The 72,089-nt window shown below is 24.0% G+C and overlaps 3 protein-coding genes and 2 pseudogenes across 3 annotated transcripts; all 5 read right to left on the bottom strand.

Annotated features, from left to right (window-relative positions):
* The window catches only part of LOC145839320 (uncharacterized), an 11,331-nt pseudogene extending 1,793 nt beyond the window's left edge, over positions 1 to 9,538 (bottom strand).
* A 4,881-nt stretch (positions 9,539 to 14,419) lies between these two features.
* On the bottom strand, positions 14,420 to 24,335 carry LOC145839319 (uncharacterized). The gene is made up of 4 exons (XM_082946910.1): positions 24,241 to 24,335; positions 22,286 to 22,336; positions 14,708 to 14,825; positions 14,420 to 14,527 (listed from the first exon to the last, which is right to left on the bottom strand). The coding sequence occupies exons 1-4, from the start codon at positions 24,333 to 24,335 to the stop codon at positions 14,420 to 14,422; spliced, it is 372 nt and encodes a 123-aa protein (XP_082803036.1).
* Positions 24,336 to 31,336: 7,001 nt separating this feature from the next.
* LOC145839318 (uncharacterized) lies at positions 31,337 to 32,070 on the bottom strand. The gene is made up of 3 exons (XM_082946909.1): positions 32,046 to 32,070; positions 31,846 to 31,973; positions 31,337 to 31,729 (listed from the first exon to the last, which is right to left on the bottom strand). The coding sequence occupies exons 1-3, from the start codon at positions 32,068 to 32,070 to the stop codon at positions 31,337 to 31,339; spliced, it is 546 nt and encodes a 181-aa protein (XP_082803035.1).
* A 3,337-nt stretch (positions 32,071 to 35,407) lies between these two features.
* On the bottom strand, positions 35,408 to 36,220 carry LOC145839316 (uncharacterized; annotated as a pseudogene).
* Positions 36,221 to 40,201: 3,981 nt separating this feature from the next.
* LOC145839315 (uncharacterized) lies at positions 40,202 to 43,951 on the bottom strand. The gene is made up of 4 exons (XM_082946908.1): positions 43,807 to 43,951; positions 43,480 to 43,662; positions 40,579 to 40,750; positions 40,202 to 40,211 (listed from the first exon to the last, which is right to left on the bottom strand). The coding sequence occupies exons 1-4, from the start codon at positions 43,949 to 43,951 to the stop codon at positions 40,202 to 40,204; spliced, it is 510 nt and encodes a 169-aa protein (XP_082803034.1).
* Positions 43,952 to 72,089: the final 28,138 nt, after the last annotated feature.

Here is a 72,089-nt window from a genome sequence, read left to right as displayed (position 1 = left end):
AAATATCACATTCATAAGCTTTAACTTTAGTATAGGTCAACATATGAGTTTTCAAATTACTTTTCTGAGTAAATTTTTTCCACAAACTTCATATTAAAAATCTTTATTTCCAGTATGAAGTAGCATATGATTGTTTACATTTCTTTTGTGAGTAACACTTTTATTACACAAATCACAATTGAAGTTCTTTTCTTTATTTTTATAAGTGCTAAAATGTATTTGTTAAGGAAATGTTTTTATTTTTTATGACATAAACCGAGTATAGTAACCGTTATAACCTACAACTTTAAAAGAAATATATTAGCTTCACAGTTTTATTTACCAAGGACTTTTATTTTATTTTCATACCATTACAATTATTTTTTTGTTATTCTACCTTTTTCGTCAACATTATTATAAGTTCTAATTAAAAAATAGTTTAAGTTTTCTAAAATAATCAAACTAACTTTATACAGCAGTCACTCTTCACTAGTTATTTATTTGAATATTAAATTGAAATTGATTGAAAATTGAAACTGTAACAACTTAAAATATGTAAACAATATACACATTTAACCTTAAGTTAAACTTAAAAACTTAAGTTAAACCAGAGATATTTAACTTCAATTTAAATAAATCTGGTGTTCCTAATCCGTAGTTAAACTTTTGTAAAAAGTTTTTTAGTTTTCAATTTATTAACTCATGGTTAAAAATTTAATTTGTTTCAATATTATAGAAGGGAAATAAATGGACTATTTTTTTTCATAATTTCTAAATTACTCGTATCTAAAACTTAAAATGTACAAGCAATAAACGTATTTAAACTTTTTCAAAAACTAAAACTTAACTAAAATCCAAATTTTATCTTTAATAAGTTAAACACAACTAGTATATCTGATCGATTGGTAATCTTTTGTAATACATTCTGTTTTTTTTTAATATAAACTGTGACTAATTCGATTTTCTTATAAATGTTTACTTGCAAACATCACAAACAAAACTATTGCTTTGTAATTAATTTTTACTTTTATTTTGACCATCCGTAGCTATAAATTAAATAAGTAATTTTTTGTTAACTTATTCAAGTTAAACAATGATATATGTTAAAAAATAAAGTTTGTTTTTAAACGTGTTGTTTTAATGATAACACCAAGTGCTAAAAATATTTACAAGCTATTTGCTTTATTTGGTAAAATTTATTCAAAGCTTCTACATGTCTCAATTAACGCTTTAAAAATAAAGCTTTGTGCTTTTATTAAATGGTAGTCACAAGCAAATGACTGAATAAGTTTAAATACTTTTTTTAAATAAAATATATGTAATATTAGTTTATACTTGTAATATTACTAAACTACCACCTTATAACTGACTATGTTTTTAATATACTTGTTTTTATTTAAAATTAAATATATCATTAGTAATTAAAACAAAATAAATGAACTGTACATTTTTTGATAGTATTTGTACGTTAAAACTCACAACTAAGGACTTAATACTTTCTTTAATATAATAAAGAAACTTCCGTTAGACACTAATATTTATAAGCTAATATTAAGATGACTAAACTTGGTTTTTAATGTTAGAAATATACTACATTCTAATAAACCAAGACGTATTTTATAATATAGCTTTAGACATGTAAATAATTAAATCTGTCTGTACACAAGTTATTAGATGATAGTTTAATAGACTAAAAATGTATAAAACTTTTCTTTATTTCTCCACAGAATTTGTAAAACTCTACAGTGTAAGAAAAAAAAAAGTAATTAATATGTCGCATAATCGTTTTAATTTTTTTACCTATATATAGTAGCTGTAACATAGAAACTTTAAATATTGCATAAAACATTTTTCTTCTCAATTAGTTCACTGAATTGACGTTTTCCTAAATAAAAATTTTTTGAACAACCAAGTATGGTTTTTTTTACTTTTTTTTCAGATTTTCAAAATGATAGTTAAAATAAGACTTTTAACTGCTACAATATAAATAAGCTTTTTTTTAGTAATTAAATGCAACAACAAAAAAACCGCACATTGCACTAATAGAAGCCTCGTATTTTTAAAAACATAAACTATCAACAATTAAATTATAAAATATAAATACAAGATTTAAAAAAAATATTACATTTGATATACTTTTTAGAAAACTTGTATCATATTTTTAAAATTGATGGGAGCATTAGGACTTTTTAGACATGCTTATTGATCTACCTAATCCGGCCGGATTCTAAAAAGTAAGTTCAGTAGAACAAAAATGATGGCTACCAAAACTTTGAAAGCAAAGTAGTGTTTTATGCTTCGTATAGTTTCAGTATTATTTAAATATATGAAAAAACCATCAGTAAAATACAAATGTTATAAATATTAAGTTGGACTTTAAGAAACATATACTTTGCTTTTAAAATTTGCAAAAAGTTTCACTTAGTTTGGAATAAGTTTTAACTATTTTTACACAAAAATTGAAAATAATTTACTGTGTTTATTGAGTAAAAATATTAAAGACGAAAATAATATATAAAAGTTTTATAATTGTGAGACTTCATAACTTTTGTCAATTTAAGAACTTCTATTTCACAAAAAAATTTATTTTAAAATAATTATATCTATACATTTAAATTAAATAACACAACTAGCTCATTCAAAACTTAAATGAATAAACAAATGTACATTGTAGACTGAAGCAAAAATGTAAATTGTTATTTACAAAACTGAACTTTATAAGATATAATTCAAAATTTATAAACCACAAACAAACTGCTAACAGTAATGTGTGTTGTATTCAGATATTCTCTTCAGATAGTCATGAACAATACTTCTTTGTATTTTACACTTCAGTTCTGATTGTTGTTTTTTACTTAGTTCCTTATGATAAGTTTGTATGTGCCTATTTCGCCCTGACGATTGAGCATACCATTTTCCACATTCTGCACATCCGTAAGGCTTTTCTCCTAAGTGAATTCTAAAGTGTGTGACTAAATTGCTTTTATGTGAAAACTTCTTCTTGCAAATATCACATTCATGGTCTTTTACTTTAGTATGAGTCAACATATGTCGGTTTAAAGCACTTTTTAGAGAAAACTTCTTCTGGCAAACTTCACATTGATGTTCTTTTATTCCAGTATGAACTAACATGTGTGTTTTCACATGAAATTTTCGAGCAAAACTTTTGTCACACAAATCACATTTAAAAAGTTTATCTTTAGTATGAGTAACCATGTGTTTTTTTAAGTTAGATTTCTCAGAAAAATTCTTATGACAAACATAACATTGAAAGTCTTTTTTACCACTATGTACCAGCATGTGCTTTGTTAAACTGACTTTTTGAGTAAATCTTTTATAACAATTTTCACACTTAAAAGGCTTTTCTCCAGTATGAATTCTTTTGTGATTTTTAAGATTGGACCTTCTTGTGAAACTTTTGTTGCAAACATCACAATTAATACTTTTAATTTTATCCATGTTTAAAACAGATTCAATAACAAAAAACTGTGAATAAATTTTTATATAAATTCAGTTTTAAAGCTTCAATTTTTTTTTAAATATGTAATTATACATTTGGTATTTATGAAAATTAAAAATAGGAAGTCTTATGGTATAAAAGTATATAAGTTGAATAAAAAATTTAATTATACTAATTTTTTTAACATAGCTCTAAAAAAATAATATATATCACCATAATCTTAGCATTTATTGCTCGACTTACACAATTTCATTTTATAACTATTTTATAATTAAACTTAAGAAGGTATTACTAATAACAAATTTTAAAATTTCATCATGAGTAATTTAAATTAAAAAATAACTGAATATTGACAATCAAAATAAAAATTTGAAACCGTAATCATAAGTTATATTAACGATAATAAAAAAGAAAATTTTATAACCAACCAAATAAACTAGTTATATTTTAAAAACTTATTCTTATAACTTCAAACCAATTAATCTTATAAAAAGATCTAATCTGTTTCTAACAATATTTATATTGTATCTATGAAACTACGAAGTTGATTGCTGTTTATTGAACGACAAAAAATGTACTAAAAATATTTGGTATTAAGACCTGATGTAGCGGAAAACTCTTGGCTGTCCGGTAATACAACACTATAATATAGCTTAATATTTTTTCCAAGACTAATAATTATTTTTGAAGGGAATCTAGAAATTGTACTAATTTAATTTAAACTTATTAAATTAAAACATACACGTAATTGACATAATTAAAATTACTAATAATTCAAAGGGAATAACATATTATAAAATAAATTTTAACTTACATCTAATTCAAAGTTTCCTAAACTGGGCCAAGTGACCTTAAATTTAAAATTACACTTGATGTTCCGAAGTTGACGATGAAGAGCGAAAAAAAAAGTCTTTGGCGTTTTAAAGGTAGTTTTAAAACCTATACTTGATATTATGAATAAAGTCTAAAAAATTTATTTGCCTACACGCCGAAAAAAAGGGGTGCAACAAGGCCATAATTTAAATTTTATATTCTTTAGTTGATAATGAATAGTAAAAAGAAGTCTTAGGTTTTGTTAAATGTAGTTTAAAAAAACAACTTGTTGGACTAGGCCATAGCTTTATAAAATTCTTTAAAGGGGACCTTTTTAAAAATTTTCGGAAACTCTGCTCTGAGTGCTTATGCATCATAAATTACATAATTTTAATTAATAATATTTAATTTTTAGCTACCATTATTAAGTCTAATACAAACATGTTTAAAGCCAATAAGTTTACAAATTACTATCTCCAAAAACAAAAACACTCGCTATAAAAAGAAACACTATATTTTAATATTAGAAGTCTTAGGTGTTAATGTAAGTATATATAAACTTATGTTCAACACTGATATTATGATAAACTTATTGTTCAACACAACTTATGTTTCGTCTACTTTCTATTGCATTGTACTATCCAAACTTGCAAAATTGAAGTGATGTACCGAGCCGGATCCGGACTTTTTTTTCAAATTAGAGTCCGGTCGTAACCGGATCCGACTTTTTTTTCAAATTAGGATCCGATCGGAATAGGATCCGGACTTTTTTTTTCAAATTAGTATCCGGCCGGAACCGGATCCGGACTTTTTTTTCATATCAAGATCCGGCTGGATCCGGATATCAGACATAAATGGTAATATCCGGCCGGATCTGGACCCGGATAATGAGTGCGACACATCACTACATAGTAGACATATTTAATTAATAATTTTTTATAAGTAATAAATTATGAAAACATTTAACATACTTTTAAGTTGTGTTTATTTAAAAAAAATAGTTTTGGGCTATAAAATATTACTTATGCTTACTTATTATTTGACAATTTTTGCATTTCAACTAGTTTTCTCGGTAGAAACCCATAATAAAAGATAAAATGGTGTAGTGCACTTGAAGAAAAACCTGTGGTTTTTATATTCAATATTGACAATACTAAATTTGAAAAAAAGTTCTTAAAACTTTACAATTTGAGTTATTTTGTTTGTATGTATATATAATGTTTACCACAACCTCAGGTCACTTAGGCTAACCAGGACAACTCTTTAAAATGTTTAAAAAAACTAGTTTATTTTGATTTGATTTGTGAACACTGCAGTTTTTTGGCAAAAAAGTTCGTACCTAGTTGACAGGTTGTTATAAATTAAAAATGAAACTTCCTAGCGCCAAATTTACGAATTAGTGTGGTAGAAATCAAATAAAAAATTAAAAAAGGACATTTTGTTACATTTTAGTTATTGTTTCAGTCTTTTAATCGGGTAAGTCTTCTATTATAGCTTAAGCTACAAATAAATAAATTATATCAACATTTTCCGAACAAAATGAACGAGCTTGAACTAAACTTAAATTGCTTTTTTAGTAGTTTTATTTTTTAATCAAACTTTGAAACCAATTACTTTCAATATCTTTTATGCTAACTTGGAATTTTTTTTTAATTCTAAAGAACGATCTTTTGCTTAGCTTTTCACAATAACTTTCATCGATTTGTGGTTTTAGCTTTGTAGTGGGGCCTTTTAAAAATTATTTTTTTTAGCACTTTTTACTTTGCAACGTCTTTCTTTTTGCAACGGTGATTTAAAATATATATTTGAGCAAAATTTTTTTGAACAACCATAAAATTGAAAATATATATAAACCTGTTGGAACCAACATATTACATTATAAAAGTTATTAATTTGAACAACTAAAGTTTGAATAGATTAATTTTTGTGAGAAAAACAATTGCATATGAGCAAATTGACTACAAAAGTTTAAAAATTGTTTTGATATATTATCAAAAGTAAACTGTATCAACAAAAAATTTTTGTAGTCGAAAATATACTTAAGTTTAAGAAATAAATACGATATACTAACCAAATATTTAAAATACAATACCATATGTCGTTTTCTTTAGTTATCATAGATTTTAGTGTAATTTTTTTATTAATTGAAAACTAACTAAAACTTAAAGTAATAAATACTTTTAGCGCATTGTAGTTACATATAAATAACTTACGAAAATTGAAAACTACAAACAAACCCAAATTAATTAAAACAATAATAATTTAGTGTTCGAATATTATCATAAGGTTTTCATAAACAATACTTCTTGGTATTTTACTCTTCAGTTATGATTTTTGATCTTTACTTAATTCCTTATTTCAACTTACTATATGCATACAGTGTTTAGTCTGCACAACAGTAAAGATTTTCTCCTAAAAGTATTCTAAGCTTTTTATTTAACAACTTATACGTGAGATTTCTTCTTTAAAACTTTATTTTTCGTAAAAACAAACATATGTAAATCAACATTACCTTTTTCTACTAAAATTTTTGTCACCAAATCTAATTTTGAAATTATTCTCTTGAGTGTGTGTAACTAAATAGTTTGATAACCTTTTAGAGCAGAACATTTTTCACAGTCAAGAATTTTAAATCTAATTTTTTTTCAGTATAAACTAACATATGTGTCTTAACTTGACTTCTTAAAGTTAAATGCTTGTCAAATAAATCACATCTAAATTCTTCTTCGTCACACAAATTATATTTGAATTCTTTTTTCTTGTGTGTGCGTAGCTAAGTGTCGTTTTAAAATAGCAACCAACAAGACATATCAAATTTCTAATTTAGATATTGTCTAAAATTAGTTATAAACAATACTTCTCCTTATTTTATATAATAATTTATTTATAGTATAAAATAATTATTTTTTTTATAAAATAATTTGTTGTTAAAGTAATACATAACAAAAAAATTAAAGTCCATTTTATTATTGCTTTTATAAATAAAATAAAGTAATTAGTCACTCTTCTACAAATTAAATAGCATTTATCTTAATACTTTTAAATTTCTAAGTTTTTATACTATCTATAAACTGTTAAAAGACATAACTAAAACATTTTGTTGGAATTAAGAAATCAGTCAAATTTTTGTCGCTAACAAAATAGAAGTCAAGCAAAAGTTCTGCAACGTACTTTTGAAAAATTTAAAGGAAAAGTTTATAGCTATAAATTTTACCATACATTAAATAAATTAAAAGACGCTATATTAAGCTTTATTATAGCAACTGTTAATATTTTATACTTATTTTTAGTTCTTACTTTTAGTTGATTTATTCGTTTAGAATATTATGCGCGTATAAATCGTTACTCTAAAATGCAGTTTAATAGAAAAAGGTTTTTAGCTTTAACTTTAAGTAAAGTTAATATACAATAATGTGAAACAGTTTAAAAACGTCTAGAAAAAGTGTAATAAACATTCTAATAACAAATAAATTAAGACGGTCAATGGAAGCTTGTTAATAACCAGCTATCACACGACACACTTAGTCACTATATTTGAAAAGTTTTATCATCTCTATGAAAGTGTTATTCTACAAGTTCAACATAATTAATAAAACAGATATATTTTCAATGAAAAAATGTTGCTATATAATTATTTATGATCTTAAATATCGAAATTTGTAACTTTTTAAGAATTAAAATACATTAATCAACCTTATTCGTTTTTTTACAACAAAACTCAAAAAAGGATTTGCTTACGATGTTTTGAATGAAGTAATTAATTTGTTGTGCCATAAATCTAATTAATGAAATTAACTTTTAGACCTGGTAAATTATAAAACATTTAAATAGCTATATTAACAAATGTAATACTTTTTGCATCAAAAAATTAATATAAAAATATATTTATCTGACCTAACATAACAGCATATATGATCAGCGATGATGTAAATAAAACTAAAAGTTAAAGCAATAAAATTTTAAACTTTTTCATTTATTAGGCATGGTTAGCAATAAAACTAGCAACAACTCTTTTGTTGATATCAATAAATCAAACACACAATTTTCAAAAACTATTATTCATTACATTTAAGTTTAATAAAATTCATTACTTTTAATTAATTTTTATAAAACCGACGATTATGAACATTACAAAAGTCGTTAAGCTAATTAATTAAAAAAATATGTTTTTAAGTTAAAAAAGTAATTTAAAAGTGGTATACTTTAATGTATCATAAAACTAACTTTTCTTAAAAAAAATCTACTTTTCTAGTTGCAGAAGATTACATTCAATCAGCAAATTCAATACAAAAAACATTTCACACTGTTTCTAAATGTTTATTATACTATATACAATTACAGATTCTATAGCTTACATACCTTTATAAAAAATCTATACATTTATCATTAATTTGTACTAATATTTATAAATGTTTAAAATTTACACTTTATACAATTAAAATACATTATTACCTTTTAAAATAGCTTTATCAAATCAAATAATTAAACATACTAGAAAATTATAAATTACATTTATGAGAAATCTTCTTCTCACAAACTTCACATTGAAATTTTTAAATTCCAGTATAAAATAAAATATGTGTCTTTACATTACTTCTTTTTGTAAAATGTTTGTCACACAAACCATATTTTTAAGCTTTTTTCTTTGTGTGACTCATTGAATATTTTGTTAGCCTTCTGGGAAAAAGATATAAAACATACTTCAGATTGATAATCTTTTGTACCATTATGTACCAGCATGTATTTCTTTAAATTAATTTTTAGAGAAAAATATTTATTAGTAACATGACATTAGAAGTCTTTTATACCACTATGCACCAACATATGTTGTGTTAAACTGGTTTTTTGTTTGAAACTTTTCTCACATTTTTCACATTTGTAAAGCTTTTTTCCCGTATGAACTCTTTTGTGAAGAAGCAATTGCGACTTACACTTAAAGATTTTCTTGCGAACATCACATTTTTATTCATTCAGTAAAATGTGCCTAATTCATTTACTATTTGAATAAACCTCAACTGCTACATATTTATATTAGCATATATGTTAATTCTAAACCATAATATATTGGTCGTTAGTCTAAAAATATTCTAATCATAATTATTAAATTTTAAACTGACTACTGTTTTAAGTAGTAACATGTTTAAAGTGTATTTAAACTATACTTAAAAATTGTATATCTCTTAGGTATACATTATTGCCTTAAAATTTATAAAACTAGTTCTGACCATTTAAAAGTCTAATTTTGCAGAAACTGTTTAATAAAAAGTAACCAACTTTAGAATTCATAACTTTCACATTTTGAAATGTGTTCACATGTGACGATTTAAACTACACTTTTGAGTAAAAGGTTTCTAATACATTACACATTGTACATTAGTTTGATAGCTATGTGTAGTTTTAAGTCTTTTCGAGCAAATTAATTCAATGAAATTCATTTTTATTATTATAACCTAAGATAAAAGTTATAATCTAACTTATGTAACTGAATATCATTTTGTACATGTCACAATCATGAACTATTTTATTTAGAATGTTTGTAACATGTTTAATATTGTATATATTTGAACTTAGTAAAAACAAAACAAAACTTTATATAAGTTTAATGTAAGTCTTTAAAAATATGTTTAAACTGATAACGATTACGAAAAATTAGATAAACATAACTAAATTAAACATCAATTCATTAGCTAAAACTTCTTATATGGCTCTTATTATATTAAAATATTAACTTAGATTATTATGTAGTACTAAGATTTTGTTATTGAAAAAATTAACCTAGTTTAAAAAAATGTTTAATTATGTAGTTAATTATAAAATATATTAAATTCTTTTACATCGTAAAGTATAAGTATTGTTATGTTGACTTTTTAAATCTCTTAACATAGAAATTATATACATTTTAAAAGCAGCTTTACTTAGTTTTTGGTATGTTGTATAACATAATAAAAAAACTAAACAAATGAGTCGAGAATATATGGTTTACAAAAGGTACATGGTGGTAATACGTTTTCGAAGTTTTATAATTACTAAATAATTTTTTCTTTATTTATGGAAAATAAATATTTTTTAAGTTTTTCAAAACATTAACATTTTTTATGCAGAATTTTCTAAATATGGCAAGGAACATTTCGTAACCGTTTCAGATAGTTATTTCAAAAAATTGGGGGAAAATAAGTTTATAGTGAAAAATTACTTTTTACCCTCTTTAAATATACCGATATCGTGATATAGGCAGAATTCTCAAAACTATTTTGCTCCGATAGGATTAAACCTAGGGTACAATTTTTTAATTCTTTCTATTCAAGTGATTTCAAAACGTTAAAAAATGTTACTAAGCGGAAACCCAAAGTCAACAGATAAACACTAGTGTGCACCAGGGGCGTAGCGTGGGGAGGGACGCTGGCGCATGCGTGCCACCTAAAAAAAAGAAGTAAAAAAAAATTCAATATATTTATACTTTATTATTTATTTTTTCTGCTTAAATTGCCTTTTTTCAACTATGTCTTTCTAGTATTCGAAAAGTAAAACGAAATTTCGAATACCAATTAGTGTCAAGTTAGGGAAATTACCCAGTATACTGATTCGGTGCGTAATTGCAAATGCGCACCGATATTGATGAAAAACTGCATAAGGAAACATTTTATAACTTCATTAACTTCATAAGAATTAAGACTCAAACAGTACGCAACTAGTTAGTGCTGCGCAGTAGTATAACCTTAGAGTTTTGTCCAAGGACAAATGCTAACATTTTGTTAACAAACCATGAACCTAAACCTGTTTTATAGAGATAATGACTCAAGAATAAACAAATTGTAGTAAAAATAGCAATAAACAACTGCTAATAAAATAAAAATAAATTGATAATCAGAACAAAAAATATTAACAATATAATTTGAAACAAAAATAATAAAAAAGTTAAAATAATAAAATAATTAGTTAAAATAAATTAAAATAAATAATAAACAAACACTTCATACTGTGATTACAGTTTAAATCTTACTATACAAAAAGTATTGTTTAAATTATCTAAACTTAAAATATTTATTAAAAGAAGATTTTTTTTTTATTAAAATAAGAAACAAATAAAACTTTTTTTTTTATAAGCCCTAAAGTTTAAAAACTAAACAGTTTTTGTAGCAAGTTATTTTAAAATTTCTTTAGTCACATCATGAATAAATTTATAGCAACTTGTAAATCAAAATTTTTACAATCAATTTTTAGTCTAAAAGACTTAATAGATTAAATTTAAATTTAAATTTATTTAGTTTCTAAATCAAACTTTAAATGTTAATTTAAAAAAGTTTCTTTCTACCAACTGTTTGTAGTATTTTAAAAATGCTATTCCCTAAAGATCTCAGAAAAACTGATTTTAAGATAAGTGAAAAGTTATATTTCTTGTAAATTTTTAAAAGCATTGAAAAAGTTGACCTTAAAAAATTTATCTTTTAAACATTTTGGTTTGTATCAAAAAGATTTAGTAAAATATTTCCACACACTCAAGATAACTCATGATTTAATGAAGTTTTGGAAAATTTAGTATGTCTCAGTAAAAATCAGGATAACTCAGAATGTTTAAAGTATTTTTAAGCTCAGGCTGGCTAAGGATAAATATGTTTTATTTTTTAACTCAGGGTAGATTTAGTGGTTTTAAAACCTTTGTTATAAAACCTAGTTTCTATAAGTTTAAAAGAATTTAAAATGCTTATGATGACATATGACATAAAAAACTAACTCAGGACAGTTATTTTGACTCAAAGAGTGTTGAGGCAATCCTGATATTTTCAAAGTTAATTGTTTTTTGTTTTATTTTTTGTAACATATGTTTTATTATACTAAAGAAAAAATAAACATTTGTTTTCATTAATTTTTAGTATATTATTTAAAAAATTATGCAATGTGATATTGAATGGAATGTTGCAAGTCTAAAAATATGTCAGATAGTAAAATTATCTAAAATTCAAAAGCTTGAATTGAAAAATAGCAGACAAACATTAGATATTGCTATTACTCAAGACTGCAGCTCAAGTGATATGAAATTTTTATTTTTAATATTTTTATATTTCAGATTTTCTTCATTTGTTAGATTAATTTTTACAGTTTTATATTGTAATATAAGTAAAAATGAAGAAGTTTAAAAAAAAACTAGCTCTTTAAATTTCTTCTACAAAAAAATCAAACTTTCAATTTTTATACTGAATATTTAACATTTTTATATTAAAGATAAAGATAGTATACTAAAAGTTGAAACGATCTAAAAGTATGAGTTATTTTAAGTTTAATACAATACTTTTTTGTTGATATAAAATAGATATTGAACATTATTTAGAAATTGCACAGAGAAAAATGTTTTGAGGTACTAATTGTTATACTTAGTTGACTTTTTATTAGTAGTTTAAGGCCACAGGGGGGGTAAGCCTTGTTTTTTAGAAGTTGATCTTATTTTAAAGATTTTTTTTTAAGCTAAGATGTTTTTTGTTGTTTTAAAAAATTCGAATTATTTTTTGAGATATTACCAGTCAAAGTCGGGCCACATATTAGGTTCTCTATAAAAAGGGAAAACGTAAATGGCTAGTATGTTTAAAATCTATCTCCTAATACATTTTTCAAGCAACCTTCTTCGAACTTTAACAGTTTAATCTTTATACAATAACAAAAAAACATTAGTTTTGAATTTAGAAATTTGTAGTAAAAATATATTTTTTTTTGCAAAAAAAAGACTTTTTTTTTTGTAAAAAAAAGACTATTTTTTTATTTTTTTTATAAAATTTAAATTAATTTAATTATCTAAATTCATAAGTAATTGTTTTTCTCTTAATGTAAGGAACATTTACTAAAATTTGGAGAATAATACTTGAAGATTGAAGTAGGAGATAGATTTTTAGTATTTTTTTTAAATTTACGAGAAAATTGACCCCGAAAAATTTGCGGCCCAAAAGTTTTAATTTAGGGGATTATTTCAGAAAAAAAATTTGCGCACCCCTGACCAAAATACCACGCTACGCCACTGGTGTGCAACAGTGTATTAGTTGACGACCTTAAATTTTATGATGGGTAAACAAAATTTTTAGGTTACTTTGTCAGATGAGTAAAAATTTATTCCTTGATAAGTCAGTACATTTTAATTTAAATTTTACAAAAACTCTTCAATAATCATATTAATTTCGAAAAAAATCTATGACATCGTTTATTTTAACATATTTTTAACATCCAGTAAACTTGACTTAAGAACTTTCTTTGCTCTTCATTACTATCTCGGCATATCTAGTGTACGATTCACAAGTTGCTTAAGGGGCCGGATACATAATAAGAAAATGGTTTCAATAAGCTTAAGAAGTATACTGATAACTACTCAATTTAGTAGTAGTTCTTTCTACATATGTTAATTGGTTTCTAATATTTAAGATTTTATTGAAGTAAGTCAACAAAATTGTACGCTAAATTAAAACTTAATTTAATAAAAAAATTAAAGACACAAAGACAAAGTATAAAATAAAGCAATACATTAAGGTTTTTAATACGATATATGACAACTATTTTCCCTATATCTATCGTAATATATTATCTATATAAGATGAATTTTTCAAACAAATTATTAGAAGAAAAGATTATAAGGGAAAATGTTTTCAATCAATAATATAAAATTAAGTCATCAAAATAATCAAGTATATAAATTAAATAATCAAAGTAGAGCGTTGTAGATTGGTGTTATACTGGAAATTATATAAAAAAATTGAACATTATTAATAGTTTTTAAATACATACAACTTGTAAATCAACAATAATCAAACAATAGTATTTTTTATAAGAAATAAATCCATAATAAATAGTTATCATAAGTGTTTTCAACTGTAATTTAAGTAAAACGCTAACAACAAGGTACACTAGAATTAGAAAGTACCAAACATTTCAGTTTCCTAACCAACGTTTTTAAGTAACAATCAAACCTACTATATTAAGGATATTTAGAATTGTACTCAGATATTGACTTAAGGTAGTCATAAACAATACTTCTTTGTAATTTACACTTCAGTTTTGATTGTTGCTCTTTACTTAATTCCTTATGATGAGTACTTATATGCTTACATCGATCAGAACTTTGAGTAAACCACTTTCCACATTCTGCACAACCATAAGGTTTTTCTCCTAAGTGAATTCTAAAGTGTCTTACTAAACATCCTTTCCGTGAAAACTTCTTTTTGCAAATTCACATTCATGAGCTTTTACTTTGGTATGAGTTGAAATGTGTTGTCGCAAATGATCTTTTCGTAAAAACCTCTTTTCACAAACTTCGCATTGAAAATTTTTATTTTTGCTATGAACTAACATATGTTGTTTGACACTAGCTTTTTGAGTAAAACTTTCATCACACAAATTACATTTGAAGGTCTTTTCTTTTGTGTGAGTAACCATGTGCCGTTTTAAAGAATTTTTATACGTAAACTCTTTTAAACAAACTATACATTGAAATTTTTTTATAAGACTGTGTACCTGCTTATGTCGATTTAAACTGTTTATACTGATGAAACTTTTATCACAAACTTCACACTTGTATGGTTTTACTCCTAAATGTATTCTTTTGTGAACATTTAAATAAAATTTTCTTTTTAAGGTTTTCTTACAAATATCACAACTTATACTTTTACTACTTTTCATATCTAAAAACAAATTAATAAAAACATTGTTGTGATAAATATCAAACAGGTTAATTAAAACGATAATTAAAAAAATGGGTTTCCTTCTCAAATTGTTTATAAAGTACAAACTAAGCAATCAACTAATATTTAGAAAAAAAAACGTTTGTCAGTTATTTTAAAAGCATAAAAATAAAATTAAAATTTATGTAAGATTTTGATACAAGATTTTGTTGTAAACGTTATAAGTGAAGTAATACTTTTAGGATCTTCTCGTTTAAATTACTAAAAATTCTGAATCAATTTTAATACTTGGGTTGTAACATTAAATGTTACTTTTCGTGTTTATTAAAAAAGTTAAATATCGTATTAACTTAACGGTATTTTAGTAACTAAGTCAAGTTATAAATTCAAATATAAACTTAATGATTTAATTTATTTTTATCGTTTTATTTTAATGTCTGAGGCAAATATTTTTTTAATTTTTGAGTAAAAATCAGTAATTTTTGTTGCTTGACTTATACAAATAAGTTTTGTCTATTTTTAATAATTACAGAATTTTTTTTTTACTGGTAAAATTAATTTTATTAAATAAATACAGTAAATATTTCTCCTAATGTATATGTAGAGCTTTTGTATAAATACTAATGCAGACTTGGAAAATGTCTCTAAGACATTTAACTTAGTATACTTACAGATACAAATTATAATTTCAAGTATTTACTTAACATTTAAGTATTAATGAATGTTTTTTACTTATCTGCTGTCACAGTTTGTTAAAACTAAAATACTATCTAGTCAATACATCATGCGTTTAAATTATAGAAAAATTAGCCGATGTTTTCTGAAAAAAAAAAGTTTTTACAGAGCTTATTATAAACTAGCTATCTTACTGTACAACTTTGTTTAAACTTTAATCTAAAACTTAGAAGCATGTAAACATATTTAAGTTTAGAACATATTATATGTAATTAAAAAACTAAAACGTAACCAAAGTTTTTAAATTTATTTTAAAAAACTAAAATACAACTAATGTTCTAAAGGTGTTGTAATAACATTACAGTATTTTTTTAGAAAAAGTAAAAAAAAATTTTTTTTGGTTTAAAACAACTTTTGAACATATTTTTTTTTGTTCAGTAGCTACATACATACTTTAAAAGAATTTTTACAGAACCATTTTTGACAAAAATTTAATATCAATAAGTATTTAAAAAACTTACGCATTTATCCAAAACAAATTGTATAAATAAAAAAATATTTTGAGATTATGTTTTTTATAAACAAGAAAATTTGAGTTTCCTTTACTCAATAAAGCATTTATGATACACATATATGAAGTATAGTAAAAGATTTTATAAACTTTTATAAAACTACTTTTACTAAAACTTACCATTTTGATAAATGCCAATTACAAGTTGCATCTTGTAATTTGCTATGACTCGACTTACTGCATCTCAAAATTTATTTTAAACTTACTCGTTACTAAATATAATATTTTAACTTTTTTAATAAAAAAGACAATTCAATGTAAATATTTAAATTATACTTTTATAGCATTAATTGAATGTACTATATCAGTACTTCGTTTTTAGTCTTTTTGATATAAAACCTTTCGTTATAAACTTTAGCCCCCAATGCAATGTAAAAAATTTACAATTTCAATAAAATGGTTTATGTTTTTATTATTTAACTAAAAATTATTTAAATTTTGCATTCTTTATTTCATAGTACAACTAAATACTTTAAACAATCCGCTGATTAATATTACAAAGGCAACTCGCAAAAAGTTGTTTTTATTTTAATTTTGTTTGAAAACTTTTAAAGATCCCCAATACTCTAGTCAATAACTATTTTGTACTTAAAACTGCAATAAAATATCTCTTTTTTCAAATCATTACGAGAATACTAATATACTAATTTTTGTTTCTTAACTGGCTTTCTAGAGGCTATTATGTAAAACTTAAACGTATATATTTTATTACTTAAAAACTCAGATACTCGTATTATTTATTTTTAGTTGTCAATTAACATATTACATTTTTTTTTTTACTAAGAGCAAAAGAAAAAAATTAAAGAATATTTCTCGACGACTTAAACGTTTAGTGTAACTGTTGATTAAAAACCGTTTCTATTTAAAGCTGTTCTAAATGTCAAATTATTTTTAATTCTTTCCAAATAAAATAATTTTAGGTACATAAAATATAAATGTAAACTTTATATAAACTAAAAGTAAACCACTATTTTCACTTTCTTACATATAAGTTTTAACTGTATTATAACTTCTTGCAAATACCACACTCATATTCTTTTACTTTAGTATGAGTCAACATGTATTGTTTTAAAGTACATTTTTGTGTTAACGTTTTCTCACAAACTTCACATTGATGTTCCTTTATACCAATATGAACTAACATGTGTCTCTTTACATTAACTTTTGTAGTAAAACTATTGTCACAAACATCACATTTGAAAAGTTCATCTTTGGTGTGAGTTCTCAACTTAATATTGTTTAAAATTAGATTTTCGAGCAAAATTCATGACATTTAAACTGTTTTTCATAATTATGCACCAACATGTGTTTTGTTAGATTACCTTTAATTATAAATATTTTTTCACAATATCACATTTGTATGATTTTTCTACTCTATGTATTTTTTGGTTTAGATTTTGATTTTTTTTCTCAGGTTGGATTTAGTTTTGAAAGTTTTCTTGCAAACATCACAAATAATGCTTTTTACAACCATATAACTTTTGTTTTGACCAGAGTGACCATAAGTTTTAAAATTAAGAGCTAAAAATTATGTTTGTTAGTGTGTAAAAACAGAGATTAATGTATTTAATTTAAATTAAAAACTTATTAATTCTTTAATTATAACTTTTAAGTAGTAAAAACTATTTAATAAAAACAAATGCTTGTTGTAAAAATGTTAATCTAAGTTTTTAAACTTCACGAGTTCTAGGTAAAAACTGTGTATTTTATTATAAAATAGTTATAAATCAATATTTTTTTTGAAATATTAACTTATTTTTCAATGTATTTAAACTATTTTTTTTTTAAGATTTTTTATATACTTAATTAAATTAACTGTTGACTTTGAGGTACATGAATTGGTCAACATTAATTACAGTAAATCAAATATACGATTAATAATTTTATGAGCCTAAAATGAAAACAAATTTCTACTTTTTCTTAAATAAAAATTTATCAATTATTTTTTTACGAAAAGTTGTTGTCGTTTATTCAAAATATTAAGTGAAACTTTATAAAAAAAAAAAACGTTCAATTACAGCAGAAGAAAACATCACTACCCCAACAAAATAACTTAGTCAGTAAACTTAAAACTTTTACTAGATAAAAAACAACTGAATTATTTTTTCAAATTTTTTATCATATTAATTTACAATAGTTTTCTACGAATTTTTTAGTTTTGTTATTTTTTCAAATAAATTTATTATTGTCGTATGTATGTTTTTCAATAGTTATCCTGTTTTTAAACATAACCTGATATACTTTTGACAATCTTGAAAATATAAATAAAATTATTTTATAAGTAATTTTTTATTTTATTAGTACGAAATAATGTAACAAAATGTATATTGTTTTTTTAAATGACCGCAAGGGGGCGTTAGACGATTGTTTATCAAATTAAAATACAATAAAACTTTAACAACGTTTGTTATTTCGCTCAGTTAAGCCATAAGACCGTGCGAGGGGCAGACGAATTAATAATAAGAACTTTTTTATTATTTTCGTTTTATAAGATCTTGATGCTTATTTGCATTATTGTATTATACTGTGCTTAGTTTAGCCATCGTTATGCATGAAGCACGACATATATTTAGACTCTGTATTATTAGTAGTATTATTAGTAAGACCTATTTTTTTATTAAGATTGTGACATTCAGACATTTTAAGAACATTATTAAGACCATTTTAATTTGTAGAATTCGGTGTTTACTTGTTGTGTATATATTTGCAGTTTTATTCTACTGATAAATTGGCTGCTTTGTCACTTCTACTTTCATTTACAATAAAATCACATATACAATAAACTCTTTTTATTAAAGAAATTACTTATATTAACTTTACTTATTAATTACTAAGTTAAACCTAATGAGTAAGGTAAATTCAGTAAATGCTTTAAGAGCTAAACGCAATAAGCGTTTAGCACAAAAAAGAGGACTTCCCCCAATTAGTTTATTTACCAGGGTGAACTAACATGTGAAGTTTTTTTTTCTAGTAAAACTTTCATCACACAAATTTGAAAAATTTTTCTTAAGTGTAAGTAAATGAATGGTTTTTGATTACCTGTTAGAGCAGAAAATTTCTAAATCTAAAGATCTAAATTCTATAAAGAGGACTTCCCCATTTAAAGGTAGTTCCTACCTCAGGCCGTCGAGGGCTACAAACGAACTTTTTACATCATATTGTTGAATAGCAAACCAAAATATATTTTAAGAACTTAAGACACTGATTGAATTTAAGAATCTTGATATGATTGTCATTTTATAAGAACTTTATGTTTATTTGTATTATTGTAATGTGCTCAGTTAAGCCATAAGACCGTGCGAGAAGCACACTAACTGATTATAAGAACATTTTATTATTATTTTTGTTTTATAAGATATTGATGCTTATTTGTGGTAATTATTATTATATTGTGTTTAGTTTAGCCATCGTTGTGCATGAAGCACGATATATATTAAGACTCTTTATTATTAGTACTTTTATTAGTAAGAACTAATTTTGTATTTAAGATTTAAAACACTTAAGAACATTTCTATTTGTAGAATTTTGTGTATACTTGTTGTGTTTAAATTCGCAGTCTTATTTAACTGATTTATTATATCATGTTTACTATATCATTTCTGCTTTCTAGATTTTACATTAACATCACGTTTTTAATAAACTCACTTCATTAAAGAAATTATTTATTTTAACTTTATTACATAGTTATTAATTACTAAGTTAAACCTAATGATTAAGGTAAATTCAGTAAAAGCCTTAAGAGCTAAACGCGCTAAGCGTTTAGCACAAAAAAGAGGACTTCCCCCAATTAGTTTATTTACCAGGGTGAACTAACATGTGAAGTTTTTTTTTCTAGTAAAACTTTCATCACACAAATTTGAAAAATTTTTCTTAAGTGTAAGTAAATGAATGGTTTTTGATTACCTGTTAGAGCAGAAAATTTCTAAATCTAAAGATCTAAATTCTTTTATTACAGTACGAACTTACATATGTGTCTTAGTATGACTTCTTAAAGTGAAATGCTTGTCACACAAATCACATTTTTATCTTTAGTGCGAGTAGCTAATTATCGTTTTAAATCGCAACCAACAGGGTATATAAAATTTATTATCTGGTTATTGTCGTAAATTAGTCATAAATAATGCCTGTTCTATTTTACACTTCAGTTAATTTACCGTACAAAACCATTAACTTTATTATAAAACAAAATAAAAAAAGTAAAGTTTTTTTTGAACAGTTTTTTAATCAAAGTAAAGTAGTTAAGTCACTTTTCTTCAAGTTAAATGGCATTTATTTAATCCTTAATCTTTTATACGTCTATTAACCGTTTTGAACAAAATTAAGTCGTCTCGTTTGATTTCAAACGTGGAAAGTTTTTCCGCAAAATGTGGCTTTTCAAGCAATAAGATTTTTAGTTGAAGTCATTATATCACTAGACACTGTTTTGTAGAAATTAAGAAGTGTATAGTTTATATTGTTAATACACTATGCATTAAATTTTTAAAGTTTTTTTTAACGTTATTTTGTGTAGTGTTTACTTTGGTTTTGTCTGTTACTTGAAGATGCATTTAAACTAAATTTAGACGGAAATGAGTAAAAAAAAATATTTTTGAGCTTAAGCTCACTTAAGCTACGTAATAATGTTGAATAAATGTATATTACTGAAAACCCAAAAAATAATTTATCACATAAATTAGAAAACTGTATGGATTAAAGTTTTTAATAAATAAAAGTTTAATTATTAAAATTCGAATGTTTGAAAGACCATTGCCGAAGTGGACAGAGTCAATCTTTATAAATGAACCAATTTCAATATGCCTCTATTTTAGATCTTTAGTATTACTTTGACGAGTGTTTTTGCTTAGTTTTTATTTTCCAGTTAATTACTTTCCCTTATGGTAATTTAAGTACAAAACTACAAAGACCATTTATTATTATTTCTTTACTTGATATTACTATATATATTTCTATGATTCGTGTTGTTTCATTGTTAATTAAAAAGAACCTGGGTAAAAAAAGACAGTAACAGCCAATTTGATGTACCAATGGGTTCGTTCTTCGGCGCGGAACTGTGCGACTTGGTAGGCCTGTATGTCTTAAGCAAACTAAGGCACTTATACAACTATAAAGATATCGGACTCTATAGAGACGACGGTCTCGCAATAATAAGCAGAAAAAGTAACCAAGAACTAGAAAGACTAAAAAAGAACACAATAAAAATTTTTAATGAGCTTGGTTTTAAAATAACGATTGACATAGGCGCGACTAAATGCAATTTCCTAGATATATCTCTAGACACTGCTAATAACACATTCAAACCATACCAAAAAGAAAACTCAAGCACCAATTATATTAACAAGTATTCGAACCACCCGTCCATTATCAAAAAGAACCTACCAAAAATGATCGAAAAAAGACTCAATAGACTCTCAAAAACCAAAGAAATTTTCAATGAATCAATAACTGGATACCAGAATGCTTTAACCAACTCAAATTTCAAAGACAAACTCACATACTCCAACCACCAAAACAACCAAAGCAAAAAGAAGCCAGCACGAACAAGAAAAACAATCTACTTCAACCCACCCTACTGTCAATCAGTAAGAACCAATATAGGTAAAGCTTTCCTGCAACTAATAGATAAACATTTCAAAGAAGACCACAAGTTAAACAAAATAATAAACAGAAATAATTGTAAAATTTCATATAGCTGCATGAGCAATATTAAGAAACTAATCCAAAAACACAATCGAAAATACTTAAAAACAAGAAACGATGATCCAAACGAAACACTTTGCAACTGCCGAACAAAAAACAAATGTCCCCTTAAGAATAAATGCTTAGTTGAAAATGTGATATATAAAGCGACAATCAAATCGGAAAACGAAACAAAAAACTATTTAGGCTCAACGGGTGGAACTTTTAAAAAAAGATGGTACAACCATATTAATGACTTTAAAAACTATAAAGAGAACGGAACAGAATTGTCGAAGTATATATGGAAGCTTAAAAACAAGAACATCGAATACAAAATAGATTTGGAAATTATCCACCACATTGGCAAAGCAAAAAACCCACAAAACATTTGCAGTACTTGCATATTAGAAAAGGTCGCGATCGCTAAAGCAGACAGAAGGGATAATCTAAACAAACGGTACGAACTCTTTTATTCCTGCCCGCACTTCCGAAAACTCCACTTCAAAACTTAAATTAATCGTAATACAGGTTTTATGCATGCTTTTTAATTTTTAATTTTTGTAACTATAATTTTCTTAAAGTTAATTTTTTTTTCTAAATTATTCAAGCAAAATTTTAAAAAAATTTTAAAGTTTTGGTAACTATTATTAGCACAAAACTACTTAAATTTACAATATTCAAGTTACAATAAAATTCAGCTTGATTAAAATGCATCTTAACTTAAGCCTACTTATTATTATTAACCTTATTCTTATTTATTTGTGTTGTTCTTTGATTTTTAAATTTTAACTAGAATTTAAACTTTGCCAAAAATTCAAACTTAGTACCATAATTTAACTTGTTTTGTTTTAAGGTAAAAATTTGTTTTAACTGTAAGCTTTCATATAAAACATATGAACGGAAATTTAAATTTTAATAACGATTAAAAGCACAAAATTGTTCAAATGTTCAATAATTACGTCACCATTAAAATAAGCCACACCAATTTCAATAAAATTTTAAGCTCATTTCATTAATTACACTTTTACTTAAGCAATGTTTAGTCTGTAAATTATTTAGAAGATAAAAGAAAGCTACATACAGCTTTGATTATTGTTAGTATTGTTGTTATATTGATTTTAAAACTTAGCTATAAATTTAAACTTCTACAAAAACTCAGTCTTAATATTAAAATTTGATTTGTTTAGTTTCTTAAGTAAAAATTTTCAGTAATATTTTGTTTTTATCTTAATTTAATTGTTCAATTGCTATTTTCCATGACTGTCACATATCTTTTTTTAGATTTATTTAAGCACTGAAGAGGTCTTTGACCGAAACTTAGTTTGTAAAATAAATTTTTGAAAGAATAAATATAGTAAGTTGTTATTAAGTTGTTCAAACAAAAAACTTTTAAAAATTTAACAACTTGGAAACTATTTTCATTACTATATTATCCTAAAATTCTTTATGGGGTAAATTTTCTATTATTAAAAGAAGTAAATTAATAAGTTCACTCACTCGCTATCCCATGCGATAAGTTTTAAAAAATGTTAATTTTGTCATAACCAACCGCCTAGAATTTATACATATATTAAAAATACTTTTTGCATAAACTAAGTAATAATCATAGTTTTTTTTTAGCCCAATGTAATACCAGAAAAGTATATTAAAACGCTATAAAATCTAGAAAAAGTTATATTTGTTAAAATTTGTTTTTATTGCTGATAAGTTATTTGAAAATGGTCTATTAATTAAATCAGAAAGAATTATTTGTTAATTTACCAAGGGGTCAGAATAATTTCTGATGATAAGACTTACTTTTGAGTTATTTACTTTATTAAACAACAATTTAACAAACGATTCTAAAAATTACCTTATAAAATTATTATTTTAAAAAAATTAAAAGTTTTAGAACATTACAAATAAGTAATTAATACCAATTTCAAATTTTAATTGTTGTGTTACATAAAAATATATTTTGAAATTTATAATTTATCAAAATTAAATTTAGAAAAAAAAAAATATAGTCTTCATAGTTTACGCATATTTAATGTAAACTTGATTAATGAAATTCATAAACTGAAAAATAAAAACACCAATTGTTTTAATATTCAATTAGCTCCATAATATAATATAATAATCAAAAGTAGATCCACATAAGTTATTATGTGTTTATATATATATAAATAATATTAATCAAAATTAAAAAAGAGTTATTTAAAGTTTAGCGGCAAACTAATTTTTTTAACGTAATGCTTATCATAATTAGAATATTGTCTTAAGGTAATTATGAACAATACTTCTTTGTATCTTACACTTCAGTTCTGATTGCTTTTCTATGTTCCTTATGACAATTACGTAGATGCTAATTTCGACTAGAAGAATGAGTAAACCATTTTCCACAATCTGCATATCCATAAGGTTTTTCTCCCTAGTGAATTCTAAAATGATCAATTAAGTTGGTATTTCGAGAAAACTTCTTATAGCAAATGTCACACTCATGAGCTTTTACTTTAGTGTGAATCATCATGTATTGTTTCAAATTACCTTTTTGAGAAAACTTCTTCTCACAAACTTCACACTGATGTACTAATATTTGTGCTTTTACATGACTTTTTCGAGCAAAAATTTTATCACACAAATTCATTTGAAAAATTTATCTTTGGTGTAGGTAACTGAATGTTGTTTAATGAAGATTTTGAGCAAAACTCTTATGACAAACATGACATTGAAAGTCTTACTTACAACTGTGTACCAACATGTGAGTTGTCAAAATACTTTTCTGAGAAAAACTTTTATTACAAACACGACAATGGAATTCTTTTTTACCACTATGTACTAACATGTGTCTTGTTAACCTACCTTTAATGATATATGTTTTGTCGTAAATATCACACTTGTATGGCTTTTCTCCTGTATGTATTATTTTGTTATATTTCAGGTATAATTTAATTTCGAAAGTCTTCTTGCAAACATCACAGAAAACAGTTTTTACAGCCATATAAATTTTGTTTTGACCAGAATCACCTAAAGTTTGAACTTAAGTGCAAAAAGTTTTGTTTAATAGTGTGAAAAAAACAGAGGTTGATGAAGTTGAATCAAAAAAGAACTAATTGTTAGTGATAACGTTTAATCAATTAAATCTATTTATTAAAAAAATTGCTTGACTTGAATATTTTTTTCTAGTATTAACCAGTATTTATTTCGGCCATCGTCAACAAGTTGAGATGTTTTATGCCATCGAAAAAAAACAATGAACTTCACCGCATGATCAACAACACCAGCATCCGAGACAATCCTACGACCGGTTTCGTCCTTATTAGGACTCATCAGGCAGGAATAGTCGCGAGAAACCGCTGTTGTGATCTAACCAAGCGGGCCTAAATACAAAGTACTGAAGCGACCGTTTGTGGGTTAAGTCCGAAAAATTGACTAAGATTAAGAAACCGGTCGTAGAATTGTCTCGGATGCTGTTGTTGTTGATCGTGCGGTGAAGTTCATTGTTTATATTCGATGGCATAAAACATCTCAACTTGTTGACGATGGCCGAAATAAATACTGGCTGAAACTGATAAAACGAGCGTGGAGAGTAAAATCTTTAATTAAGCTGACAATGTCTAAGACGTTGGGCTGTGAAGATTTGCCTGCGTCAATTTTTCGGACTTAATCCACAAACGGTCGCTTCAGTTCTTCGTATTTAGCCCCGCTTGGTTAGATCACAATAGCGGTTTCTCGCGACTATTCCTGCCTGATGAGTCCTAATAAGGACGAAACCGGTCGTAGGATTGTCTCGGATGCTGGTGTTGTTGATCGTACGGTGAAGTTCATTGTTTATATATCTAGTATTAATAAATTTAACAAATTCAAGTTAACTACGGTGTATTTTTATTATTAGGTGGTACTAAATGAACATTTATGAAATAAAAACTTATATTACAATGTTTAAGACTGGGTTTCATAATTTTTTTTTATATTACTTATTAGATTACCTTTTAATTAAAATAAATGTAAAATGTAACAAAGATATATATATTTAAAAACCTTAAAGTAAACAATATATAAAAAGTTTACTTTTACTGACTAAAAATTTTTGTTTTTAAACATTTATTTAACTTTTTATTTTTAGGTTAATTTTTTTTAATATCTGTCGTAGGCAAACTAATATTAACAATAGTATCAATAACAACTTTAAAAAGATATTAAATAATAAACTATAGAAACAACACTTGTTAATTGCTAACAATTTTTTTATTAAAATAAATTAGTTGTGATTAAAAATGTTTAGTAGCTTAAAAATATAAAATGTCTATTCTATTTTTATTTTAAATTTGATCAAAATTTAAATTTGTTTAACTAGAGAAATAGTTGTCGTTTAGTTAATATGTAAGTAAAAATTTAGATAAAAGGTTCAGATAGGGCAGAAGAAAACTTGAAAGTAGTCAAAATTTATTTAGTGTTGGCGGTTGGTTAGTTATTAGTTATTCAAGCTAAACGTATATTAACTTTTGTGCTAATTTACTCTTAAATAACATAAATGTAAACATAGTAATAACTATATGCAATAAGTTTAACAAAATGTATTAAACTTGGAACGTGTATTTTTAAAATAAGTTTTAAAACTTCTATATTTAATCTTTTCACCAATTTATATCCCAGAAGGTTTAATTAAAATTATTAAAAAAAATTGACATTTAAGTATTTTTAACAGTAGCATATGTATGCTTTTTCGTTATATCAAATTAAATATCAAAATATTTTGCTAGCAAATTTATTAAAGTTTGTTGAATTTTTTTAAGATGATTTTTAAAGTTTTTTGGGTATAGTTGTACGTGTACTAACAATATTGAACTAAAAGTTAAGAGGTAATTCAAATCAGTTATAAAAGTGAATCCAACAGTCGTTTATCTATTTTGTTTTAAACAAGTAAAATTAAAAGCTTGCATAGCTTTTATTTAATTGTTTATAATAAACAATGTGCAAAACATTAACTTTTTAGTTCTTAACCCCACAGTTACGAGCTATATTAGTAATTTAATAGTATGAAATATAAACATGCATGTTTATATTTCATATGTTTAATAAAATATTTCTACAAGTTTATGTTCAATTATAAGATAACAAGAAACGAATATTTTAAAACCGTTCAGTGTTTAGTAAAAAATTCTCTAAAATATTTGCTTTACAACAGCAGCTGTATTGGTAAGTTACCATATTTTTATTTTAGTTTTATAATGGATTCTTACCACCTAGCGTTAATAGTGGTTTAGAGATGAAGACGATTTTAAGCTTGCTGCATAATAAGTGTTTCTTATCAATTGTCTGATTTTCTTTTCTAACATTTATGAGTTTTTATTAATGAATGATTATTTTTAAGTAAATGAAAATTATTATTTATTTTAGACAAATTTTTCAAATGTAAATAAATTGCTTTCAAAATTAATTATTTTGAGTAAATTTATTAATCTCTTGATTACCTTATGAATACTTGGTTACTATGAAAGTATGCAAAATCTTATCTCTTGTCACTTTCAAAATCTACTTATAAATACTGCTCAAAATATAATCAATTTTTTTAATTTTGTGTTTCTCATATATTTAAATTCAACAGCTTTTTTTCCGGTGCATAACTTATTTAAAAGATATAACAAAAGACATATAATTTTTTCTTAAATTTATTAAGTACTTTTGTAGTAAGGCTCATCTAAAAATCTATCGTACTAAGTGAAACTAAATTAAAATTAAAATAAAATCATACAGTAGTTTTTAAGTTTTAAAGTTTAAAACGATGTAATAATCGAACGTTAAAACTAACTAAATGATTATACTGTAGACCATTGTTTCCCAAACTCATTTATTTAAACTTAATGTTAAAAATCGAATGTTAGTTTAGCGGAAAAGTGATCATTTAGAAAAAAAAAAATTATATTAAAGACAGGCTGTTTAGGCTCGTTTCTAGAGCAACCACTGTAAGATATTAAAATAAATAGTTTCAGCAAAAACGATGTTTAATCAGACATTCTCACTTATTTTAATAAAATCACTTTAATAAATATCAAATTTGATTTTGATCGCATAAAAAGTTTATAACTATTAGTAGCTTGTTTGTAAAGGAAAAATTTTAAATGATTAATGATTTATATCTGAATTTTAAATTGTAGCTTTAATTCTTTTTGTTTAGTAATAATCGTTATTCTACTTATTTATATAAAAATATCATCTTTAACGAACATTTATCTACTATTTGATAATTGAAATTTAGTTCTTTTTTAACAAGTTTTAGCATAGTACATTGTTTTAAATATCTTTTCTTTTAAATATTTGCAGTGTTGATTCTTATTTTTTAAACAAATTTACCATGTCAATTCAACTGCTAATATACGAAATTAATATAAAAAGTATATTAAAACATTTTTTTAAAGTTGGCATTAAATTTAAATTATTTCATGTTATTTTAGGTTTAAAATCTAATTTGTTTGTATTAATTTAAAACTAATGTTTTATAAAGATATATTTCGAATTTGGTAATCAAATTTAATTAAAGATGGCAATAACCTAAACAACCTGAAGGTATATAGGCCTGAAAGATTCACGATAATTTTGAAACATATATTGCAGATATATCACGTGTGTTTGAGAAAAAAATAAAATTTAAACGAAATCAACGTACGATGAAGAATTCTTAGAATGATATTTGTTTCGAAATCAGTATTAAAAGTGCATTAAAAAGGCCTAAAACTAGAATTTAAAAAAAGTTTTATATTATACAAATTAAACTGGTTCTATAAAAGAAGCTATGTCAGACAAACTTCCAAATAATTTAAAACTGGGATCGAATTTTCGTTACCTAAATGTGTGTTGAAATTATTAAAAGTGAAACCTCAAATTAAGACAAACGCTTCTTATTGCTTAAAAATAAATAAATAATAAACATTAAGCAAATAAGTAGTAATATTTAGATTTAAAATTAATACTTCTTACAATATTTTGTTGACCTTGTCAAGTTAAAAGCTTTATCAAAATTAAAAAATATATATCATAGTTCTTTATTTAATTAAACTAACCATTTTGTTTCCTTTAATTTTATTTCAATTTTATTTATTCTTTACTTTTTATTTTTTATTATTCTCACTTATCACTTAATTAGTTTATTTACTTTTTTCTTTTGGAAGATAAATATTTATAATGTTTTGTTTAGCTTCTAGTATAAATTATTGACTCCAAGTAATATAATTTATTAATATTTTACAAACAAATTTATGAATTTTTGCTTATTTGTACATCACTTAAAGTCGATATTGTTTAGTTTCTATTTTCTTAATTTATTATCTATTTATTAACGATAACTTAAATTGTTTTTTTATCCTGTTTCAAACTTGTATGTTTTGTCTTTACGTTTTGCCTAAAAACTAATTGAAACTAACATTATTTCCTAATTAAAATAGCTGAATGTTTTTTTTTAAATTTATACAAATTTGTTAATTATTACATTACAGTACACTACCGCTTAAGTACGCAAATTAAACCCGACCAAAAAGTGCGTACTTAGCACGGGTAGTGCGTACTTTTTGAAGACATAGTATAATATGAACTTTAGTCGTTTGTTTTATTTCTTACAACTAGCCACCAAATAATTAAGCCAAATAAACAAGTCTTTTTATTTTAAACAACATTTAATACATAATTTTAATCTGCAAAACTTTTTATTAGATTTTAAAATGATTTATTTTGTCTATAAAAAGTTTCTACAATATTAATACATGCTATTAATATAGAAAGTCAATGTCAGTCAATGGTATGAAAAAGAATATTAAGCCATATTTTGTTTTGTTAGAGGTAAAGTACCAAACTACAATGTGTTTACCAAACATTTTAAAAACATCAATGTGTGTACGTTTAAATTAAGTTATGACTTAACTGTGTTGTATTTGTAGGTTTTTTTAGCTTTGTCATCTAGATTTATTTATTTAATAGCATTACAGCTCAAATATAATTATTCTTTTCACTTTTCTGCAACCACTACATAAGTATTTAGTTTATTAACTTTTAATAACAGGACTGTCACAATTCCAGGCCACTTATACTACTCAGAATTACTCACCCTAGTTTAAAATTTGTAAAAGTCTTAGGCTAACTCAGCAGGTTGGCCATTCTACCTTTCTTGATAAGTGCGTACTTAAGGCGTGATGCGTACCAAAAAAAGTGCGTACTTAAGCGGTAGTCTACTGTAATATGAGCTTACTTATACTTACAAAAATCAAGTATTATCGTAGATACTTACTTTATTTAATAAATATTTTAATAAATAATAATAAAAAGTAGTGCTCCTTCGTTTTAAAACGTTTGATTAAAGATATGAAAACATTTAGTTTAACTTAGTTAAGAATTATTTTAGTCGGAAAATTTTGTGCGCAGTTACCGAAAGCAAAATAATTGATCTACACTAATCACTAATTTATTTTCTAAAACTAAGAAAATAAAATATCAAACTATAAATTGTTTAAACATTTTAATTTAAGCAAAAAGCATCCTTGCTATATTCAATTATAAAATCTCGATGCATTTTTTATTATTGCTTAATTAGATTTATAAGTTCTTTTAGTTACAATAGTTTAACAAAAAACTAGTTATGAATTACTCTCGTAAATTTTGTAACTAGTGTTTTAAAATTGACTTATTTTTAGTTTTATAAATTTTTTATAAACATTAAAAGTATATTAACTCAAATAACTAAACAAACAATAATTAACGAGAATTAAAAATTTTACAAGCGTTAAAGTTACTGTCACTAGTGCTTACGTACATTTTGAATTTAATTACGAAAAACAACAAATATATAAATTAATGATTTTTATCGATTCCAAAGATTCTTTTTAAAATATCAACCTACAACATGGAACATATAAATTTACACAAAAAATATAGCATTGTAGATCAGTATGATATATATATATTTTGATACTTATTTATATATCACTTAACAAAAATTTTAAGTTTTCTTATATTAAATTATTAGATGAAAAAAACCGCTTTCAAAAAATATTTATAATTGTATTCAGATATTGTTGTAAGATACTTATAAACAATTGTTCTTTGAATTTTGAGCTTAAGTTTTGATTGCTGTTTCTTTATTTAACTCCTTACGATTAGTTCGTATATTTAAACCAAAAAAGTTATTATTAACATAAAAGGAACAAACTTCAACACATAAACATATACAATATATAAACATTAAAAAAAAAAGTTTCTATTTATGAGACTTTATGGCTTGTATTAACTTGAATACTTCTATTTAACAAAAAAGGTTATGAAAAAAGTATATATAAACAAAGTTTTAAGTTTTTATATTTTTACATGGATTTCTTTTTATATAACTGAATCTTTAAACATTAAAAAAGAATAAAAAAAGCTAGTGCAACGTAGGCTGATGCAAATCTGTAAACAGTACATAAAATATAGACTGTATTTAAAGATTTTATAAACCGCAATCTAGCTTTTAGAAACAATGAATCACTATTAGAGTACAAAATGCTAATAACAATAGTATTTAGAATTGTATTCAGATATTGACTTAAGATAGTCATGAGCAATACTTGATTGTATTTTACACTTCAGTTCTGATTGTTGTTCTTTACTTAGTTCCTTATGATGAGTACGTACGTGATGATTACGACTAGCAGGATAAGTAAACCATTTTCCACATTCTGCACAACCATAAGGTTTTTCTCCTAAGTGAATTCTAAAGTGTTCAACTAAATGAATTTTCTGACTGAATTTTTTTTTGCAAATATCACATTCATAAGCTTTTACTTTAGTATGGGTCAACATATGACGATTCAAATTACTTTTTTTTGAAAATTTCTTCTGACAGACTTCACACTGATGTTCTTTTATTCCAGTATGAAGTAACAATGTGTTTTTACACTACTTCTTACTGTAAAACTTTTGTCACACAAATAACATTTGAATGCTTTTTCTTTAGTTTGAGTAACCATGTGCTTTTTCAAATGATGTTTATGTACAAATTCTTTTAAACAAACATGACATTGAAATTCTTTACTACCACTATGTACCAGCATATGTCTTGTTAAACTGCCTTTCTGAGCAAAACTTTTCCCACATTTTTCACACTTATAGGGCTTTTCTCCCGTATGAACTCTTTGGTGAACTGTAAATTTTGACTTACATTTAAAATTTTTCTTGCAAATATCACAACTGAAACATTTAGCATTAAAGTTACTTCCAGACGGTCCATTATTAATCATAGTTAGTAATCAAATCCTTATAAGAACTAAAGGTAAATATTATTTTTTATTTATTGATATTTACTTTTAGTTGATAACATATGATAATGTCAACATAAAGATTAATCTAATTACATTTTAACTTTGTAACCTTTCAGAATTGAGCATTAAAAAAATAAGATGTTTTATTTTTTATATAACTGTTTTATATTTTTTGCTCTTGTTATGATTTATGAATATCTTTTGATGATTTATAAACATGTCATTTATCTAATTTTAAAATCACTAATTCTATAACTATATTCACTTCTTACAAACTCCACATTGAAAATTTTTTTTTACCAGTATGAACTAACATATGTGTCTTAACATATCCTTTTTGAGTAAAACTTCTGTCAAAAATGTCACATTTATTTTTAGTATGAGTGACAATTTGCTGTTTCAATACTTGCTTATATGCAAGTTCTTTCTAACAAACCATATACTTAAAGTCTTTTTTATTACTGTGTACCAACATTTATTTATTAAATTACTTTTGTAATTAAAAGTTTTATTACAAACATCACAGTTGTATGGCATATCTTCACTGTGAATTCTTTTGTGACTATCCAAATAGTATTTACTTTGGAAATTAACTTGCAAATACCACAACTAATACTTTTAGCCACCATTTTACTATTAAGTTAACCAAAATTGTCCATAGATTTGAATAATATAGCTGAACTTTTGTTAAATTAATTAACCTTAAAACTTAAATTGTGAAAATTAAAGTTTGTAATAACTTAATATCTGTTGTTTTTTTAGAAGCAATAGGCTAATGGAAAATATTTTATAGATATTGCTGTTTGCTTGTTTTTTATATGATGAATTTATTTTATAGCTTATAACATAACAAGTAAAGTAATTAAAATAAAATTTGTTCTCCTAATTTTCAAAAATGACTTTACACAAAACTTAATTATTATTTTAAACTATTAAACTAACATAGATGTAATTTTTTTTATTACTCAAAACGTTACTAATTATGTTAAATTTATATAAGTGACTTTTTAATACTAATTATAGTTATGAATTAAACAAAAACATTATATAATCAAAGAATTTTAATAAAAATAAACAATCTGGATATAGTTTTGTCTATCATTTGTTTGTCAACTATAGGCTACATTTTTTTAGTATTCTAATTTAAGTTAAACTTTAGTAAGGTTTATTATAAAATTTATATATTTTTTTAAAACTTAATATACATTGATATAACCAAGATGGCCACTGGTTTTTGATAAATTTGTTTTAGTTTTATTTTAGAATTTATTTAAAGTTTCTTAAAGTCTACGTTAATAAGTCTACTTTTAGTTTAATTATAAGTTCAAAGTAAAAGACTGTGTTAATTGGTAATGCAACATTGAAAAGATATTGTAAAGCTGCTTTAAATGTGCTTTTTGATATAAAAATTTTCGATAAAGATGAAAACATTTTGTCGATATTGTAGACATATATCGTGTTAAATTGAAATTCTATTACTTAAGATCTAAAAATAGTATTAAATTTTAGGTATTTTAGTAATATTTCTCATAATTCCAGATATTAAACTTTCTTTTAAATTTCTCTAATTCCAAGTTTTAGGTTTAGTAGCCACCCTGTTAGCAGTGTTAAGCTTTGCTAAAGTTTTATTTTATAAATAAAACTATTTATTGTTTAAAATAAAGCTAAAAAATTATGTATATCATCATAAAACTAAAGATAACCGAATTATTTTAAATTACTACAATAAATGAATTACTACATTAATATTTTAGTTATTAACTTGTATAAAGATGTTTCAAAAACTTTATCAATTTTGTGGTTTAATTTTGGTAAAAAACATAGAGACTTCTTTTTATTACTATCAATCTAGGGTTGATTAATCTAGGAATGACATTTTTTAAGTATTTTGGCTAAAAGCAAAGCAACAAACTGTTTAAACAGAACGTTGAAAACCGAGTATAAGTGATGCAGAAAATTGTTTGTTGAAGAAAAAAATACAGTTATATGTAAGACAAGAAACTGTTCAGACTCAGTTTTCACATTAATATAATTTTTTAATAAACTCAGTTTATTAAAAAAGGTTTATATTTATTAATTACATACAGTTTGTTACATATTTAGTAATTATTAAGATAACCTAATGAGTAAGGTAAATTGTGTAAAAACTTAGATAAAAGCTCAGAGTTCAGCACAAACAAGAGGACTTACCCAATTAAAAGTAGTTAATAAAACAGGCCTAGAACTACAAATGGTGACCCTGTGTTTAATTTGAGTATGCAACCTTCTGATGCTACTGAAGTAGGTATACTAAATTCTTTAAGTTTAAGAAATGCCAATAGTACCGTGATGGCTTACCATTTACTATCACAATATATTCCTTCCAGAAAACCTTGTTGCATACCTTAGCGTTACAGATAAACGCTAAGGTATGCAACAAGTCAGAAAGATCATAACACAGAATGCTTAAGGCGGAAATTTATTGATTATTACTCATACTCAGAATCAATTGATTATGGAGACATTAGACTTAAAAAGCTGAAGTCAATCCAATTTGATATTTATGATTCAAAAGCACAAGTTCTTATTAAAAGTCTTAATTAAATTAACTTCCCCGAATTAAAGGTCGTTGACTACAGTGCTACACCGTTTTTAAAACGCCTAATTTATGATTTGTTAGTTTTTATATCAAGTTATAGCGAATAAAGTTATAGTATTTCTATATACGTTTCAAAAAATGTTAAGCTAATTTTTTTTTAAATACGAGGTAAAACATTTATTATTAGATAAAAATATAAATTAATCATAATTTATATTTAAGTAAAAAAGTTTCCTTCTTAATTTAGCTATATAATATCAATTCACTTCATGGTCAAATTAAATTATTACACTAAGGGACTAGTTATGCATTAATATCTCAAATTTAAGTCGTAATAAGTTTTTTAAAAAACTGCATTTATATTTTTTTTATTTTAACTAAATACAAACAGAACTACCGATCAAATATTTTATATTATTAAAAACGTATTAAGTTAAAATCAAATCAACGAACACTAACAAAGAAAGGTAAAAATGAAAATATTATTTAAGGTCTCTAGAGCTTATGTAACAAAGTTAAATTATAAAGCAAACAACGTAAATATTAAATTTTTTACTATTTATAGATTTCAAAGAACTTTTAAGAACATGGCATTAGGATATCGTTATATAAAATTATACATAAAAGTAGATCATTGCAGGTAACTAGAAACATTTTTTTATACACATTTATACATCACTTAACAAATTTTTAAAGCTTTCTTTTACCGTTTTATTAAATAAAAAAAAACTGCTATTATTAACTATAATTAGAATTGTATTCATCTATTGATTTAAGGTAATCATAAACAATACTTCTTTGTATTTTACATTTCAATTCCGATTGTTGGTTTTTACTTAGTTCCTTATGCCAATTTCTAATATGCTGATTTCGACCTGAAGGATGAGTAAACCATTTTCCACATTCAGCACAACCGTAAGGTTTTTCTCCCAAGTGAATTCTAAAGTGTTGAACTAAATAACTTTTATGACTGAAACTTTTCTTGCAAATATCACACTCATAATCTTTCACTTTAGTATGAGTCAACATATGTTGTTTTAAATTACCTTTCTGAGAAAACTTCTTCTTACAAGTTTCACAACGAAAATCTTTTATTCTAGTATGAACTAACATGTGTGTCTTTATAGTGCCTTTATGAGTAAAATACTTGTTACACAAATTACATTTGTGTGGTTTTTCTTTTGTGTGACTTATTAAGTGTCTTGTCAAATGAGCCTTCTGAAAAAACGATTTTGAACACACATGACAGTGAAAGTTTTTTTCACCACTATGCACTAACATATGTCTTGTTAAATTACTTTTTTTAGTAAAATGTTTCCCACAAACATAACATTGAAACTCTTTTTTACCACTATGCACCAGCATATGACTTGTTAAGCTACTTTTAATTGTGAACCTTTTGTCACAAACATCACATTTGTATGGTTTTTCTCATGTATGTAATCTTTTGTGAATTTTCAGGTAGGATTTAGTTTTGTAAGTCTTTTTGCAAACATCACAAGAAACACTATTAACCATCATATTACTTTTGTTTTGGCCAGAATGATCCATCATTTAAACTTAAGTGCTATAAGATATGTTTAATAGTATGTTAAAAAACACAAGTTGTTGTACTTGATGTAAATTGAAAATAACAAATCGTTTAATAAATACTTTTAGTCAATAAAAAAATTTGATCAAAAAAAAATTTTTATTTTTAAAGTTCTTATCTAAGTTTGTTAAATTTCACAAATTAAGGCTTAAAACTTTTGTTATATGATAGTAATAAATGAACCTTTTTTTTTAGAAATAACAACTTAATATTGAATTGTATTAAGAGTAAACATAATAATTTCTATTAAATATTATTTGTTAGATTACCTGTTCCTTAAAAGTTACAAGACCTAGTCAAAATCAGTTAAAAAATTGAAAAACTTAAATAAATAGTAATATATAATAAAAGTCGTTCACATCAATTTTTGTTTCAGATGCAATTGTTAATAACGAAACTTTCATTTCTGAAGTTATTTTACTTTTTAATACTAAACTTATATCAAGTTGCAATGAAACAATAATAGTTCTCAGACTTACTTGAATTTTTTTTATAAACAAGAGTAAACTTTTAGTTAAAAATTTTACTAGTGTTATAAAAAAAATTAGCACTTAGCTACCTTATTTTTATTGTATTACTAAGATACATATATTTTAAAACTTAAAGTTTTAAAAACTTCTAAGTAAACAATACATAAAAATGTTATTTAGTCTGGATGAGTTTAATGCTGATTTAATTTATTTTGTTTTTCTTACGTAGGCAAACTAATACTTTAGACAGAAATAACTTCTTCATTGCTGACAAAATAACTTAGCAAAACTGCCAAATAGTTTAGCATGCAAACAACCCTCTATTTTATCTTTATTTTTGTTTCTATAATTATTAAAAATTGATGAAAGTTTTAATTCATTTTACTTGAGAGATTGTTGTCGTGTAGTCAAAACACTAAGTAAAACTTTTGAAAAAGGTTCAGATATTGCAAAAGAAAACAGCACTTGAATGTATTTAAATATATAAATAATTTAATCAGTGACTCTAAAACTTTACTATGAAATGAAGTCAAAAAAAATAAGTATATTAAAAAAATATAATATCATATTAAGTTGCAATACATTTGAAATATTTCTTAGCTTTGTTACTTTTTATTAAATTTTGATTGTCGTAAGTCATAATTTATCTTTCAATAATAATCATGTTTTAGAGATAGCTTAACCTTCTTTTAGCAACGTTAAAAGTATAATTTAAACTCTAATGTAAGTGAATTTTTTTTTTCTTTTATATAAAATAAAAGATTTTGTGAAGACGGAAAACCAGTTTGTGTCGTATTTCAGAAAATAAAAATTTTCTTAATAATAAATTTTATTTATAGTTTAGGTTAAAAGTAATCGCCTTATTTTGATACGATGATTGCTAACTTTTTAAAAGTACGGTTTTTCATTTTAAATTTCAGAAAATTCAGTTTCAACTGCTAAAAAATTATATTTTTCAGCTAAAGATGGTTATAACAGACATGTGTTGTTTGATTTAAGGGTCAAGATACTTAGAAAAATTATTAGCTTGTCTGTTTAGTAGTCATTAAATTAATTGTTATAATGCTTTTTTAAACTTATATTTCATTTAATTTTCGTGTAAAATGATTTTTGCTAATGTAGTTAATACCAATGGTACACTTAAAGAAATTTAATTTATACTGAAATAAACAGGGAGAACACTGGTTTTCCAAAAAGTTTTTTCAGATTACCTGATCTATCTACAGGTTCTTGAAAATTTTGCTTTAGGTCTATTTTTAGTTTAAAATTAAGTCTAAGGTAAAAAATGTGTTAATTGGTATAACAACATTGAAAAATATACCGTAATGCAACATTATAAGTGTTTTTAATAATAAAGAAAATATGTCAAAAATATGTTATCTTTATGACAGATTTTTCATGTCAAACTAAAATTTTAGTTCTAAACATGTAAAAATTGTTTATAGATCCAGGTATTTTTTGATTGCTCAAAGCAGCATTTTATTTAGCCAATTTGTCAAATTTTAGGTTTGTCCAGGTTTTTCAGCAGCCTTTAATGACCACTGATACCCCGAAATTGTCCCTTAGGAGCAATACTACACATTTTGAGAAGCCCATAAAAATGACCGTTTTTTCCCAACTGACATCCAAAAGACTTTGAGAAGGGTTGCTTTCATGTTAATATGTAAGATTTCTTAGGGTTAGAAACTATTTTAAAACCTTAGTAATGCTTTCATAGCTATGACATTTTTCAGATAAGCGTAATAATTTAACTAGATTCAACTTTTAAATTTATTTTTGAACTATTTGAGAAATATTTCAGTTGGTTAATAAAAACCCTCATTTGTTTAAATTATTGACTTGTATAAATCATATTTTTAAACATCACACTTTATGTTTTGAATTTTAAATAAGATGAAGAGCTAATTTTTATTGTTACTGAAGTTAGGAAGTATTTTTAAATGTTTCATTTGAAACAGAGCAATAAATTTTTAGACGGAATGTTAAATCAAATAATCAAATTTCGCGGAAAACAGATAATTAAAAAAAAAGTATATGTTTATGCTAAAGACAGAGGTGTTTAGACTGGTTTGTAGTGCTACAGCTAAAAAGATAAAGAACAAAAAAAAGTATAAACTATGCAACAAAAACGTTGTTTTTTAGATATTATCTATTACTTTAGAAAATTAGCTTCTGAAATCTTTCGAAAATTTTAAAACTAACTATAATTTCAAAATTCTAAGAGGTTTATAAGCTTTGAGAACCTATCTGTAAAAGGAAACTTTTAAAAAATATATGTTTTATATTTGAACTATGTAATGCTGCTTTAATTATAATAGGTTAGTTATTAGACCTCTACAAGACATTTTACGGTATCCAAGTGGTGTACGTGGTGTATTGAAGGAGTTATTTTATAAGTTAAAAGAATTAAAAAAGCTATATAATTTAATATTTTATTGCTGATTTGTTCCGAAGATTTTTGTGAAACTAGATACTAAAAACTTTAAAAATAATTTCATAAAAAACTTTTAAGTAAACTTATCACCGATTGTAGTAGATAATATAAAATTAAGTAAACTTCTTGTTATATCAACCATAATTAAGTTCAAGTCACTTTTACAAAACTAAATAAAGAAAATTAACCTAAATTATTAACATTTAAATCTATTAAAAAATAACCGTTAAAGTGTTTATAGTGATAAGTTATTAGTTGTTGTTTTTATTTATGTACCGTTGAACGTATTAGTACGAAGCCTTAAAAAACATTTAAACAAACACAAAAATTTCAAAATTTGAAAAATACAACAGTCTGTTATTGTACTTCATATAAACAAATAAGGTCTTTTCATAAACACAAATATATAACAACATAATTCAAACGTGTAAACAACGCAATCTTTGTGTTTCTTAGATATGAAGTCTTTACCTTTTGAATTTAAAACCGAACTTTTATAAACCGGCAAGAGAAATATGTATTTAAAGCTTCTCTTATATATATGTATAGATTTTTACAATTGTTTTACTTTGTCTTTTATATACCTAATCCAGAAATTAAATTTTTGTAAAAACTTATCTGATCCTAAAAGTGTAAAATAAACACTATTTATTGACGTAATTGTGCACCAGGTCATAGGACAAAATAGTTTCAGCGTTTTAGTCGTTTAATAAACTTTAACTTTAATACAATTAATAAGCATTATCGTAGGTACATATATTATAAAACAATAATTACTTATTTTTACTACAAACTGTAGGTTTTAGTTATGAATTATCTTCGTAAATTTAAGTCGTAACTATTGTTTTTAAAATACTTGTTTTTAATTGAATTTCCTACAAAAAATAAATAAAACTATTAACAATTTTTTTTGTAGTTGTTTTAATTCAAAAAATTAAAAGAAAAATTAAAAAATTCAGTAAAAAAAAAAATTTATTTACAATATATTTGTTGTTTTGAGACTTTAGGTACGAGACTTATGAAGATAAATATATTTTTTATACGTACCTGTTAAGATAAATTGTAAATTTAATTGTAAAGTAAAGAAATTATGAAGAAGATTATGATTTTTATAGATTGTATTCATTTTATAAAATATGCAACTAGAATATGGAACACAAAAATTATACACAAAAATAAATCGTTTTAGAAGAGTAAAATGTCTTTTATTGATACTCATTTATACAACAATTAACAAATATTCAGAGTTTTCTAATATTATTTTATTTCATAAAAAACCAACCGCTAGTATTGAGTAATAATACTTCTAACAATACTTATTAGTATTTTGCACTTCAGTTCTGATTGTTCGTTTTTACTTAGCTCCTTATGATAAGTACGTATATGATAATTTCGTCCAGAAACTTTAGTAAACCACTTATCACAACCATAAGGTTTCTCTCTTAAGTGAATTCTAAAGTGTTTGAATAAATCTCCTTTTCGAGTAAATTCCTTCGTGCAAATATCACATTCATTGTCTTTTACTTTGGTGTGAGTCAACATATGACGTTTCAAACTACTTTTCTGAGAAAACTTCTTCTCACAAACTTGACATTAAAAATCTTTCTTTCCAGTATAAACTGACATGTGCTTTTAGTTTATAATGTATGATAATGTAAACATAAAGATTAATCTAATTATCTTATAAATTTGTAACCTTTCAGATAAAAGAATGAAAAAACAACACGTTTTATTCAATAAACAACACTTGTTAGTTTTTTCCTTGTACTATGATCCATGAATATTTTTTTATATTTTGCAAACATGTTCAATTAACTAAATTAAACAATATCTTATTATATGAACTTAAAGATTTGAAACTATATTTATGAAAAAAATTGTAACTCCCTAATATATGCCAAAATTTGACTGTAAAATATAGACATTGTTGAAAAACGCACATGTTAAAACGCCAAATTGTATGCATTAGACTGCTCCACTCTTATGAGTTTAACTATTAAAAAATTTTTCAACGGTTGTACTTTAGTTGACAATGTTTCTCCTCAAAAGATCTTCAAAGCGTTTTAGGTAAAACTAAAATAACACGAAGCAAACAAATATATATCGTTAAATTAAGTAACGGGGAAGTAAATAATTAGTAATTGTAATTATATACTTGGTAAATATAAGAACAATCGTTTAACTGAAAATAAAAACCTAAGCAAAGGCACTTGTCAAAGTAAGTTCCAACAGTTAAATAACTGGATTTAATATTGTTAAAAAACTTTTTTAATACAATTCAACAAAAACATTATAAATGAATCATATGATTAAATATTTTTAAATAATTTTTTTTTGTTCTGTTACTATATTATCTGAATTATTTTCATGAAAAAAAAAATATTCATTTAAATGTTCTTTTTGAGTGCGCACTTATGCTATTTAGAATGAATATTTTCAAATGCATTTTTTTAATAGTACAATTACTGTACAGTACAGCTATTTTTATTAGCAAGTATAATAATTAATATAATTTGTTTACAGTACAGCTATTTGTATTAGCAAGAGCATTTTCGAAGCATATTTGTATAAAAGTTTGATATTTTATGTTTGATATTATTATTTCGGTGATTTTATGTTATTAAAAATGCTACTAAAACCTGTAATAACGTTTTGGAATTTAAACTCTTTTTTTGGATATGTTTTAAGAATTAACAATAAGTATTAATAAATAACTAATTAAGTGTTTACCTAGAAAATTAAATAGTTTTAAAAAGTTTTAAGATATACATAAATTTAGAATTTAAAAAAAAATTGTTGTAAAACTAAATGAACATTTCGTTTTTTGGTTTAAGTAGTACACAACAAAATTAGCCTGTAAATAACACAACTATAAAATAGCAAAACAGAAAAAGTTTACAAATAATTTAAAACTGATCTATAAGATTAAATAAGTAAAAAATGGTAAATAAAATACTTTATTTACCATAGGAAAAATAAAATGTTATAAACTTTTTTGAATTAAAGAAATTTGTCATAAACGCGAAATACTTTTTACTATGAAAACGTTTTGTTAAATAACTTATGATAATTTTTTAGTAGTTGTTCAACAAACTTCATTCTATAGTTTTTATCTGCTACATGCAAAGTAAATGATAATTAATTAGAAAATATGATATTGTTTTAAAGCGCAGAAAGTAAAACCAGCCTGCTTTTTTTGTCGTATTAATATAGAATAGCTTTTTTCCGGTGCATAAATTATTTTAAAAATATTACAATTCACTTTTCATTTTTTCTGAAATTGTTTTGAGTACTTTCGAAGTAAGTTTGTCGAAAATTTTAACTTACTAAGTTAAACTTAATTGAAAGCGAATCAAAATTATACTGTAGTTTGAAGTTTTAATATATAAAATTAAGTAATAATCCAATGTAAAGATTAACTAAATTCTTATACTATAGAACTTTGCTGTACTAATTAAACTTGTTAGATTTGTTAGAACCATTATACAAGAAAATACTGATATTAAATAGACCGATAATTCTAAAACTCAACATCATATTATTCTCTAATTTGAAATTTTATACTTTTATTTAACTAAAATAGTTTCCTATTAAGTTATCAACCAAAGCACTTATAATATATATTAATTTTAAAATATATTAATTTTTTAGTTTAACAATAGAATTTAGATATATTCATAAGTTAATGTTATTTTTTTACAAAATATTTATTATCCCTCAGAACTCAAGTTTTTTCCAGCATATGAAAGTATATTAATCTGACGAATTCAAAAATTATAAGAATTCAAACTCTCTATTTAGATTTTATATGCGATATATTACAATTAAATTCTTCAGTTTACGTTCCTTTATTTATTAAAAGGTCGATAAACAGAATATAAAATTTAAAAATACTTTATTTATATAGCTTCAAAAGCAGATTTTTAAAAATTCAACTAACTTTATCACAAATAAAAAAACCATGCTAGAGTGTCATAGTATAGGTCAAGGTAAAATTATAAATTTTGATGTTCAAATGTTTAGAAAAACTTAATTTTAAAAGAATTTAAGTGCTAACAAAAGGTATCCTTGGAATTGTATTCAGCTATGGTCTTAAGGTAGTCATAAACAATACTTCTTTGAATTTTACACTTCAGTTCTGATTGATTTTTTTTATTAAGTTCCTTATGATTAGTACGTATATGACTATTTCGATTAGAATTATCATAAAACCATTTACAACATTCTGCACAACCATAAAGTTTTTCTCCTAAATGAATTCTAAAATGTCTGACTAAACTTCCTTTATGTGAAAACATCTTTCTGCAAATAACACATTCATGTTCTTTTACTTTTGTATGAGTCAACATATGACGTTTTAAATCGTTTTTTTGAGAAAACTTCTTCTTGCAAACTTCACAATGATGTTCCTTTAAACCAGTATGAACTAACATGTGTCTCTTTAAATTACTATTTGTAGTAAAAATTTTGTCACAAACATCACATTTAAAAAGTTTATCTTTGGTGTGAGTAACGAAATGTTCATTTAAATTTTGTTTTCGAGCAAAATTTTTATGACAAACATAACATTGAAAGTCTTTTTTTCCACTATGCACCAGCATATGACTTGTTAAGCTACCTTTAACGATAAATCGTTTCTCACAAATATCACATTTGTATGATTTTTCTCCTGTATGTATTCTTTTGTGAACTTTCAGGTAGGATTCAGTTTTGAAAGATTTCTTGCAAACATCACAGGAAATACTTTTATCAACCACATCACTTTGGTTTTGACCAGAATCACCCATAGTTTTAAACTTAAGAACTAAAAGTTAAAGGTAAAAACGGTTAATGTTCAATAGCGTGTTCATAGCGAGAAAAAATAACAGAGATTGATGTACTTAACTATGATTAATAAATAACGTATTGTTTAGTTAAAATTTTAAATCAATAAAAACTATATTATAAAAAAAAATTCTCGATTTGTAAATTTTCATCTAAGTTTGTTAAACTAAATAAATTGAAGCTAAAAAAGGTCTATTTTATTATAAAATAGTACTCAATTAACGTATCATCTATTTTTGAAATAACAAATTATTTTTAAATGTATTAAGGCTGATTTATTTAAATATCTATTTTATAGTACTTATTAGATTACTTGTTGACAAAAAATACATGGCTAATTCAAAATAAATTATAAAACTTGTAATTTAAAATAAGCAATAAAAAATAAAAAAAAAGTTGTATACATTAAATTTTAGTACAGATGCACTATTATTAAAAAAGTTTACATTTATGAGCGTTATCTTATTTTTAAATAGTAAACTTCTAATTGCAGAAAACAGTATCAATTATCAAACTTACTCGAAAACATATTATTTTACAAGACTAAAGCTGTTTTAACAATTATAAATTTGTTCTTATGAAATTTTATTAATTATTTACCTATAGTTGTACTACGATTCAGATATTTAGTATCTTTTTGTTTTAAAATTCTTTAAGTAGGCAACAAACAAAGTTTTTATTTCAATCTGAATAAAATTTTAATTTTTAAAATTTAATTATCAAGTTTAGGTTAAAATTTTTTGTATACTTGTATTAGGCAAACAAATGTTTGTATAAGTTTTCTAAGGTATGAGATAATAAAATAGACAGAAAGCACTTCTTTATTGCTGACAACTTCTTATTATATTCTTAAACTTAAGTTTGATTAAAAGTACCAAGTAGCTTGGAAAAGAAACAAATTTCTTTTTTTCCCTAAACAAAAAATTTGCTTAAAATTTAAGTTATTTTAACTTGAGATTTTTTATCGTCTATTCAATATATAAGTAAAACTTTATTGCCAGGTAGCTTAGAAAGCATACAAATCTCTATGTTACTGTATTACAAATTGATTAAAATTAAAATTAATTTCACTTTAGATACTGTTGCACTTTAGTCACTAATTAAATTAAGTTTTAATTAAATGGTTCGGATAGGGCAGAAGAAAACATAAATATAAAATAAACTAATCAAATTAGTCAATAATTTTTGTAACTTTTCAAGGAAAAGAAGTCAAAAATAGTTAAATTCATTTAAAACCATTTAACAACATATTAAGTTGCAATACTTTCAGAAAGTTTAGTAGTTTTTTTTCAATAAACTTATGGTTTAAGTAAGAAATAATTTATCTTTGTCAGTTCACCTGAATTTAAACATAAAATAATCTGCTTTTAGCAACATTACAAGTTTGACTGAAATTCTTACTTAATTACATTTTTACTTTAATTCATGTAAAATAAAAGGTTTAGTAAGGACTAATCAGTTCGTAAAAAACTAATCTTAAAATTTAAAAATCATTTTTATATATAGTAAATAATACGTAAAGATTATGTTAAAATTATTTTGGTTATTTTGATACGATTATTACTTACTATTAAAAACAGTTATTTATAATAAGCTTCAGAAGTATAAATTGTTAATATAAGCATACGTTGTATGATTAGTTGATCAAGAGATTTTTTTTGTAAACCAGATATAAAAAAAAACTGTTAGCATTTTTCTTTAGTGGTCATTAAACTTGGTTTTATAACATTATTTTAACTGTGCTTCTGTTCAGTGAAAAATGATTATACGAACTTTTGCTAACGTAGTTCAAGTAAAAAGGTAAAATATGAACGGATATAATCTTTATGTGTCTTAGTTATTAACTAGTATAACAGATGTTTAAAAATTCGACTTATTTTGTGATATAAATTTGGAATAAGATAAAGACACTTGATTTTATTATTACTGATGTTCTAGCTAGGGATTTTTTAAAGATGTTTAGCTTACAGTAGAGCAATAAATTATTAAAACCGAATACTCAATGTTGAATATTAGTTTTGCGGTAAATTTTTACTTAGGAAAATAAGCGTTTTTAATAAAGACAGGTCGTGTTTAGGCTGATTTCTGGTGCAACCCCTGAATATGAGGACAAAAAAAAACTTCAACGAAAACGTTTTTTAATCAGATATTTTCACTTTTTTTAATAAATCTCGCTTGAGCAATTTTGATAAATATTAAACTTTATTTTACTAGCATAAAAAGTTTATAATTATCAAGAGCCTGTTTATAAAATAAAACTTTAAGTAATCTATGTTAAATATCTGAACTATATAAAGCAACTTAATTTATTATCACTTTGTTCAAAAAGTTATTTTATTTTTCCATATTTAATAAACTTTATCTATAACAAACATTTATTTAACTTCTGATGATGAAAAAATGAGTTATATTTAAATTCTAGCATATGTTTAAGACCTTTTATTTTATTTTCAATATTTGTTCTTTTTACTTTATGCGGCCTTGATTGTTATATTAAAAAAACTGATCGTGCATTTAAATCACTTAAATACGGAATTAATATACATAATTATACTTAATCATTTTTTTATGTTTGGCACTAAACTTAAACAATTTCATGTTACTTTAGCTTTAAAAGATAATATATCAGTATTAATACTAAAACTAGTAATTTTTTTACAGTAATATTTTCATATCAGATAAAAATTACATTATATTTGATAACATTTTTAACAAACCTAGGACATACAGATCTAAGAAATTAACGGTAGTTCTGAAAATAAAATATATTAAAGACATTTCACGCGTGTTTGAGAACAAAATAAAAATAAAATAAAACAAATTTTAGAATTATACTTATTTCGAAACCAGTATTAAAAACAAAAATAAAAGATCTGATACCAAGTTTAAGCAAAAGATGTATATGTATTTTAAAACTGCTGATTATCATATGTTTAACTTTAAATTAAGTTTCATCGAATAAAGTTTTCGTTTTGGTATTGAACTTTAAAATTATTTATGAACTTAAAATTTTGTTTCAATACTAGGAAAAATAAAATAATTTTTAAATCAAAGTATAAATTAATCAAAACTTCAATTTAAGTAAAAAAGATTTTTTGTATAATTACACTATAAAATATCAAATTATTCTTAATTTTTTTTAATAATTTTATAAACTATTATAGTTATATTAAGTATACATACTAAGCCAGTTACACATTATTCTCTTAAATTGAAGTCTTAATAAGTGTTTTAACAAAATAATAAGTAGCTCCATCATATAAAATAATAACCAAAAATTAAGCCTCATAAATTATTATATATAAAAAATAGTATAAATCAAAATTATACACAAAAAAAGAGTTATTTAAAGTTTACCGGAAAATTAATTCTTTAACAGAATTGTATTCAGCTATTGCCCTAAGGTAGTCATAAACAATAATTCTTTGTATTTTACACTTCAGTTCTGATTGCTTTTCTTTACTTAGTTCCTTATGACAGTTACGAATAGGCTTATTTCGAGTAGAACCATCAGTAAACCATTTTCCACATTCTGCACAACCATAAGGTTTTTCTCCTAAATGAATTCTAAAGTGTGATACTAGATCGCTTTTATGTGAAAAGTCCCTCTTGCAAATATCACATTCATGAGCTTTAAATTTGGTATGAGTCAACATGTGTTTATTCATATTACCTTTTAGAGAAAATTTCTTCTTGCAAACTTCACACTGATGTTCTTTCATTCCAGTATGAACTAACATATGTGTTTTTACATAATTTTTTCGAGCAAAACTTTTTTCACAAAAATCACATTTAAAAAATTTGTCTTTGGTGTGAGTAACTGAATATCTTTTTAAACTAGATTTTATAGCAAACTTTGTATGACAAACATGACATTGAAACTCTTTTTTACCACTTTGCACCAACATGTGTTTTGTTAAGACATGTTTCTTTAATGACAAATGTTTTGCCGAAAATTCAACATTTGTGTTGTTTTTCTCCTGTATGTACTCTTTTGTGTAATTTCAGGTAGGATTTAGTTTTGAAAGTCTTCTTGCAGACATCACATGAAACATTTTTAACCACCATATTTCTTTTCTTTTCACTGGAAATACTCATAGTTTAAACTTATGTGCTAAAAGATATTTTTGACAGTGTGAAAAAAAGAGGTTGATATATTTAATTATTTTAAAAATAGTTAGTTGTTTAATTAAAACTTTCAATGAAAAAAAAACTAATTAATAAAAAAATGCTTGTTGTAAAAAATTCATCAACATTTTTAAATTTTACAAAATGTAGATAAAAACAGTGTATTTTTTTTATATAACAACTAGTTTTTAAATGTATTAAGTGTTTGATTACATTTAAATTTTATATTATTACCAATGCGAGAGCCGAGAGGTTACTGTAATAGTAAATCAATATTTTGTTTATTTTTAAAGTAACAACTATTTTACAATGTATTAATACTGACTTTGGATTATTTTTTATATTACTTATTAAATTCCTAATAATTAAAAGTTACATGACTTGGTCAAAATCAAAAGTTCTGTACACTTAATTTTATTTTAGATGCCGTTATTATTAATTAAATTTACAGTTTCTGAGCGTTATTTATTTTTTAATACTAAACTTATATTAAGTTGTAAAAAACAATTATAATTCTCAAACTTACTTAAAATGAACCACAATGAAGAATAGGATACATCAAGGTTTAGCGAAATACCGGAGGTCAGTGTTAAACCGGACAAAAAAAATAAAAAAATTAACTGAGATTCTTCAGACCGTAGGTATAGGAGAAGAAGACGAAACGTAAAAAGTTCTAAAATAACACAGAAACCTAGTTCATGAAATGGAATAAATCTTGTTTTTAAACTAATTTTCTGTTTAAGTACATAAACAACAATTGTACGTAAAATAACAATTGGTTTTAATGGTCGAGGGAAAGACATAAGTTTAAAATTTAAAACTAAAGTAACGTATAAAGGTTTATTAACGATATATTATCACTATGGTCTCTATAGCTATCGTAATTTGTGAGGTTCTTTGGTATGAGTTACATTGTGTTGTTGCAAATGATCTTTTCGTAAACACTTTTATTAAAAATTTTTCATACCAGTATGAACTAACGTATATTTTTTTCGAAACTTTTTAACATTAGCTTTTAGAGTATAGCTTTTGTCACATAAATTGCATTTGAAGGTCTTTTAGTTTTGTGAAGTAACCATGAGCCATTTTAGTGTACGTTAACTCTTTTAAATAAAGTATGCATCAAAATTCTTTCTTATCAATATTTACAAGCTTGTTTTGGTTTAAAATACTTTTAGTCATAAAATTTTACTCAAAATTCTTACACTTGTACGGTTGCTCACCTAAATGTGTTCTGCTTTGAATCACAACAAATACTTGTACTATTTTTTATTTCTAAAACAAATTTATTAAAAACTTGATATGAAACAAATTATTAAACAACAATAATTAAAAAGTTATAACTAAAATTTTATTCTGCATTAATTTAAAAGTATGAGCTACCTATATGTATTATATAGTTAAATACATAATATTTGAGATAAGTAAAAACAAACTATTGTTATGTATCGAAAATTAATTGAAATTTAAACTTCCATAACTATATGAATATTAAATTATTACTAACGACCGTTGTAGTTTGTTGATTTAATTTGTCGTACATTTAATAGTAAGCGAAAATTTAGATTTTAAAATACATTTTTAGATTATTTACTTGTTTAACACTGAATCTCAAATTATAAGATATTTTCTGAAATAGAAAACATTGTCCGTTTAAATTTTGACTGTCATGTTAACTTAACACAAGTTAGATTTCGAAACCTTCAGCGACTTTGAGTTTTATTAATGTTTTGTTGACTCTTGGCTTAAAATCACAACTTTAGAAAATTCTTAATTTTATTTAGATAAAATTCAAAATAAGTTTTATTATTATTATTATCTTTTTTAAAAAAAGCTCTGAATTCAGTTTTTTTCTCTAATTCATTATATTAATATTAATTTATTTTGTTTTTTTAAACTAGTACCAATTTTACCTAAATATACTCTGATATGCTTGAATTTTCGAATATGCAATATTTTTGTTTTTGTTTATGTTCTTCACGCATGAACAAGTTTTTAAATAACAGTTTAAATAACTAACATTGTTATATGCAGTTTCATTTTTAATTTTTGCTTGAAATGGTCGCAATCTCTTGCCACCGAAACCGGTCGTGAATAAAATATACAGTTTGCATAAATCTATTTAATTGAATTAGAAAACATAATTAACTGAAAAGATATGTAAACAAATAAAAAATATACGTTTAATCTTTAATAAATTTACAAACCACTTTCAATCTAATTTGAAACATCTGATACAGTACATGTCGTATGAAATATAAAAACAAACTTTAAAATATCTTCATACTTTTTTTTACATGTCTGATAACAAAAATTACTTACTCTAGTTTTAAACATATTATAGTTATAGTTAGAAAATAGTTATGTTCAAAATCACAAAATACAGTACTTTGCTGATTTTGTTTAAACTTAATAAAACAATCACGTTTAAAAAAATGATTATCAATTAAACTTATACCAATATTTAATGCATTCAAATAACAACAATGAAATGTTTCGTCAACAACATTAAGTTACTATGCAGAAAGTTTTACATATCTAAAACAAAAATTAATTCAAATTAAAGTAGACTGTATCCTGGTGTTGAAGTTAAACTCTACTTAAATAAATTATTTGAATGTTGTATATTAATATATAAACAACATGATATAATTCTTATCTTTAGACTTAAATTAATTTCTAAAAAAATCAACTTTGAAAATTTGTTTGTTTTTTAGATTTAAGAATTTTTTTTAATAAATACAAACAGTTTTTTATACACCATTGTTTTTATACACCATATATCAATACCATTGTTTATAACTATTTTAAAATTTATACGAAGTGTCTACAAAATTAAAACCATTTTATTTTTTCCAACATATAGCATAAACAAATACTACTTATTTGAAGCAGATTACTTCTGCTTTCGAACCTAAAGCTTTAAATGTTAATCAGAACATGTTTATTATTAGTATATGATCATTATTATTTATTAATATACTAGCTTTAATAAACAATTACTGAAAAAATGATAATCAGTTAGTTTTTTATATTACATATCATTTAATTTAAGGACTGTATGATTATTTAATGCTTTATAAAAGTGGTCAACCTTCGTTGTATATTTTAAAAATGTAGTAAAATATTAAACATAAAATTTTAAATCTATTTAATAATAACACAGTCAAATGCACAATTAAAAGTTCATACCTCAGATTCAAATCATATGTAATATGTTGTTTAAATTGTTTTTTTTTTTATAAATGAATTTTTTTTTTTTTTAACTAATCAAGTACATAAACTTAAGCGTTTGTTTCCACAAGATCCTAGAAAAACAATTTCACTGGAATATATAACAATAACAAATTTACAGTATCCTTTTTTCATTACACTAACACATAGAAACATGTGTTATTGTAAAAAAGAAATTATACTGTATAAACTGTTATTAATAAATATCTCTTTATTAATTATAAGTTATCGTTGATCAAAACTAACTGATATAAACTGTTTTAAAACCAAAATAGTAATATAGAATGAAAGCAATAAAGTTTCAATTAAGTAAATGTTAATGTTTGTTTGTATTTTTTAACCATTAACTTTATTGTTCAATAATATCACAAATGTATGACATAATTCTCCTCATTATATTTTACCATTAAAACAAACATAAATAGTTTAATATTAATAACTAGTAAAAATAACCGGTTTTTTAAGGCTTAAATATATTTAGTAAACAAAAAAATAATAACTCAGCTGTCTTTATTATCATTTAGACAACTGACTAATTATTAATCATAAATTAAGATAGAAAAAAATTAAAAAAATTGATCATACTGTATACAAAATATAAATCATCTAACAAAATGGGAGCTTTAAATGTTTAAAAAAAAATCACTAAAAGGTAACACTTTTCTTTTTCATTAAAAACACAAGTATAGGATTTAAAATTTAAATTCTTAACATTAATTACTTAAGAATTAATAAAACAATTTTTTTTTGAGTTGTTCAGTAGGTTTATGTAAAACTTGAGAAAAAACAAAATAATCAGTTTCATATAAACTTAAAAACTACTTTGTAATATATTCTGTAATTACTTTTATGTCAGTTTTAAAAAATAAACTGTATATATTACTTAGGCTTAAATATTAACTACTAAACTAGTAAAATGTAATTAATTTTACAATTGTTTATAAAAAGTAAAGTTTTTGTTGTTGTAAAGTTTTATAGTAATACCGCTTGAAGAAGTTTCAAACACGAAGTCTTAAAAACAATTAAAATACCAAGTAAACACAATTTATATAAACTTAATAAAACACAAAAACGTGTGCTCAGCTATACTTTTAATTTAAATAAAATTTGAATTGACTGGATGCAGTACTAAAACCATTACAAATAAATCAACAGATTGTTTTTACTATTTTATTACTTCCTTGTAGTTTAAAAGTTATTAAAGTAAGTAATAGTAAAAACTTGTAGATTACTTTTATACAAAAATCCTGTAAAAATTTTCCAAGTTAAGTTTAAACTAGTAACTTTGGTTTGTATAGTTTTTTTTTAAGTTTTTTTTTTATTTATTAATGTTTATATACAAGTATCTAACTACCTAAAATTATTTTACTAAAAAAATACAAATTTAAAAAATGAATTTTACAGTATTACATAAATAATTTTTATTTACATAACTTCTAGAAATTTTTATACATACAAATTTTCTAATTTGTACAATGTAAAACATTCAACTTTTAACTTTTTGAGTATAACATTTTACACATTTAAAAGTTTATTTTTAGTGTGGTAAATAAGTGTTTTTGTAGGTCAGATTTCTCGAAAAAATACTTTCCACAAGCATGACATTGAAATTCTTTTTTAATGCACCGTCATATGAATTGTAATTATATAACATAAATGGCCTTTTTGAGTAAAACTTTGAAGCTCTAGTTTTTATTGTTGTTCTAGTTAGGGAATTTTTTAAAGATATTTTGCTTGTAGCAGAGCAACAAAGTTTTTTGAACGAAATGTTGAATATCGAATATTAGTTTTGCTGAATATTAGTTGAATATCGAAATAAATATATTTTTGTTGATTAATAAAAAGGATTTTTATCACGTGTTCTCACTTATTTTAGTAAACTTGCTCTTGGAATATTTATAAAATTTTAACTTGATTTAAATGGGATTAAAAGGTAATAAAAACTACGAGCCGGTTTGTAAAAGGAAACTTTTTAATAATTTATGCTTTATTTGTTAACTATATGATGCAGCTTTAGTTCTAACTACTTAGTTATTAAAGATGTTGTTTTTTTTTGTTTTTTTAATAACTTTATCTTTACAAATATAAACTTTGCTTTTCATTAGAAAATTTAATAGCTGAAAATAGCTGAAAATTCCAAAAATATTTATTGTTAGCAGTTATTTATTGTATAAATTAAGTTTATTTGAGCATTTTGAACATTTCAGTTTATAATCTTACACTGACAAATGTCACTCTAGTTTAATTTGTTTTATATATGATTGATTTATTTGAATTTTAACAAATCTTTACTAAAAGCTATATAAGTATAGCCTTTTATAATTTTAACTCCTATATTTATTGTGTGATTATAAATAAAGGTACTTAAGCAATGAATTTAAAATTTAATATATCTTATACTAAACTTAAATAAACAGACATAATTTTCCAAGTTGTCAAATTAATATATAGCTTTAAAAATATGAGTCTGATTTGAAGAATAATAAGTATTTAATAAAATTAAGTAAAATTACTTTCCGAATTGATTTAGATATTATATTTTGAGAATTTAGTTTCAAACTTGTTAAATTTAGAAGAAAATTCAGACTTAAATTCTGAAAAACTTTTTTGTAATTCTGTAATTCTATTTTCTATATTGTCTATTCTCTTACTGCTGAATTCATCTTTTTGAATCTGATCAATGTTATTTTCAATAATTTTACTTTTTTTATTATAATATTCCTCTAATTTAAGCATCTCAGCTTAAAAACGACTAAATTAATTGATTTCTTATATCCAATAGCAATCAGTTTTTCTTTCAGCTGATTGCCTAATTTAAAAGACTCAACCAATGCTTTGATTTCAGCTTCAACAGACATTAAATTTTTTATATAACAAAACCTTATTCAAATAGAATTAAGTAAAATTAAAAAAAAAATACAGTTACTGGTAATCTTAACATGATCAAAATTAAGTTAAATATTAAATACAACTAATATAAATTTAAATAAAGCTAGTGTAAAAGTGACACTTGTATATTTTTGCATATACCCGCTTTGTACAATATAAAATAAAATTTAGAGGAAATTAACAATTATTTATAACTGAAAACGTTATTTTTTAATTTTTTCTCTAGTTTAATGTACGTAATTAGAAACAAAATTAGTAATTTTTCTTTTATATGTTAACTTAAATAAATTAAAGTTATATCCTGAGCTATATATTTATTTTTTGTGCTATAAACAATATTAAAGTTTAGAAATAAGCAACAGTGAGGCTTATAAGCACAACTAAATTTATGAAATATATATGTTACTTTTCTAATTAAAATAAACATGAAACTAATGCCTAATTTTGTAGCTGTCATTGATGAATAAGCTTAAACAAACGATGCAAATGTAGTTTACTGAAAAAAAAACAATATATTTAATAATGACTAAATAATTTTAGCCTTTTTTTAGTTTTTATAACTTAAAAAGTAAGGTTCTAACTATTTAGTTTGTTTCTAGCAATTTTATCATACGACTAACAAACTATTAAAATTTGTAAACATGCAAAATATAAAACTTCGTATACAATTTATTTTTAAATTAGTGTAAACTAATTCGAGAACATTTACGTATTTTAAAACTAAATTATATTTGGAAAATCGTAAATAAAATAACTGTTAAACTAGATGATAATATATAAAAAGATAAATAAATTTAATTTAAGTTTTGTTAAAACTTTAACACTTGTTAAAAAGAATCATTATACCTAAGACAATAAAAGTTTTCAATTAACGATTTCTACTAAAGAAAACACTAAATAATAATTTTGAATCTTTAAAATTGTTGCAAGGTCTGACTAATCTTTTTTAATTTTCTTTGAAATTCTTTAAGTTAATTCAATTATAAAAAATATACATGAAGTTGGTTTCAAGGATTAAAAGTAAATTAATTTAACCATTAGTTACATTTATTTTTTGTTAAGTTAGAATAAAACGATAAAAGCAATAGACTTAAGTAGAATTCAAAATTTGTATTATAATTTTATGGTAGTAAATTAAATATCAATTAGAAGCTTGTTAATTTATGTTTATAATAACTAAAATTTTCTAAAAAAAACTTATGATAGAGATATTATACTATTTTTTACTTAGTTTATAGCATTTAATATAGTGTACCGTTTTATATACAAGACCTATAAAACAAGTGAATAAATACAGCTTTTGAAGAAATAGTAATATTAGTATCAAATGACTTACAGTATACATTGTTTTAAGTCTTGTATTTAGTTTTTAATCGTAATTAGTTTAGAAGTTTTGTTGGTTTCAAATCGCGACTAAACTCGGTATTTTCTTCTATTGACTTTCTAAGAAGCTTGAAACGTACAAGATTCAAAACTAGAATCTGAAATTTTAAAATTTTAAACAAAATTTTACTATTCTGAATGCGATAATATTCAACCAAACTTTTAATGACATTTGAAAAGTTTTATATTTAGTATCAACTCATTTAAATAACAGAAGCTTTTAATATTACTTTATTTGTAATTGATTGTGAATTTTGATAGTTTAATCATTTTTACTTTAGAATTTAGTTAAACAGTTATGGCTAGAACTTTTGGTTTCCTGTTTTGTGCTCAAATTTTCTCCTCAGAAACTTTTTTGTGTGCTTAAAATTTTATACAAGAAAGTTAAGATGCATTTTGTTTTATAAAAAATCAACATAAACGATAAGTTTTAAGTTATACAAGATAATTATGTAAAAATGGAATTTTAAAACTGAAATTAGACTATTAAAAATTTAGAAGTGTTATATGTATACTTTTTTTTTAATAATTTAAAATATTGCATTATACTTAGTTCTCAAAAAATATGTAGATTTAAAGTTTAATGTAAGTATTGTCATAAGTTTGAACTTTTATTAAAATTGTAGCTAAGTTGGTTTCAATAGTGCTTTTGATGTTCATATAAATTATATTTATTTTTAGAAACTTAATTCAAACTTCTAAGTAATTTGATTCTAAGCTAAATTCTTTTAGTACAATGTTTTTATATCTTTACAATTAATAGTGTGAGTTATTATTAGTTTGTCAATTGTTAATCTAGTTTAATAATTATTAATTATTTATCTTCTTTGTTAAATTCCAAGTAAATTTTTGTATTAATAATTTACGTCTACCATATTATAACTGGACTAAAAATAAAAAATCTAAATAAGCAAACTCAATAAAACATTCAGTACTTAGTTAACTTGTAATACAATCAATCAGAAAAATTCTTAAAAAAATTAACTGAAAGATGTTAAAAAGTAATATAATATTTTAGCTGACTTCGGTTAAGTTAATAAGTTATCAAGTACAAAAAAAGACTGTCAGCCGAACTTATAACATTAAGTTAACCACAATGGATATATATAAATTGCGTAACTGTATAATGTACTTATTTAGTAGATTATAAAGATTTTGTTTAAATAAAATCAGCACATCAAACATATAAATTAATAAACCAAACTAGATGTGTAAAACTATTAAAACATTTATATATTATAATTGTCATTCGAAATACTCTAACTGATTAAATTTCATACCAAAATGTCAGTCTTGAGGATAAATAGAATTGTATTCAGATATTGACTTGAGGTAGTCATAACAATAGTTTTTTGTATTTTACACTTCAGTTCTGATTGTTGTTCTTTATTTAGCTCCTTATGACAATTACGTATATGCCTAGTTAGATTACAAGCTTTAGTAAACCATTTTCCACATTCTGCAGAACCATATGGTTTTTCACCTAAGTGAATTCTAAAGTGGGTGACTAAATCACTATTCTGAGAAAACATCTTCTTGCAAATATCACACTCATAATCTTTCACTCTATTGTGAATCGACATATGGATTTTCAAATTACATTTTTGAGAAAACTTCTTATCACAAATTTCACATTGAAAACCTTTCTCACCAGTATGAATTAACATATGTAGTTTTATGCTATCTTTTCTAGAAAAAACTTTTATTACACTGATTACATTTAAATGCTTTATTTTTAGTATGAGTAACCATGTGTCGTTTTAATGCGTGATTTTTTGCAAATTCTTTCAAACAAACATGACATTATAAGTCTTTTTTACCACTATGTACAAACAAGTGAGTCGTTAAATTTCCTTTTTGAGTAAAACTTTTGTCACAATCTTCACATTTGTGTGGCTTTTCTCCACTATGAATTCTTTTATGACGAACTAAAGAGAATTTACTTTTATTGCAAACATTACAATTAGTAATTTTATCTTTTTTACTGCTACAGTGCTTCCTCGCTAATCCGGCCAAGTTGGGCAAGATTTTTTTTGAAAACACGGCCAGATTTGCCTTTGGCCGGATAGGAACAAAATATCGCTTTTTTACAAATTATTTACCTTAGTTATATTATGAATGTATATAACAAAACGTACTATAAATCTCTGTTAATTTAGTTTGTTTTATTCAAAGAAAAAAGAATGAAAACAGACAAAACTAAACGAAACAAAATTTTATAAGTTAAAATTAATGGAAAAAAACTACACTGTTAACACTTTAACTAAATTAAGATTTTTTTTTTTGAAAAAAGAAAGAATCGAAGATTGTTTTACAGTGCTTTCTCGTTTCTTAGCAGAAAACTCACGAAGTTGGATGAGTTTTGACACATCTTCAGGTGTGGCTTCTGGTTGACAACGATAGTAAGCTAAGTTATCCTTCATTTTCTGCATGGCTTCAGCATGAGAAAATGGACACTTAGAAGGCTGGGAAACACCAATTTCATCTTCAACAACTTCAACAGCCTCTTTTTCGTTATCCCCAGTAACCAGTTCAACAATTCCTTGCTCGTCCATATGCTCATATCCAGGGCCATCGCAACTCATCCATCTTTGAATACCATCTTCTGTAAATGTGATATTTAATCTCGAAAATTTCTGTACAAACTCGTTGTCTTGAGTTTTTTCTGAAGGGTCTTATATTTTGCATGGAAGAGCTTTGCTGTAATGGCATTAATTTCTTCCATGAGTTTCTAATGGAAGAAAGCTTTACCATACCCCAAGCAGATGAAACAGCGTCGACAACTTTTGTCATGTCGATTCTTTTTAAAAAATCTTCAATTGTGAAAGTTGATTGCGATATAAGATCTCTAAGAATCTACTTTCTATAAACTCTTTTTTAGGACTCGAGTACACCTTGAACCATTGGTTGTACGAGTGAAGTAACGTTTGGAGGCAGAAACTTTGCAGTGATTTTTCCATCAGCTGATACAAGTTCGTCCTCACTAGGATGAGCAAAACAATTGTCAAGGAACAAAATTGCCTTCTTTTCTTGCCCAAGTTCTTTTAGTCTTTGTTTTGTTTTGGGAACAAAACAGTTAAAAAACCAATCGCGAAAAATGTCACGATCGACATTTTTTTTTATACTATTTACGATTTTTTACTAAAAAAAAATTCACTGTTCTGTTAGGTTTGACAGTACAGCTCTTCAGTTATTTTTTAATAACATATATATATAACACCTTTAGTCGGAATTAAGTTTTAACACAAAAACATCTGTTGTAAAAATATGTATATATATAAATAATATTCTACTTAGCTTAGATTATCCAAAACTTTTTTTTTCAGGATTGCACAAGGGAAAGAAATAGAGAAAGAATAAAGGTAGCTTTATTGTGCCACTTGCATTAGCACATGCGTTTATTGTTACCCTGTCCTTTGCTTTCTTCGTTTCATCTGGTTGGTCGTTAACTGAAGTATGACCAGAAGATGTATGACCAGGCAACATTCTGAAGTATAACCCAGTTTCATCGCAGTTAAAAATTTGGTGTTCAGAATAGCCCTCAGTTATGACAGAAAACTCTTTTATGAATTTATTAGCAGCTGAACTATCTGCACTTAATTTTCGCCACATGTTTTAAGATTACGCAAGCCAAATCTCCTGCAAAACCTCCATTAAACCCCGTACTTGCTGAAAAGGGCCTTGAGTGTTCACCGTAATTTAAACGATGGAACTCGGAGGCTTTTTCTAATAGTATTGGGCTAGTTATTGGACAACCCTTTTCACGTTCCTGACGAAACCAAATGTAAAGGGCGCTGTCTAGCTTGTCAAAGACGCCTCCCTCTACTTTTTTTGCCGTTTTAGCAGCTCCAATTAGTCCCAGCTCCTCCTTTTCGGCTTGAAAATTTTTGAAATTTTCTTCGCCTCTCAAAATGTCATTTAAAGTTGACTTACTAATGTTAAACTGGCTCATTATAAAAGCTTTAGGCACATTATTGTTTGCCATTTCGCAATTTTTTAACTTGTTTTCAATTGTTAGTTGAACGCGTTTTCGTTTCTTTGCTGTCTTATCTATTTTTTAACCAGATATGTTGATTGTAGTATATTAAAGTGTAACTTGTTTAGCAAAGACAGAAAAATTGCAAATGAATAATAAACAAGTTTGTTACAACTGAGCAGGAAAAGTATGAAAAAAAAACTTAAGATTATACATATGATACTTTATTATGACGTAACAATATATTGCTTGCATACTTATAAAACGTAAATTGAATACTTTTTCGAAGTGAAATGAAATTAAACGCTAAAAACACTAAAGTAAATGAGTCGACTTCTCGACTAAAACCGGCCGGATTAGCGAGGAACCGGATTAGCAAGGACCGGATTAGCGAGGAAGCACTGTACTAACCTTTAAAGAAGTAATAACTGTATGATTTTTGAATTATATTTAAATTTTTTAGGCTAACAACATGATACAAAACTTAATATAAGTATTAATATAACTTAATGGTTAACTTATTCGTATTTACAAAAAAAATAAAGTTTACAAAGTTTGTTTATTAACCAAAACGGAATAGAATTTAAACTTAAATACAATAAAAATTAAACAATATATAAAAGTTTTAATTTTATTAGACCTCATAGATTGTCCCTCAAATATCTTAAGTTTACAGTACTTTACCTATATCTCTAAACTAATTAATTTTTTAAATTATTTTTTGAATTTTATTTTAGTATTTGTAGGCGTATAACATGTTACAAAACTCATTTTAAGGACTAAATATAACTTTATATTGTCTTAGTTTAAAATAGTTTTTCATAAACGTAAAATAAGAAATAACTAAAATGTAATTTTTACTACAGTGCGTTTGTAATAACATCTTATATTGGAAACTACTGAAATAAGAAAAACTTAACAATACTCATAAAATATATAACTGTTAATTTCAGAGATAGTTTGTAAAAGTAGGCTAAAAAATAAGTATTCTTAAAGTTTTTAATATAATCACAGAAAAAAAAAGCTTAAACATATTAAAATTTTGATTATATAAACTTTATGTCAAGCAACTAAAAATATATTAATTAACCATAAAAAAATATGATATACTCTTGGTAATTAACACTAAAAATCATTTTTACGAATTCTATACAAAGATAACTTTTTTATTTGATTACTTATAGTACAAACAAAAAGAAGCAGATTACATATGCTTTAAACTTAAAGTTCTAAATGTTCATCAGACTACGTTTACTATTATTACGTATAACAAATTACAAACTTTACTGAAATGTCTTAATATATGACCATTATTATAAAATAACTTATGTGTTTATTTTAAAAACTACTGAAAAATTAAAATCAGTTATTTTTAATTATTGTATATGATTTTGATCAAAGACTGTATGTTAAGTTAAGGCTTAAAAAAGTTGTAAAAAAGTGGTAGTAATTTAATAAAAAACATATAAAACTATTAAAACTATTAATTCAATTTATTAATCACGCAGTCTAGTGGACCTTTGGTTCTGCACACCTATGAGGTTTTTCCCCTAGATGAATTTTTAAGTTGAATTAAATAACTTTTCTTCTCTTTTTAAGTTTAATTATTTTCTTGCGAATATCTCATGCATGGTCTTTAACTATAGTGTTAGTTAACATATGACGTTTTAATTGATCCCTTTGGAATAATTTCTTCTCATTAACTTTACATTGAAATCTTTGTTACCAGTATGCAATTTTAAAGTATCCTAATACTGCCGTTTTGAGTAAAACATTTTACACATTTAAAAGTTTATCTTTAGTATGAGTAATTAAGTATCTATTTAGGTTATATTTCTAAAAACAAATTCTGTAAGTTTTGACATTGAAAAATTAACTTACCAATATGTACGAGCATGTGCTTTGTTAAACTGACTTTTTGAGAAAATATTATCAAAAGTTTCACACTGATGTTTATTATTTCAATATGAACTAAAACATGGTACGAAACAAGAAATCTTGATAACTTTATAAGTTGTTATAGTTACAACAGTTTAACAAACTAAAAAAAAAAGTAGTTATTTTTAAAATATAAATTATAATTATTGTTTTGAATACTTTTGTTTTAGTTTTATTAGTGACTAAAAATAAACAGAACTTATATTTATTCTATTATAAAAATATAAACTCAACTAAGTAAAAGAATAACAAAAGCATAAAGCAATATAAAAAGTGTTTAAAACTCTATAATTACTATCTCTAGTGCTTACGTATCTTTAAAGATCAATTATAAAACAAACAACAAATATATAGATTAAAAGTTTTTATAGATTTTAAGGATTTTTTAGAAAATGCAACTAGGACATCAAAGTTATAAAATTATACACAAAAGTAAATCAGTTAGATCAGTATAAAGTTATTGTTTTTGATACTTATTTGTACATCATTTGACAAATATTCTCAGTTTTATAATGTTGTTTTATAAAAAACATACCGCTAACATTAAAGATATTTAGAATTGTATTCAGATATTGCCATAAGATAGTCATTAACAATACTTCTTTGTAATTTACACTTCAGTTCTGATTGTTGTTCTTTACTTAGTTCCTTATGACAAGTACGTATATGATGATTTCGACCAGAAGCTTGAGTAAACCACTTTCCACATTCTGCACATCCATAAGGTTTTTCTCCTAAATGAATTCTAAAATGTCTGACTAAACTACTTTTAACACTAAATTTCTTCATGCAAATATCACATTCATTTGATTTTACTTTTGTATGAGTCAACATATGAGTTTTCAAATTACTTTTTTTTGAACAATTCTTTTTACAAACTTCACACTGAAAGTCTTTAGTTCCAGTATGAACTAACATGTGTGTCTTTAAATAACTTCTTTGGGTAAAATGTTTGTCACACAAATCACATTTGAAAGCTTTTTCTTTAGTATGAGTAACCATGTGTTGTTTTAATGCATGCTTATGTGCAAATTCTTTCAAACAAACTGTACATTTAAATTCTTTTCTACCACTATGCAACAACATGTGATTTATTAAACTGCCTTTTTGAGTGAAACCTTTCGCACATTTTTCACACTTGTACAGCTTTTCTCCTGTGTGAACTCTTTGGTGAATTGTGAGCTGAGACTTATATTTAAAACGTTTTTTGCAAACATTACAATAAATAAATAAAGAATTTGAGTTACTGTCATTAGGTCCAGTTTTATCCATAGTTAGTAAACAAAACCTTTCGGTAAGAATTAAAGGTAAATATTTAATGGTTATCAAGTGGGTTTACTTTTAGTTAATAAAGTATGATAATGTCAAGATACAGATTAATATAATTATTTTTTTATTTTGGCACCTTCTAGATAAAACCATGAAAAAATTATTATGTTTTATTTGTAAAATAACAGATTTTATATTTTTATTGCTTTGTTCTCTAATTCGTGACCATATTTTTATGATTTAAAAACATGCTCATATATTAAAGTATAAAGATTTCTAATTTCATAAGTAAATAAGTTTAAAACCATTTTTAGATAATTTTTGTAATCAAAATAAATGCAACAACTACTTTAAAATATATTAAATACTATATATAAGATAGAATTTTGATTTTATTATCGAAATATTAATTATAAAATGACAAAATATGGAATGTTAAAAAATATATTTAAACAATGATCATTAGTTAATTTTAAAACAAACTTATGGAAATTTTAAAAGTAAATATTTTTATACTATATTTGTCAAATCTATTTACTGTCAGTTAACAACTTATTATAATGCCAAAAAATAGATTACTACAATTACCTTTTTATTTTGTTATCTTTTAGATAAAAACATGAAAAATTAACATCTTTTATTTGTTAAATAACATATTTTATATTCTTATTGCTTTGTTCTCTAATTCATGAACATAATTTTATGATTACAAACATGCTTATTTATTAAATTGAAAGATTACTAATTCTAAAAATAAATAAGTTAAAAACAATTTTTGAAAATTTTTTGTAATTTTTTCAAAAATGCAACAACTACTTTGAAAGAAATTATATATATATATATATATATATATATATATATATATATATATATATAAATATATATATATATATATATATATATATATTTATATATATATTACATATATATGTATAATATATGAGATAGAATTTCGATTTTATTTACAAGAAAAAAAAAATTAAACTACTAAAATAAACAAATATTTACAACATGTACTCATAAAGTATAATACTGTTAATTTCTAAGATATTTAGTAAACGTAGATTAAAATTATAGGTTTTCTTAAAGCAATTTATAAAATTTACAATAATTAAAAAGGTTTGAAAGTTAAAAAAACAGTATTGTATAAACTTCATGTCAAATATCTTTAAATATATTAATTAGCTTCATACAAAACACATAAAGAACAATCAAATGAAAATTTTGTTTAACTCTATATATGCCCTTGTTTAAAAACTATATAAAAATAATTTAAGAAGTGTCTATAAAGATAAAGATATTCTACTTTTTGATAAATTATTACATAAACAAAAAAAAACATATTACATATGCATCGAAGTTCAAACTCTAAATGTTCATCAGACTATGTTTATTATTAATAAGTAAAAAAGTCCACTAACTTTACAGAAGTATTTTAATATAAAACCATTTTTATTTATTATTATTTTTGATTAAACTAAAATATTACTGAAAACGTTATAATGAGTAATTTTTTATATATTATTATATATTATTTAATTTATAGACTATGAGTTTAGTTAAGGCTTGAGTGGTAAAAGTAATATTAGAACCTAAAATTAATTACTATTTATTAATAACAGATTCTAATGTAAACTTTTAAAATATATGCTTTAATATAAAAGAAGTTATCAAAATATTATTTTACTAAATAGTGTTGTACGATTCGATGAACCAGAGGTCTTTCTTTGCACCAGAGTATTAGTAATTGTTTATTAGATATTTTTAGAAAAATTGTTAATATGCCTTTTTTGTCGTCATAAAACCAATTGTTATAATTCTTTTTAAAACCTATGCTTTTATATTGTTAAGGTATGTTATTTAAATTTGTTCTAGTGTAGTTCAAACAAGATGGTTCATTTTTAGAAACATAATTTATATTTATATGGGTGGTAATTCGTTTTTGAGAAATTTCTTCCAGGTTTTCTGAATTTCTTTAAAGTCTTTAAAAGTAAAGGTTTTTTGTGTATTTTATGCTAATGATTAAGTTCAGAGTAAAAAAAAACGTTTCAGTTGGTAAAACAACATCCAACCGAAACAGTAATGCTACTTTAAATATTTTTGTTTTTCATATAAAAATATTTGATTTGGACAAAAAAATTTTGTCTAAACAAAATATTTTTCGTGTAAAAATGAAAATTCATTACTTTACATGTAAAACTTAAGTAAAACTCCGTATTTTTTTGGATTTTCTAAAAATCTAGGATTTCAAGTTTAGTGGCTACCTTTTTAGCAGTGTTATACCTTGTAAAAGGTTTATAATAAAAATAAAATTTAAAAATGCTGAAAAATTAAGCTGGAAAATTTCTGTATACCATCATAAAACTAATGATAACCGAATTTTTTTTAAACTACTTTAAACTAGAAATAGCAACCTTCATGTGTCTTAGTTATAAACCTGTATAATAGATGTTTAAAATACTTAATTAATTTTGTGTTTTAATTATGGATCAAGATATAGACACTTGTTTTTATAATTTTTAATTTAGTTAGGGTTTTTTTTATAAGATGTCATGCTTATAGCAGAGCAACAAGTTGTATAAACGGAATGTTAGGAGTTTAAAATTAGTTTTTCAAAAAACAGACAATTGAAAAAAAAATTATATTAGAGACAGGGTTTTGACTTATATTTAGAGCGACCCATGAAAATTATAGAGAAATAAATGTTCTACGAAAACGATGTTTATTCGGAATTCTCATTTATTTTGGTATATTCGCTCTTGATATATTCACAAACTTTAAACTTGATTTTGAAGGCATTGAAAGTTAATATTTATTAAAAACCTGTTTCTAAAAGGAAAACTTTGAGTATTATATGCTTTGAACTATACGACTTGGTGTACAACTCGATAACCGAAATATTCGATGTACACCAGGTCCTAGAATCAAATATTTTAGATATTTTACTTTTTTTTAGATATCATCTATTAATTAAAACTATATTTTAACTATTTACAGACAACTTGTATTCTTCATAAAAATTTTAAATTATAAAAGTATTAAGTATTGTTTTTTTTAACCTTATTTTTAGAATATTTTTTTAATACATTGTTATACGTAAAATTAAGGGTAAAAGACAAAAACTATATCCAATTTTATTAGATTGGTTTGTTAGTATGTTACTACTAAACTACTCAAAAAAAAAGTTCAAAATATTGACAAGTTATATTGTAACTAAAATTGCATTTTTGTTATTAAAATCTCCGCCAGTTTGCGCGAAAAGGTAAATATTAACCTGGCCACGTAATCTCTTACTAATAATGTAAGCAACTTTTAAATGACACTTTACTTCTAATTTTCGAGTTGTCACAATAACACCTATTTTTGTCATCAGAATTTATTTGTTTGTTATCGTTTATTCGCAGTTAAACAACGGTAACAGACGTAAACCAGGTGAATGACGATTTTTGTTATCGACACTGAACTCAAGGTTACAATGCAGTACGACGCGTTAGACCTGATACATGCCCAATGAGGGATGTCATTGCGCCCTACCAACCAAAAAACGGGCTCGCGTCCTCCTCACAATGAGAGGAGGAGAGGATGGGGGCAAATACCCTCTCTCAAAGACTGTCAAGGCTAAAAAGAAAAAAACAAACGAGCCAAACCACAGTTTAGTAGTCCCGACAATGACGTCATAAGCCTCCTTGACGTCACAAAAAAACCACAGACCGAACCGCACGTGCAGCCCACAAATTTGAGGCAAACGGAACGTCCACACACGAGCTGCCATGACCCCTAGAGGTAAGATAAAAAAGTCAACGTTTACGATTAATAAGACTCCAGCCATCAATCCTAAAGACTTACCACAATATTTGCAATTCGTGGTGGATACCCAAACCAACGTAGTCTATTTGATAGACACTGGTAGTGCAGTATTTATGCTGCCTAAGAAACTCACTAATGGAGTCAACAAATACTTCCCACCTCAAAGTAGAGTGATTCAAAGAAATAGGAAACAGCGTAGTCCACCTTATAGGTAGTGCAGATGTTACCCTTCACCTGGGAAATCTGAACCCGATTAAGCACACCTTTTGGGTTCTACAAGAACCAGGAAACTAGTTATGATTTAAAGTATTCAGTGAATTTAATTAAAAAGTAACCTTGTTAATCATTACATAATGATCTAATTGGAAAGGTTGAAAAACAAATTGTGATAATATAGTTATATTTTTGTGTTGAAATAATTGAAGATGTAAATCGTTTAAGATGAACTTTATAAGTATTTTTTTACGACTGTATGCCTCACAAAAGCAATTTTTTACTTAAAGTCAAACAATCTAATATTTTTTTAACGTTAAAATAAACTTTTTTGAGTTATACCTAAAAAAAATTTTTAAATGTTGCAAGATCCAACTAAAAGACTTAAATCGAGGACTATTAGGTGGGAAAATGTAATCAAAATTGTATTTTTGTTATTAAAATCTCCCCAAGGTGGCGCGAGGGGTCAATATTACCTTGGCAACGTAATTTCTTACTAAAAATGTAATTATATTTAAAATGCACTTCTATATCTATTTACTAACGATAACTTAAATAGTTTTTTTTTCTTGTTTCAAACTTATATTTTTTGTCTACAAGTTTTGGCTGAAAATTGATTAATACTAATAATATTTCTAGCTAAAACAGCTGAATGTATTTTTTTTATACATTTATACTAATTGGATGATTATAACATTTTTACAAAAACTTCTTTAATAAATAATAATCAAGCCTTATCGTAAATATTTTCATCATTTAATAAAAATTTTAATAAATAAATTATAAAAAGTAGTGCTCCATCATTTTAACACATTTGATTAAAGATATGAAAACATTTAGTAGAATTTTGTTAAACAATATTTTTTAGAACATTTTATGTGCAATAAACGAAAGGAAAAATAATTGATCTACGCTAATAACTTACTCATTTTCTAAAACTAAGAAGATAAATTATTAAAATATAAACTGTATAAACATTTCAATTTAAGCAAAAAAAAGTATCTTTGCTATATTCAATTTTCACATCTCGATACAAATTTTATTATTACTTGATTAGTTTTATAAGTTCTTATAGTCATCATATATGAATTAGGTCTTTTTATATGAATTATGTCTTTTTATGTTTAAGTTTAACAACAATTTGTTACCAGATAACTTTAAAAATTACTATAAAAGTGTAAAAAATATACACAATTATCATACCAGGTCTTTAGAAACAAATTTTTTCCTAACTAGATTCAAAAGCAAAATAGGTCATAAATCACTATCCTTCCAAGGTAGTGAGTTGTGGATTAAGTTACTATTAAGTTTAAAAAGTATAAGTCATTTTGGAAAGTTCCAGCATGAACTTAAAAGTTATCTTTTAAATAGTAATTCTCAAGGTCATTAGTGATCATTCCTACTCCCTATTTACTTTGTTTAAGGAGTTACTAGTACTTGTCATTTAATATCCAAATTTTTATTAATTTTTTTTATATTTTATTTTTTTTGTCCGAAAATTGATTTGTTTGGTTAACATTGGTTTAGACTGGATTTTATCATTTTCTATCTAATTATTTCTAAGATTGAAGTTAAAGTTTACTATTTAGTAATTCATTTAATATCCAATTTTTTGTTTATTTTTTTAATTTTTTTGTTGGAAAGTAGATTTGTTTTGTTACATTAACATTGGTTTAGTTGAGATTTTAGAATTTTCTGTCCAGTTATTTTTAAGACTATTCCTTAAGATTACTTTTTAATTAAGTTCAGAATACTTACAATTTTTTTTATTTTTATCTTTCTTCTGCTTACAAACTTTTTTTAATATATACTTTATTAGTATATATTTTTTTTATTGCATGAAAATGTAAAAAGAATAGTTATAGATGTTTATATTTTAGCAGAAAATAAAGTATTTAAAAAGCAAGCTGAGATAACTGTTTCAAGCAAATTTATATTAAAGAAAAATCTCTTTTTGAGCAAAGCAAAATTATTCTTATTTATGTTTACAAATGTTGTTTTTTTTCTATTATTTCAGTTAAGACTTAGACAAGTTTTTCAAAAAGAGAAAAAATTTTTTTTTTTTTTTGGTTGATTTAGTGGAAAGAAATTTGTTGTTATTAATATCATTGTTGTTAAAATTATTATTGTTTTTTTTTTTTTTTTTTAACGTATCTTCATATTTTTATTTATAAAAGTTAAGTTCAGTTATTGTAAAACTCACTTCTTTAATATTCTAAAAAAAATAATTTTACAATAGTTTATGTAGCTATTCAAATGTGAAATATTTTTATTTTCAACTTAATTTATCAAAAAAAAAAAAACCTTTTTAGCACAAAATACTTAATTAAAAATGATATATTTATTTTATACTTCTTATCTAGTTTAAGCAATTTTTTTTTATGGATACAGCTTTATTTTGCTTTGTTTGAATAATGCAGTTTTACGTTATTTTTATTTTTTTTTCAATGTTATACAGTAGACTATCACTTAAGTACGAACTTTTTTTGGTACGCACCCCACCTTAAATACGCACTTATCCAGAAAGACAAAAATGGCCAACCTGCCGAGTTAGCCTGAGACTTTCACAACTTTTAAACTAGGGTGAGTAATCCCGAGTAGTCTAAGTGGCCTGAGATTGTGACAGTCCTGTTATTAAATGTTAAATCACTAAATACTTATGTAGTAGTTGCAGAAAAGTGAAAATAATGATTATATATGAGCTGTAATGCTATAAAATAAATAAGTTTAGATGACAAACTTGAATAAACCCACAAATACAACATAGTTAAGTCATAATTTAATTTAAGTGTACATATATTGATGTTTTGAAAATGTTTGGTAAACACAATGTTATTTGGTACTTTCCCTCTAACTTAACAAAATATGGAAAATATGGCTTAATATTCTTTTTTATATCATTTACTGACATTGACTTTCTATACTAAATGTATGTATTAATGTAGAAACTTTTTATAGAAAAAATAAATCATTTTAAAATCTTTAAGAAAATTTTGCAGATAAGAATTATGTATTAAATCTTATTTAAAATAAAAAGACTTACTTATTTGGCTTAATTGTTTAGTGGCTAGTTGTAAGAAAGAAAGCAAACAACTAAATTTCATATTATACTATGTCGTCAAAAAGTACGCAATACCTGTGCTAAGTACGCACTTTTTGGTCGGGTTCAATTTGCGTACTTAAGCGGTAGTCTACTGTAGTTATATTTTACTGTTACTTACTTTTTGATAGGTTAAAATAAGTTGGTAGTAGAGTCGAAATTCTAAAACACACATAAAAAAAGGAAATAACTTATTTTTTTTTAATTTTTAAATCATATAAAAGGGTAATTTATTTGCAAAGTTCTGGATTAATTTTAAAATTGAAATTTCAGATAAAAACTTAACCTTTTAACGTTAGATATATATTTATGTGTATATAGTGTTAGATATATGTGTGTGTAAAAATTCTTTAATTTTTTTGGAAAATGCTTTTTTATTTATTTATTATTTTTTTAGAAAAATATTTAATGTTGTAAAGTTTAATAGTGTCTCTTTTCATAGAGCTTTTCGTTTTAGAGTTTAAACTTTTCATTTTTTTTCATTTTTAGCTCATTATAATATTGATTAAGTTTGGGTATGCAATTCGATGACCGAGAGGTCTTTTTGCTATCCAGGTCATTGAACCAAAACATTTTTTTGCAAAAATTTTTTTTTTTTTTTTTTGCTTTTTGTTCAATAAACTATATAGATAGTTACAATAACCTAACAAAAAACTAGTTATGAATTAATCTTGTAAATTTTGTAACTAGTCTTTTAAAAATAACTAATTTTTAGTTTAATTTGTTACTAAAAATTGACTAAACTTCTTAGTAATTTTTTAAAAACATTAAACGTACATAAATTCAAATAACTTAACGAACATTAGTCAATAAGAATTTAATTTTTTTTAAAACGTTTAAGTTATTGTAACTAGTTCTTACGTACCTTTTAAGTTTAATTATAAAGAAAACAACAAATATATAAATTTATGATTTTTATTAATTCCAAGGATTCATTTTAGAAAATGAAAACTACGACAAGAAACATCTAAATTTACACATAAAAGTATATTGTTGTACATCAGTATTATAATATATATCTCTTTAACTTATTTATACATCACTTAAAAAAATTAAAACAAATATATTTTTCGAATTTGTTAGACTATACGTTGACTTTAGTAAGACTTTTATTTCGTCTAAAAAAAGGGGTATATCTATAATAAATAGTAGTTTAAAAAGTATCGAAAATTTTTCAGGCCTGTATACCACAAGCTTGTTTAGGTTATTATCATGCAGAATTTAATTTGATTATTAAATTTTAAATTTTTTATACAAAAACTCATTAGTTTTATAATTAGTATTAACAAATTATCTAAGAAACCTAAAATAAATAAAATGATTTAAGTTTAGTAAAAATTTTAAGAAAATGATTGAATATAATAAGTATATTAATTTCGTATTCAAGTAACTTAAATTACATTATCATTTTTTGATATAAGAAACGAGGTCGCAAAAATTAAAAAGAACAGATACTTTAAAAAAAATAATATTTTAGAAGATATGCTTGAAATTTATTAGAACTCAGTCTTTATTATTAAAAATTAAACAAACATTATTTATAGATTACGATTTTTTAATAAACAAAATAGAGCAGAGTTTTAAACTAAGTAATATGAATTAAAGCTGCATAATATATAGTTTATTGAACGACAAAAATGCGCTAAAATATTTGAATCTAATATTCTAGGTTAACGAAGGATCATTTAGGTCTTTAGTTGTACACCAAGTCCTATAGTATAGATTAATTTAAAATTTCCTTTTACAAGCAAGCTCTTAATAGATATAAGCTTTAAATGCAATCAAAATAAAGTTAAAATTTGTTAAAGATTGCACAATAAATTTGCTGTAATAAAAGAGAATATCTGATTAAACAAAGTTTTGTTGAATATTTTAAGTTTTTTTTTATAGCTTCATATTTTTAGGGATCGCACTAGAAACCAGCCTAATCACGCCTTGTATTTAATATAAACATATTTTGTCCTAAATGATTAATTTTGAGCAAAACTAATATTAAGTCTTTAATGTTCAATTTAAATAATTTTTCGCGGTGCTATAAGCATAAATTCATTAGAAAAGTCCCTAATAACATTAATAATAATAAAATCAAGTGTCTATATCTTATTCCAAATTTATAACAAAAAATTGATAAAGTTTTTTAAACATCTACTATACAAGTTAATAA

Source organism: Thalia democratica, chromosome 6 (assembly GCF_965202585.1).
Source record: "Thalia democratica chromosome 6, ktThaDemo2.hap1.1, whole genome shotgun sequence".
In the NCBI taxonomy this organism is placed as follows: Eukaryota; Metazoa; Chordata; class Thaliacea; order Salpida; family Salpidae; genus Thalia; species Thalia democratica.
This window is presented reverse-complemented; position numbering and strand designations above follow the sequence as displayed.

What these genes read in the sequence shown, in the direction of transcription:
- LOC145839319 (XM_082946910.1), bottom strand. Translation starts at nt 24,335, where the DNA reads ATGATTCACACTAAAGTAAAAGCTCATGAGTGTGACATTTGCTATAAG. An exon ending in GATCATTTTAGAATTCACTA is followed by an intron (nt 22,337 to 24,240) that starts GGGAGAAAAACC and finishes GATTAATTTAAG; the next exon opens with TTTTGAAGTGGAGTTTTCGG. An exon ending in TAAAAAAATTTCAATGTATA is followed by an intron (nt 14,528 to 14,707) that starts GTTTGTTTAAAA and finishes GTTTGTGAAAAG; the next exon opens with AGGTTTTTACGAAAAGATCA.
- LOC145839318 (XM_082946909.1), bottom strand. Translation starts at nt 32,070, where the DNA reads ATGATTAATAATGGACCGTCTGGAA. An exon ending in TAATAATGGACCGTCTGGAA is followed by an intron (nt 31,974 to 32,045) that starts GTAACTTTAATG and finishes CAAAATTTACAG; the next exon opens with TTCACCAAAGAGTTCATACG. An exon ending in GTAAAGAATTTCAATGTCAT is followed by an intron (nt 31,730 to 31,845) that starts GTTTGTTTAAAA and finishes AGTAAGAAGTAG; the next exon opens with TGTAAAAACACATTGTTACT.
- LOC145839315 (XM_082946908.1), bottom strand. Translation starts at nt 43,951, where the DNA reads ATGGGTGATTCTGGTCAAAACCAAAGTGATGTGGTTGATAAAAGTATT. An exon ending in ATCATACAAATGTGATATTT is followed by an intron (nt 43,663 to 43,806) that starts GTGAGAAACGAT and finishes CTCACACCAAAG; the next exon opens with ATAAACTTTTTAAATGTGAT. An exon ending in AAAAGTAAAAGAACATGAAT is followed by an intron (nt 40,751 to 43,479) that starts GTGTTATTTGCA and finishes TTTAATGTCAAG; the next exon opens with TTTGTGAGAAGAAGTTTTCT.